The following is a 72,089-nucleotide window of genomic DNA, read 5'->3' as shown; positions in this document are numbered from 1 at the left end:
TCCCCCCTTCAATCACCCCTTGCAGAGGCAATAAAGTCATTGTTGTTTCAAATTCATGCATTCTTTATTAATTTTCGTCACACAAATAGGGGGATAACTGCCAAGGTAGCCCGGGAGGGGTGGAGGAGGAGGGAAGCACCGGGTGGGGTGGTGAAGGAGGGGAGGAAGGAAGGACAAGGCCACACTGCACTCAGAACTTATTGAATGCCAGCCTTCTGTTGCTTTGGCAGTCCTCTGGGGTGGAGTGGTTGGGTGCCCGGAGGCCCCCCTCTCCCACCGGGTTCTTGGGAGTCTGGGTGAGGAGGCTATGGAACTTGGGGAGGAGGGCGGTTGGTTACACAGAGGCTGCAGTGGCGGTCTGTGCCTTTCCTGCACCTCAACCATACGCTGGAGCATATCAGTTTGATCCTCCAGTAGCCTCAGCATTGCATCCTGCCTCCTTTCATCATGCTGCCGCCACCTCTCCTGTTGCTTCAGCCATCTGTCCTCGCATTCATTTTGTGCTTTCCTGGACTCTGCCATTGTCTGCCTCCATGCATTCTGCTGGGCTCTTTCAGTTTGGATGGACTGCATGAGCTCAGAGAACATTTCATCGCAAGTGCATTTTTTTCGCCTTCTTATCTGCGCTAGCCTCTGGGATGGAGATGCTAGTGGCAGTATCGAAACATTTCCAGCTGTGGGAGGAAAAAAAGGGAGATTAAAATTGAAAAAGATGCACTGGACATTCAAAAGGAGGGGCTGATGTTTTCAGGTTAACGTGCAGCAGAAACCCAACTAATCCCTCCCCTTACACCCAATTCTCTAGGATGATCGCTTCATCCCTCCCCCCACCGCATGGCTAATAGAGGGGATGATTTCTTTTCAGCTACAGGCAAACAGCCCAGCAGGAACGGCCACCTCTGAATGTCCCCTGAATAAAATTCCCCTTTTACAACCAGGTGACCGTGAATGATATCACTCTCCTGAGGATAACACAGAGAGACAAAGAATGGATGTTGCTTGAATGCCAGCAAACACCGGGACCACATGCTGCCATGCTTTCTTATGCAATGATTCCAGACTATGTGCTACTGGTCTGCCATGGTAAAGTGTCCTACCATGGATAACGCAATAAGGCTGCCCGCCCTAGAAACCTTTTGCAAAGGCTTTGGGAATACCTCCAGAACATCTTCATTGAGTTGTCCCTGGAGGATTTCCGCCCCATCCCCAGACACTTTAACAGACTTTTCCAGGAGTTGTACTGGCCGCGAATACATCCAAAGTCTTCAGGGCAAAGTAATCATTAAACACGCTTGCTTCTAAACCGTGTATTATATTTACAAAGGTACACTCACCAGAGGTGCCTTCTCTGCCTTCAAGGTCCGGGAGCCCAGGTTGGTAGGGTATTGGATCCAGGGTGATAAACAGTTCCTGGCTGTCGGGGAGAACAGTTTCTCCGCTTGCCTGGTGTGTGCTATCTTCCTCATCCCCAAAATCCTCATCCCTGTTGCGTGAGACTCCCCCCTTGCAGGAGTCCACGTACAGAGGGGGGGCAGTAGTAGGGGCACCCCCTAGAATTGCATGCTGCTCATCATAGAAGCGGCATGTCTGGGGCTCTGACCCCAAGCAGGCGTTTGCCTCTTGGGTTTTTTGGTAGGCTTGCCTAAGCTCCTTAAGTTTCAAGCGGCACTGCTGCAGGTCCCATAACCTCTGCCCTTCAAGCCCTTGGAGATTTTTTCAAATATTTTGGCATTTCATCTTTTGAAACAGAGTTCTGATAGCATGGATTCGTCTCCCCATACAGCGATCAGATCCAGTACCTCCTGTTCGGTCCATGCTGGAGCTCTTTTGCGATTCTGGGACTCCATGGTCGCCTCTGCTGATGAGATCTGCACAGTCACCTGTGCTGATCAACTTGCCACACAGGCCAAACAGGAAATGAAATTCAAAATGAAATTCAAAAGGGGCTTTTCTTGTCTACCTGGCCAATGCATCCGAGTTCAGAGTGCTGTCCAGAACAGTCACAATGGAGCACTGTGGGATAGCTCCCAGAGGCCAATACCGTCGAATTGCGTCCATACTAACCCAAATTCGACCCGGCGATGTGGATTTCTGTGCTAATCCCCTCACTGGGGAGCAGTACAGAAATCGATTTTAAGAGCCCATTAAGTTGACAAAAATGGCTTCGTTGTGTGGACGAGTGCAGGGTTAAATCGATCTAACTCTGCTAAATTTGACCTAAACTCGTAGTGTAGACCAGGGCTGAGCAGAAAACCCCTGTGCAAACTCTCTCCATCCTGCTCTGCTGATGGACCTTAACTTCCAGCTCTTCTCCTGGGACAATCTTACATGTGGCATGTTGCAGTATGACAGCTGTTGTTCAGCATATATTTCAGGCTGGCATGAGGGCCCACTGCAAGTGTCAATACAGGGACAGTATCTTTCTGTTGTAATCCTATTTCTATTCTGAGGTACCTGGGAATTTTAGGGGACTCTGTGATTACATGGTCTGTAGGTAATTACAACCAGACATGCTCATAGGACCACGAAGGTGTTACTTTTCTGGCCATGAGTCAAATTATAAGGCTCTAAAGTAAAACAACATGTTGGAGTTAGGACCCAAACCAAGATCACCACAAGTATGGGTTTCTGTGATTATATTCTCTGCTTTTACGGATAAGTAGAATCACAGTAAGGAAAGATCCTATTGAATTCAGGATGTGCACAAGTCTTTGGATGATCTAATTTGGAGGTTTAGTAAAGGGCCCAATCTTGCAAGTAGCAACTCTATTTCTACAGTGGACATTGATTTCTACAGCATTTCTTTCTTCTGCTTTTAGATTATATCCTCCACAGACTCCTGCACCCACTGATTTCAGTGGGACAATTCACATATTTAAAACTAACTATGTGCATAAGTCTTCGCAGGACTGTGCAGGCCTGATAGAAAATTTAAATGTTCTATCAGTTTTTGAGCCATCCTATAGAGAATTATATTCCTGCTACAGAACTATAAGGAGTGATTCAAAAACCCAGGAGAAAGTATAGCGTCCTCTATATGTTTAGACTGATTTCTATTATTTAATCCCTGTTGAATTCTAGGGGTCTTTGAAAATATAATGTATAGTTTGTCAAAGATTTTTCTAGTTCTGGATTGTCTACATTTTTAGGAACTCTGTACTCCAGACAGTGAAATTAATTTGGATTAGCTTGTCCTGATTTCCTGCCAGCATCTCAAGAAGTCTTGTCATTGGGTTTAACAGAAAATACCTCGCTGCTAAATAACAAAGGACACCCTGGCTTTACAGTACCATGTATATATCACATATTAACAGAAGCAAAACTACAAGGAATAAAGGGATAGCTCTATTTGAAATAAGTGAAGGAGCAGTGATGTAAAGGAGGAAGTAGACCTTTCAGGATCAGGCCCAATGGGATTACTCATAGTAAATAAAGTTAAGCACGTGTAAAGTTTTGCAGATTGGGGCAATAGTAGTGCCTTACTTCTAAATGATGAACAGGGAATGCCTTACTTCTAAATGATGAACTAGCACTCGTCTGAGCTCTCAAGGGTTAACACATTGTTGTTAATGTAGCCTCACACCCTACAAGGCAGCACAAATAGAAGGAGTAGAGACAGCATGGCAGAGAGAGACAGAGGCACACACCATGTGTGTGAGAGATGCTCATTGCCCCTTTAAGTACACTAACCCCACTCTAAGTATACTGCCTATTTAAGCAGATCAGCAAGTTGAGACAGCAGTTGCTGCCAGCAAGCTCCCTCCATCCTGAGTCCTGTTGTGTCCTCTCCCTGCTCCATGGAGATGGGTTAAAGGAGCAGGGAGCAGGAGCTGGGGGGAGGGGGACACCCTGATATTAGCACCCCTCTTTTCCCCACCCATTGCACAGCAAGCAGGAGGCTCCTGGGAGCAGCTCCAAGGCAGAGGGCAGGAGCAGCACACGGCAGCGTGGGGAGGGACAGCTGAACTGCCCGGCCACTGATAGCTTGCTGGGCGGCTGCCATACAGGGAACTTAGGGGAGTGGGGAGCTGATGCGGGGCTGCCTGTCCACTCTGGTTCCAAGCCCCCATCAGCTAGCTGCAACGGGCTGCTCTTTCTGCAAGCAGTGGACAAAACAGGCAGCTGCCAAACAACATTATAGGGGAGCATTGCACAACTTTAAACGAGCATATTCTCTAATAATTGAACAGCAACGTAATAACGTTAACCGGGACGACTTTAAGTGAGGAGTTACTGTACTCTCCCACCTCTTGCTGAGGTGCTTGAAGCATGACAATTAATTTATGAAGGATCATTTTTTAATATTATTGTGGATCTTTCTGTAGGCTATTATTTACCATGTGATAAACATTATTGTGCTCTCTCATCATTCAGTTTTCCAGTATTTTTTTTCTTTCTGGACTCACTGTAGGTGTGAGTGATGATTCATCCTTATTACTCATTCTGCACACTCAGACCACAGCTTTTCTGCCAGGATGATTTATTAGGCATAGCATGTCCTCAGACTGACACATTGCTGTCATCCTGTTCAAACCAACATGGAAGAAATTGCAGGTTTCAACCTCTCTTAGTTTCAACATCTTTGTTTCAAGAAAAAAATATTTTGAACATTAAGACAGTGGTCAAAATGCAAACTAAAGTTAGGGAGAAAATATTTTTTTTAATGACTCTGATCAGTTAGGAAGCCACTCTCAGACAATTTTAATTTAGTGTTGAATATTCTAGAGCTTTTCTATAGTACAAGTACTCACTCACTGCCTTGCTATCTCTGAGGAAGAAGAGGAGAATTTATTACCTGTTGTAAAACATACTGCCCGCCAGTCTACCTCTATACATTCCAGTGATAGGAGAGCTGAATACCCCTATCAAAAAGCTCAGATCTGCATGCAAACCTCACGATTTACCCTTATTTCCGTAAAGGACTTGCCGAAATCACTGGATGATAACTACCCCACTTGAACTTTGAGAAAGTTTTCAACTGGATCCAAACTTTGCAGCTCAGGTCTATTTATTCATACAAGACAATACTCAGAAGCCAGTTGTGTAGGTCCTGAACAAAATAGCTATAAGGCTATGTGATAAATGAAGTGTGGGGATAGCTCCCTTTGATGAACACTCAGCCAGCCAGTTAGCTGTAAAATTACTCTTGGTAGCTGTTCTTTACTTGCTTTACCTGTAAAGGGTTAAAAAGTCCCCCAGGTAAAGAAAAAAAAAGTGGGCACCTGACCAAAAGACAATGTGAAGGCTAAAACTTTTTTAAATGGGGAAAGAAACTTTCCCTTTGTCTGTTGTTCTCTGGGCTGGAGCGACAGAGCAGCTATGCTATAAGCAGCTTTAAGCCAGGTATGATCATAAATCATCAGATCATACCTAGAACTACTTATCTGAACACCAAATATGTAAGTAAATCAGAATGTTTAGCTAGATGCAGTTAGGTTTATTTCTGTTTATTTTTTAAGGCTTGTTGGTCTCCCCCGTGCTAACCCCTGATGCTTTTGTTGCTTGTAACCTTTAAGCTGAACCCCCAAGAAAGCTGTTTTGGGTTCTTAATTTTTCTAATTGTTTCTTTTAAGATCTAGCAAAAAGCCCAAGTTCCAGATGTATTTTTTTCCCTTTTTGTTTTTAATAAAATTTACCTTTTTTAAGAACAGGATTAGATTTTTGGTGTCCTAAGAGGTTTGTGCATGTTGGTTGATTAGTGGATAGCCACAGCTAATTTCCATTGTTTTCTTTCTCGGCTCTTCCCCGGGGGAGAGGGGGGTGAAAGGGCTTGAGGGTACCCCACAGGGAGGAATTCCCAAGTAATCCTTCCTGGGTTCAAAGTGGGGTTTTTTTTGTTTTTGTTTTTTTTTGCATTTGGGCAGTGGTAGAGTTTACCAAGCCAAGGTCAGAGAAAAGCTGTATTACACTCCCAAGGTTACAGCCCTGGAGTGGCGAGTATTATTTTTTAAAATCCTTGCGGGCCCCCACTTCTGCACTCAGAGTGGGGAATTCAGCCTTGACAGGCTAAGTCTCTCACCCATTACACTACCATTGGTGCAGGTCTGTAAGGCAGGGCTTTTTACCACTGTGCCACCTAACCCTGTTCCGAGCAGGTTCAATGCTACTACTAAGCAAGACCTAAAAGACAGAGAACTCTCCCACTACAATTTGTACTATGATTTGGCCCTGAGACTTTCCAAAGAATTTTTTTGCACTTTCAGAGAAAAGGGGATGTGAAAGTTTCATCATGTAGTGACAGGATATAGCAACAGGGCAATGTCCAACAAGATATTTGTATATAATTTGTAAAGCAATTTGCTCTGATAGGTTATACATCTGTTTGATACATTTGTAAAGTCCTTCTTTTGCTACATTTGAGAATCATTAGGGTGAAAGTTTCTGAGTATATAAAAGCATGTTCATAGTCATAATCAGGAAGCTAGTATTACTGTGCAACAGAACAGCAACCTTCTGAATGCATAGCTTCCCCCCTCATACCCTTCATGATCCCCCATAGCCTTGGGGCTACACTGCAAATGGCCCCTCACCTCATTTTCCCTCTTGGGAAACCAATAACTCCATGCCAGCTTATCCTCTTGTCTATTTAGATAGTGGAAATAGTCCATAACAAGAATCCCAGAATACAGTGCATATCACCTCCATGAGATTAGTCCTTAAAAGTTACACATCATCTTAGGCACTGCCATAACACATTCCAGTATCTTCTACCACATCCAGACACTCTTTGCCCACTTCTGTCCCTCTGTCAGGGCAGCCAGCCCAGCCATCCCTTCTGGGGTAAAAACCTGCTTTTCCCAGTGGGAACTCCCACAGACTCTCTCTTGGGAGCATCCCTCATTCCTCCTGGCCCTCTTACTGTTTCTCAGGGTCCAGCTCTCCAAGAAAGTGACATCAGCAGATAGTCCCCTCCACTGCTCCCCCTTATTTCATCTCTCTCTGGCCATTTGCTCTAGTTTAGAGCCAACAGGAACCCTCCTCCACTGCTCTTTCTGTCTCCAACCCTCTGGTTTGGAGATGCCAGCAAACCCCTCTTGCTGCTCTCCTACTTTCAGCCTTCCCCAGAAACCACCCTCTCTAGCTTCTCCTAACTCAGTCTGCTCTTACTTCTGACTGACCTTGTGTAGCCCCAGGTGCTACCCCGCTCCCTTAATTTGCCCAACTGTGAGCACCTGGAGTGGAACAGGAATGCTGATCCCAGTCTTATTTAATGAACCAGCTACCCTGTTAAAAACATATACAATATCACAAAACATAATAAAATATCAGTCTTAAAAAAAGTCAGAGGTTCTAGTTTTAAAAAGGGAAAGAAAGACTGGAATAGAAGGGAATAAATAAGTATATATAGTGCCAGTAGTTGGAACCTTCTTCCTTGATGGACTGTATGAACAGTCACTACCAATAATTTTGAAGAGACAAGAGTAAGCAAATTATAATGGTTGCACAGTTCAGAGGTTAGAGCCCGCATCTTGTAAACCAGGGGCTGTGTATTCAGTTCTCATAGGGGCCTAGTGAGATTTCTCTTTGCATTTGCAGGGAGTCAAGTGAATGGTCAAATAGTTCTAACTCAGTCAGCTATACACCCTTGAGACTAAGGAGTAATGCCAGACATCCTATCCTGGCTCTATCATGTGCATAGGGAGCATAAATGGCAGAATTCTGCCTGCCTCTTGCACTGGTGGGTTGGGGTAGGAAAAGACTCATTGCAACCTCTCTCACCATTCCCAGCCCACCTGCACAAAACCAAACATATAATTATGGCCCCATATTTTTTTTACTGCATTTAAGTAATTTTCTATCACACTCTGATATTGCCCACTGCCAGAACTAGAGTATGTCTCAGGGTCATCTGCACTGGGACATTTTGCACTGGTGTAGTTACGCTGGCTTAGGTACACTGGTGCAATCCCCTAGTATAGTCATGAGGCACCAGTGTCAACTGTGACTTGCACCAGCACAGCAAACCACATCAGTGTAGCTATTCCAGTGGAAAAACACCCCAGGGTGGATACAGCCTTATTCTCAAGTATACACATAACGTTGGGAATGATCCAATTACAGTGGTCTACCCTTCTCCACAGACAGACATTCCACTTCCAGGAGAGGTAACTGCAGCATAGTTTATGAGGCTAGTTGATCATCTTGCATTTGTAAGCCACCAACCCATGGGTTGTGATCCTGAATTTAAATCGGTTGTATTTTCTTTTGTGATCACACATGCTCAGCACAGCTCTGCATCTATCAAAGAGTAAAAGTGTTCACGGAGATGAACAGTGATTCTCCCAGATGAATGAATTAGGAAATAGGGAAAATTTAGAGCAGAGGAAATCTGAAACTGCCACCAATCCTAAAATAATAGAATTATATAATTTGAAAATGAGACAAACCTGTAAAACCATATAGTTCATCTCCCTGTCGGTGCAGAATTGTTCTCTTCTATAGGGCATATTCTTTTTAATTATTTGGTTATGTCTACAATGTGTTAGAATTATAAGAAATGCACAGTGCAGGAATACAGCCACTCACCAATTCCAGGCCAGATATATAATGCTTTACCATAGCAATTAGTTAAACAATTGTGAGATAAATATTCCATTTCTATTGTAATGCATCTTAAAGGGGCTGGAGATTAAGGAAACTGCGCAGATACCCAAATTACTGCAAATAGGTTTATATTTCCCTGTATTACTCAGACAGTATTTCCTTTTAGTCATATACTGCTCTTTCCACCAGATGGTTTGCTAGTTTTTACTCTGGCTAAAAAGGATTTAACCAGATTAGGGATTAATCCCTAGAGTTGTCATCAACTAAGTGTTAACTGTCTGACACTGATAAAATTTTGTGGGATTTTTTCCTGTTCCTCCCCTTCTTTCCCCATCCCTTCACCCCCCATGCTTTTTTGTTTGGTTTTACATTTATAATATTTTGCTTGGTAGAAAGTAGAGAATTGACTCCACCCAATTGTGACATGTCATTCCATATTCTTTATGAAAATATGTTTATGTCACGAATATGACAAAACAGATATACTTTAAGCAAGATGGTTCATGTGAGATATCATTGGAAAGGTTATGATTTACTGAATGTGATTATTCTATTTGTATGCATGTATCATTTCTGTATCTGAAATTAGGAATATTGACACTGTATCTGTATCTCAACTATGCTACTTCGGGTGACGCCCACTGCTAACACTTCAGGTACAACAATGGAAAAGCCAGACAGGGCGGATGGCCCATCAACAAGGGCAATGGACTGAAAATCTTGGCCTTCCTGTGGACGCTCCATACTGCCCCTGACTCATGGGCGCTGTACTCCTACAGAGTCAGGTGGTCTTGTCACCTGATACTAAAACATTACCTGGGACTTCTTGTAACTTTCCAGTATAAGGGAAGGGGGGTCTAATTAGGGAAACAAAGCACTCCCACCTTATGCAAATCCTATTTAAGGGTGGGGAGTGAGGTAATCTTGGTCGTCAGTTCTCCCCAGCTACCCCACCCAGGATGACTGTTGGAAACAACTAAGAGTGAACTGGGGGAAAGAACTGAACCCACGCTGGAAGGACATCTGGCCTGTGAAGAAGATTATTAGAACCACATTTAGGGTGAGAACTCACATGTAACCAGTTTCTTTAGTGTATTCAGCTTAGTTTGCGTGCTCTGTTTTATTTTTTTATTAATCTGCCTTGTTCTGTCTGCTACCTCCTCAACTACTTAAAATACACCTGTTATAGTTAATAAATTTATTTCTGGTTTACAATATAACCCAGTTTATGTGATTTCTAACTGGGGAGCAGGGCGATAAGTTGTGCACACCCTCCTCCACATTGAAGGAAGGGGCAAATTTCATATAATTTTGGGTTTGTACTCCAACGGTGGGGGGAAAGGGACAGACATCTGGGTGCCGTGGCAAGTCCCTTAAGATGAGCCTTCCCAGAGCGGATCTCTGTCTCTCTGCGCAGGTGGGTGTGGCCATGCCCATGTGCATTGCTGGAAAAGGCTGGGGAGCCTAACCCAGCAAGGCCAGGTAAAGGGGACGCAGGCTGGCAGAATAGTGTGACTCAGTGGCATCCCAGCACACCAGATGACACCCCAGGGGATTCAGCCCATCACACCAATTAAACAGGCTTCTAGCTGAATAACACAGCTAACTATTTTTAAAGGATAAATACAAACAACTGGGAAAGCTCTTTCTATACCATAGGATGAAACAGGAATTAAAATGACTGTATGTAGTGGAATCTGATGCATGTAAATATTTTGCTGTTCTGTGTTCAGCTTCCTACGGTTGGATCTTTCTGACTCTGTCTTGATTTCTTTCATACTCATCCTGTTTTTCCACCCCTCTCTTTTTAACATATATAATTTCTTTGTAGCTTCATATTAAATTTACAAGAATCTCTTTAAAAAAAACAAAACAAAACCCCTCTCCTCGAGCCTATATATATTTATCACTGCATACTGAAGAAAAACAAAATCTAATACACCTGTGAAATCTCTGCATGTACTAAAATTAACTCTTAGAATTAGGGATGTAAGAATAGCTCTAATCCCTGGCAATCTAACTGTGAATTCAATTTACATGCTCATTTTACATAGGATTTTCATACATTTTTTTCAGAATTCATGTAACATTCTAATGCTTTTTACCTGATTAGCCTCATTACCACAAATGTAAGAATCTTTCACTTCCCATCATCCCTCTAAGAGGAACACAGCTCAAAAGGGAAGTGGAATTACTACCAATATGATAATCCCACTTCAATTTTTATACTAGTAAATATGAGTGCAATCACACAGTGGGCATTTATCAATCTGCCTTTCTACCACTAGAAGAGTATGAGATGCAGCCCTTCACCTTAACCATGAGCAAATATTACAGTTCTGAAATGTTATACAGCAGGAGTCTGGTTATCATTGCCTGTCCCCTCTGTGACTAGCCTTGTCTCCATAAATGCTTTGGTACATTCTGCAAAGTGCACTGTTTCCATTACAAAGAGAACAATCTGAGAGCTTCTACATGGAGTCAGGATGGTTCTGCAGCAGTAGGCTCTGCGTGGAGCCAGGATGGTTCTGTGGCTCATCCTCTAGCCACGTGGAAAGAGGAAGATCAACATACCCCAAGAGTCCCTTCAACACACAGATCAAAGGAATGATCTGGACCATTGTTTGGTTTGAGATTGTTTTCTGCAGGACTTGGCTAACCAGCTTCAGTGTTGTTTATATTGTGACAGCTATATCTTTGTAACAGAAAGAGAAGCACATTTTTTCCCTTTCCTGATCTCAATGTTAAAGCAATTTTGTATGGAGTATTATACTGAATATTTTGATGAGAAACGTGTAATCTCCCTTATGTAAGCTGTGGCCACAGCAATTAAACAGCAGCAGCCCTGGGCCTGTCAGAGAAAATATGATGGGATGTAGTCATGGGGGCGGCGGGGAGAGAACGGGAGAGTTATGCAAGGGAGACAAAGAATTTACAAGAGGCTTAATGAAAACTGTTCAGCAATTGTGCTGCAGGTGGGCCAGCCCATAGTATAAAAGTTTTATAGTTTCTATAATTCTTTAGAATTTTAAAGGTCTCACCTCTCACTCTTTCCCACATGATCTCACAGGGTACATCTACGCTGCAATTAAAAACACGTGGCTGGCCTGTGCCAACTGACTCGGGCTGCAGGCTTGTTTAATTGCAGTGTAGACTTTCAGGCTTGGGCTGCAGCCCCAGCTCTGGGACCCCCCCACCTCGCAGGGTCCTAGAGCCCAGGCTCCAGCCCAAGCCCAGAAGTCTATACTGTAGTTAAACAGCCCCGCAGCCCAAGCCCTGGGACCCTAAATCCACCAACATGGGCCAGCCACAGGTTTTTAACTGCAATGTAGACGTACCCTATAGCTCAGCCATTTTTTCCCCTGTACGCTGAAGTGTCCGTGAAGATTTGGACTTGAGAAGTGAATTATCCTTGTGAAGAGAGAAACTGACACAATATTCTATCCCAGTCTTATTTATCTGTATGTAGATATTCTTGAACATGCTCTAGAACAACTTTTATAGCACCAAAAAGTTGGTTATGTGCTCTGTATTCACTGTCTGTTTTTTCCCTGCACCTCTGTCAAACACTAGTCCAAATGCTCTAAAGGTCCCATCCTAAAGCTATTCATGAGGGAATTCTGCACCACTGTGCATGTGCAAAATTCATGACCCTCACAGATTTTTTTTTTCTCTGTAGAAAATACATTCTGCAAGAAAAGCACTGCAGTTATGCCTTTTGCCTACCAGGGGCTGCTGTGCTGTCAGAACAGAGGGCAGTCAGCTCAGCCAGCCGTAGCCAATTGGAAGGAGGAGAGGCTGCGTTCCTCACAACGTGCTACCCACAGGGCCAGGTGAGAAGGCATAGGATATGTAGGGGGACAGAGAGTTGGGGGGACACATGGGGGATTACATAGACTAAGGTTAAGAAGGGCTGGGGGAGGGGGTGCAGGGCCACATGGGGACATGGAAGGGATATGCCTGACTGAATGGGAGAAGCTGTGGTGGGGAGGGCTAGCTCAGTGGTTTGAGCATTGGCCTGCTAAACCCAGGATTGTGAGCTCAATCCTTGAGGGGGCCATGTAGGGATCTGGGGCAAAAATTGGGGATTGGTCCTGCTTTGAGCAGAGGGTTGGACTAGATGACCTCCTGAGGTCCCTTCCAACCCTGATATTCTATGATTCTAAGCTGAGGGTCAGCCGGGGGAGGCTTCCTAACAATCCCCCCCAGAAAAACAAACGAAAAAAAACATATCTGTTCCATACTTCTCCCAGACAACCTTTCAGGTTTACTCCCAACAATAATTTCACTCTTCCTCCGCTATCCCCTGACTCCCCCAAGCCTTTGCACTGCTTCTGAGGGGTGCAGGAAATAAGTTCCTGTATTGTAGTTTAAATGAATTATTACCCAAAGTTATGTATCTAATATGCCTAGTAAGGAATCTATTTGTCAAAAACATTTCCTGAATCTTTTTTGTAGTCTGTATTGTTACAGACATATTTGCTGACAGGTATTTTGAAATAAATTACCAAAATAATTGAAACTGGTGTGATTATATTGTGTTGTTTTGACAAATAAAATATGCAGAATTTTAAAATATTGTGCATAGAATTTTTAATTTTTTTGGTGCAGAATTCCCTCTGGAGTAAATAGCCAACTGAAGTCAATGGGAGTCTTTTCATTAACTTCAATAGGCTTTGGATCAGACCTTAATTGCAAAAGCTCCGAGTCCTGCAGCCACTGTATCACATGCCCTTTGAGGCTTTGCAACACAAAATAAAGATTACATAAATTCAGGAATCAACTATCCTTCCTTTCAACATCTCGGTTCAGCTGCTGGGTGTTAATGAGAACAAGCACGCAGTGTACTTACCTAGGCACTGCTTCAGTTTAGCATGATTAATTTTAAATATCCAAGTAGTTCCAATTATGTCAATGTGATTATTAACATGCTTAGAGTTAAGCATGTTGTCACAGGTTGAAACATCCTGTTTAGGACAGGCTTGGGCCCAGCTTAGGGGGTAGTACTGCAACCCCAATAGTTAAAATCATGAGTCAGAACCACTTAAAAGGATTATCGTTTGTTTTCTGGTCTGCCTTCTGATTTTTTAACTCCCTATGCATACCCCACTGTGTGTGACAATTATGGTGTAATCCTCACAAATGTATAATAAATGTGATTTTAGCCTGTGCTGCAGTAGCTCTTGTTACAAGATCCAACCCAATCAATTTACTCAAATTTGCATAACATGCTGCTGGTAGTGCAGGGAACACTCAACTTCTCCCAACACCCAAACAGTCTCATTCATTAATGCGCTGCTCCCCTGACCCACATCTGCCCACCTCCCAACCTATCAGTTAAATAGGCACTCCCCAGCCCCACATCAGTTGGATGTCCCTTCATAAATAAGTTGTCTCCCTTCCCCACACTAGCCCCAGCCCCACATCAATTTTACTACCAGCCACCTATCAGTGCTGTCCCCCATACTCACCTGTCTGTCTCTTGTACCCCAGCACACACCAACTCCTCCTGCAGCTGTGAAGGTCCTTTCCCAACACACACACACAGAGGCTGTGGGGAGGGGGCAGGTCTGCAGGTTCTTCACCCCTTCACACACTGAAGGACAACTGCAGTAGAGCTCTTTTTCTTCTTCTTCTCCCCCTTCCCAGGTAAGGTAATGCAGGAGAGCCAGAGGGAGAAATATGGAGGTGCCTCCCATTTTTCATGAGGGAGACAGGGGGATTGGCAATAGTGGTGCTAGGCAGGAACAGGCTAACAATTGCTTAGGTCCCCCAGGAGCTCAAGGGGGCCTCAATTTAGTGTTACTGCCAAAATACCATTCATCTTATTTCACATGGACTTTTTGAACAAGTGTCTCAGTATGTGTTGTGTTGGCTTATTTTTTGGTTTGTGGAAATAATGCAATTACTATTTTTGTTGGGAGGGCTGGGTAGGATAAAGTTCCCCTCAGACATTTATTCTACTAGTTATGACAATAGTTTCATATTGCTAGCACTGTCTATTTTAAACCTTCTCTCCATCTTAAAAAACACACAAGCTGTATTTTTCGTTCAAACTTTAAACAGACACATATTCCCACTAGGAGAAGAGTAGGGGATATAATTGAATGCTGGATTATGTTTGATTATTTTCTGTTCCAATATTTTGGTTTCCCCCTAGTTACCAATATTTTCATGACAACAGTCTATCCATGTCTTAGCCTACAGCATAGATTCCAGTCTTCTCTGGGCAAAAAGAAGAATTCTGAGATCCTTATTTTGTATGTATTTGCTTATATTCAAGACTAGCAACTAAATGGAACTATTTGAATACACAATGCATAATCAGACACTCGGGAAAGCCCTGTGGAAACATCTGTAGGGCTCTTTTTCTGAGATTTTATCCAATTCATACTGGCATTCAGAAGACAATAGGTGTACAGCAAGCTACGGCTGTTTGTTTTCCTTTACATTTTTTGGTGTGTGTTGAAATGGTATCCCAGACCTGAAGAAGACCTCAGTGTAGTTTCTCTCTTTTACCAACAGAAGTTGGTCCAATAAAAACTATTACCTCACCCACCTTCTGCAAACAATCAATGAAAAGTTTCATGTTAGCCTCAGAGACTGAAGTTGCCTGTACAGCCAGAGACCAGGTACAGCATGGGGACTGACAGAGCAAGTTTTGAGCCTGCCAATGGTGTGCTACTTACTGCAACTGGTGGCAATGGGAAGCAGACATGTGGACCTGCACTAAGGCCAGACAAATTCCTCTCATATGCCACTGATCAGACAGTAAATGGTAAGAACTTGAATTCACTGGCAACATGGAGATATATTTTTAAAAGTGCTCTTAATCATGATTTAATCCGCCTCCCACCAGTTTTATTTTGTCAAGCAACACATTTGTATGTTGTGTGCTTACGAATGTGTTTGTGCTGATATTCTCTGTACTTACCACTTCCTGTTTCTCTTGATGTATTTGATCTGCTAAGGGCCCTAAGCATACAGCTAAAAACCAAATACTAGCCAAGCTGTGAATAATCCTGAGAATTCACTACTCTCGAACACATTTGATATGATACTTGCAGGACACACCACAGGTCTGTGCTGATAGGCTGTAAATTTTAGTTCTCAGTGGTATTAGGTGTATTTAATACAAGTCAGACATTGGACCAGAACAACTGTACTGATCTAATACAAATGTTAATGTTTAATTGGAGATGGTGATAGGATTGGATTTTTCACTAACGGCAATAGAAAGCCATCCTAATTCACTCCTTTATTACTAGATTTCTATTCCTTTTTTAAAGGAACTGTTGGTATGGTATGTTAACCTGGAGACACCTTCAAAGCCATGAGTATGGTTCCTATCCCTTGAAGACAACCCATAAAAATCTGCCTATTAACACTATAATATTCCACATGCTATCACAATCACTTGTACTGACTCAAGACAACATCTTCTATCAACCTGTCTCCCACAGTTAACAGGATTTCAGGGAGGCAGGGCTGGTACCCCTGGATAAGGGTCTAATTTTCTCTTATTCAATTTTTAATTGAATATAGCTCCTAAAGTATATATTTGGTAGTTGTATGGTTACAATTTCTTATTCAAGTTAAATCCAGATGTATTCTATATTATGCAAAGCTACAGGCAATCCAAAGAAACATCAAATAGCATTGTATATGTTTGAGATTCATAATCCTGGCAGTAAACTATTTTTATCACTGTACTTCACAGCATGTTGGCTTACACTGTTACATCTGTTTAGTTTTTCTGCTGCATTCACAGGCAGTGGTTAAAGTAGTTCAAATAGGAGGGGCAGCCCAACCTACTACGGCTTACATGTAGTCATGAGTGTTGAAGTGGTAAAGTTGCATCATTGGCTGATAAGAGATGGCATAGTGAAGAGAACAGGGACAAGGGAATACATTTATCTGAAAGGAGTCCATGTCCCCAGAGGCAGCCAAACTTCTCTCTGATTACTTATGCCTGCAAAGGGAATGGAACATTCCTTGTTCTGCTAGCCACCACTCTGTTCAGACACTGTGCTAGAAGGAGTGAGGGACCTTGCAAGGGCTATTCTATTTTCCCCTGGATTCTGGCTAGTAAAGAAAAAGTGAAGAGCAGGGTCTCCTTGTGTAGTGGTTGGGAGGGAGAGCTGAAGACAACAGCCTTTATCACACTCCCCTCCCTTTGGGAGGAAGGGGAACCAGCATGAGGACAGAACTTGCTGCAGAGAAAAGGAGGTAGATAGATATTTCAGTGGTGGTGAGGATTGCCCCCTTCTTCCTCCTGACAGGTGCTGGTGGTCAGCAGGAACAAGTTTCAGAGTAACAGCCGTGTTAGTCTGTATTCGCAAAAAGAAAAGGAGTACTTGTGGCACCTTAGAGACTAACCAATTTATTTGAGCATAAGCTTTCCTGAGCTACAACTCACTTCATCGGATGCATACTGTGGAAAATACAAAAGATGTTTTTATACACACAAACCATGAAAAAATGGGTGTTTATCACTACAAAAGGTTCCCCCCCCCCCACTCTCCTGCTGGTAATAGCTTATCTAAAGTGATCACTCTCCTTACAATGTGTATGATAATCAAGGTGGGCCATTTCCAGCACAAATCAAGGTTTTCTCCCCACCCTCCCCAACAAACCCACTCTCCTGTTGGTAATAGCTTATCTAGAGTGATCACACTGAAAGGAGAGTGATCACTCTTTTGTTGACTTCTAACTAGGAAAGATTCTTGAAGAGGGTTTTCAGTTTCTTTGACTAAGGCTTCACTGACTTGCAGAGTACTGGAACCAGGGCCTGGCCACAAAGGCAACTGTGCTGTTGGATATACTTCCATTCATCCTAAAGTAATTCTCTAAGCACTTCTTCAACTTCCATGTTAGCTTAATGATGACGACTTGCTTCACTTCTTCCGTTCCGATGAAAAAACTAGTTTGGAAAAGATCCTAAACATCAACCTTCTTCTCAAACTGAATCTAAATGTTGAAGTATTCAGTCAGTTCAAATAACAACTTTTATTAGGGGGTCAGGAGAGGATTTGTTGGTCAGATAAAGGGAGAAGTTTTCACTTCTGATCCTCAGCCTCTCTCTCAAATGCCTGACCCTTCCCTACAGAGCCTACCATGTCTCCTTTTAAGAACATGTTCCTCACAAGTTCTGCAGATCTATCAACCTCTTTCCTGGTTTGGTTATTCTATTTCAGTCTCAGAAGCTTCAGAGATCTCCCTGTGGTTGGATATGCACAACATACTCCGGAACATCTATGACCAGGCATACCCCAAAATGTGAAGATCTCAACAAAGCAACTAGCTGGGCTTAGAGATTGCAGACCCAAGAGTCCCTGATAGGAATATTATCATAGTTAAGGAAGTCTGCTGTAGATTGGAGAAAAGTGCTCACAGAAGAATAGGGAAACTAGGGCATTGTTGGGCTAGTCATAGAACGGAAAAGGAGTTTGTGAATGACAGGTATCCACAGTCTTTCTAGCAGTACTGGTTAGTCATTAACTTCGGTGCATATAAAGTCATACAAAAATATATTAGCAAGCAGAAATCAGAGACGCTTGTTAGGGTATGAATACTTACCCTTCCTATCTGAGAAATGACAGCATTTGGAGTAATTAGGAAAAGTGAATTATGTATTTGCCTAATGTATTGAATTACCCTCTTTTTTTTAATGTGTATCTAAATATTCCCAGCTCTACCACTGCTTTGTTGTTAGGTAAATTGATAAGCTCCTCGCAGTAAAATTGAGATAACTTTCTAGCCCACCTTACTGTAGAACTTGGAAGTCCTCTGATAAGAAATTCTATGTAAACCCAAAAGCATAATTGTTCTGAGTCTAGTTACCCAGAAGAGACTCAAATAGGATATTGCACAAACAGCCTAGCAACATACTGTGTAGTTAACCATGCTAGACTTCAGAATGTATCTCCTATGTGACTATAGCACAAAAGAAAAAACAAGAGCTACTGGTTTCAAAAGAAACATGTTTTTTTTTTTAATTTCACTTCGTGCTTCAGAGTTTCCTTTTTCCTGAGAAGCCTTGGGTTGCAACACACAATGCACTTTAAAGAGGTCATAGAATCAAAATGCTTTTCCTGAGCATACTTTGCGTTTTCTTGGATGCTTAGCAGAATAGTTGACAAAGCAGAATGTTATGTCTCCTTAATGGATGAATGGGCTGAAATGGCCTACATTTCATGGCCTCCTCTTCTCCCAGAATGCTACTACAGTATTGTCACTCTATATAACCAGTCACTGTACTATAAATCAATAAGCTACTTCCCCTCACTAGGAAAACAATAGCACTACGATGATCTCTCCACACTGTGTCTAAATGATTTTTATTAGAAATATAGCAACTACTCCACTTTGTTTGTTTTTAAACTATCTGGTTATGAAAACAAGATAAAATTAGAAATACATAAGATTTTTTCATGTGTCCCAACTTAAATATAAGTTTCTTAAATTGATATTACTATCTAAAGACTGATTTAATCATATTAATTCATTTTAGTTGAATCAGTGAATTGGACGATTGAAATTGTCTATAGTACCACAACACTAATATTAATTATATTTTTGTAGAAGAGTGACTCCCCAGTTGATGTATCATCTCATACCTGGGCACAGCATTGAAAGACCTTCACCCCAGTCACCTCCTTCTGACAGCTGTTCAGGTGCTGTTATGATCTGACTCCTCTAGTGACTCAGACCTCCAGCCAGGTTATCGTAGTCTCACCCCTTCCCTTCTGAGATATTAATGTGTCAAACACAATACTGATCACTACCACATCTTCCATGCCTCCTGGGCTCCTCTTCAATCTCACTCTTACTTCAGAGCAGCAGGTTCCCAGGTTCCTCCGAGGTTTCCCCCAGCAGAACTCCCCTTCCCCCTAAAAAACCCCAAACGAAAAACAACTTAAGCCACTTCTGTCCATTCCAGACTTGAATTTATAGTCCCTCTGGGTCCCCCCAGTGTTCCTCTTCCAGAACACTGACCCACAAGGCTACCTGCTTGGGGCCTAGACCCTACCTCAGGGCCCACATGGGGATAGTTCTACTCCTCTGGTGTCCTTATTATTATTTTCCCAGACAGCAGGAACTCTAGACCTCTTTTCTGCTGGGTCTCTTTTCCTCTCCAGCTGAGTCTGATAAGGAATTGAGTCTGACAGCTCTCAAGGTGCACAAAGTTAATTATGCACATTGAACTAATTGCGCTCTAGGGCTCCTGTTAACTATTTGTCCTGTGGGATTTACATATCCTATTATCAGTCATTTGAACTATGCAGTCCCCTGTGGGCTTCCTTATGTGTTTGCTTCATACTTTACCTCTTTCTTTTATAGACATATGTTTCACATGTTTATTCACTGGTGTAACTTGCGAACTTTCTCTCTTTCAAACACACACACACACCTCAAATCAAATCTTCATGCATTTGAGTAAGTGCTCAGTAAGCTCAGGGGGGAAAAGGATATCATTCTGGTGGCATTATACCACACCTTCAATGGAAAAGTTCTAAGGTGTGGTAACAAGTACTACATATTGTACTTAGAGGGATAGATAACTCTGTAAATGCCATTACATAGTACACCCTGTCAGGTTTACATTTGTCTAGAAAAACATCATAGGTCTTAACATTATTTTGTTGAGTAATTTTATTTTCCCCTGAAAAAGTTAAATTAAGAAGTACGTACTCTGAATGTGGGAATCTTGCTTTTAAAACTATCAGAAAAGTTGCAGAGTAGCAGCCATGTTAGACTGTATTCGCAAAAAGAAAAGGAGTACTTGTGGCACCTTAGAGACTAACCAATTTATTTGAGCATAAGCTTTCGTTAGCTACAGCTCACTTCATCGGATGCATTCCTCTCATTTCAGGTTATATTGTTAAGTAGTATATATTGGCCAAGATACCCTGGGCTGGCTGAGCTATGCTCAGCATAGGACTGGAGCACAAGCAAAGGTAGCTTTAGTCAAAGCAACCAAAGCAGACCCAAGAATTGAGGTCCATTGTGTCTCTAACCTTAACAATATTTAAGGCTATTCCTTCTTTCTGAATTTGCTATTTATTTTTTCTTCTGTTTCTTCAATATCACTCTAAAGCCTGAATCCTTACATCTCACATTTGTAGACAGCTGACATCCCATATATTGAAATCAACAGAGTTGCACAGGAAGTAAAACAACACAGAATTTGGTCCACGGATGGCTGTGCTAAATTGGATCTTGAAGTTAATGAATGTCAGGGCTGATGCGGCCACACTTGAACTTTCCTTTAGCATTTGTGTACTAAGTATATAAAATTACTCTTACTTCATATAATATTTTGCTGTTCAACTCCTTCATTTTACTTCTGCTGCTCGTGTATTTTGCTACTGACTTTAATACAGTCAGTACCACCTATAAAATCAACTCTTAAAAGAATGCCCAGATTACAGAACAGTAATGTTTCCATGGAACAGAACACAGCTTGTATTTTCCAGTGGTAGTTTTCCCACTCTAAAATATTACAGACATTCATTTTAGTAATTTAACTTCAAACCACTGTGATCTCTGGTTGTTTTAAGAAGGGCACCTTAAAACATGTCACAGATGCTGAACTAGAGCCATCCAGGGAAGTGCAAGATGTTCCACCAAAACATGTTGGTGGAATAAAAATGAACAACAGGCCTTGCAATGTGATCTGCATTCTTCAATACCACTTGCAACTTCATTGTCCGCATATAAGGAAGGGGGGTAGAGGGATCAGTTTTTAAATCTCTTTTTGTAGCCAGAGTTTTCTTATTAGACCATGTATCTAAATTAATCTAATCCCTTCATTATTCAGCCAGATTTTCTTACTGTTTTATTCTTTTTTACTTTATCTTCGATGGCATGCTTGCATATGCTCCTGCCAAACCACAGTAGAGGGTGTTATGATTTATATTGATACATATAATTTGTGTCTTTTCAAGTTCCTAAAATACCTCCTACAATATATTTTCCACATCTTAATTATTCTTAAACCCTTTTCCAGTTTCTCTTGTGTTTTTATTTTTTAGACTTTATGTTTCTTAATGGTATCAGATTAATAGCCCTGTACCCTGAAATACTCTCTTTATCCACAAAAAAGAGAGAGCACAGGCAGCAACCAAGCAAGCTTCCCAACACGAACCTGTCAGTTTGCCTCAACGTTGATGAGAAAGGCCCTCTATTAAGGGGGAAGAGTTCAGTCTTCAAACCCATTCGGTCCTTGATCTCTTTGCTGAGACTGTCAACATGGTGCCAGTTACACTATTGCTATGGTCATCTACCCATCAGGAACTGGACTTAGACCAGTGGTTCTCAAAGCCGGACCGCCGCTTGTTCAGAGAAAGCCCCTGGTAGGCCGGACCGATTTGTTTACCTGCCGCATCCGCAAGTGCAGCCGATCGCGGCTCCCACTGGCCGCGGTTTGCCGCTCCAGGCCAATGGGGGCTGCGGGAAGCGGTGCGGGCCAAGGGACCACCAGTTCACTTCATGCAGGCCACCAAACAGCCTTCAGATTGTAACAGTTTCTATCAATTGCAAACCTGAGTCAGATATGAACTGGGGTGATCTGTGGAGAAAATAATGGGCAAAAATAATCTATAATCACCACTATTTGATTTTATTGTTGAATAAATCCATAGTATTGCTTTTTGCAAATGCATGCCCACAGACATCTCAGGTTAAAAATATTCATACTGGTATCTGACTTCAAGGCAGAAATCCCATCTTTGATAATTAAACACTGCTTTGCAGGTCAAAGTAATAGAAGTCTTCCATAAACTTTGCTTTTACATTTCTATAGGTCTTTTGTATGCATCAGCACTGTTCATTCTGATTTGCTGTATTTTATGTGACGGCCTCCAAATCTGCTGGGTTTTTTTCTTTCCTCTTTCTTTAGAAATAGCATGGCCCTTCATCCATAAAACCAGTCTGCTTAATCTATCTTGTTTTTTAATGCACCTTTCTGTGTCCCATGATGATGTAAATTCCAGACCATATTATCCTAGTTTAACCAAATTTGGGTTATCCCAATTACATCTTGTTTCCCTATAAACCCAAATAGTCATGCAAAATTGTTTTGTGATACTGGTTGCAACTGCATAGACAAAACTCTGGAAAAACCTTTTCCAATTTGGCTTATTTTAATTTTCTGGTAATAAAATTCTCTTTAGTTTTGATCATGACTATACAAAATAGAATCATTGTTGGCTAATCAGATTTCTGAATTGTCAAATTACCTTGATTTCATGTTGTAATTGTGATAACTCTGACTTTGTTAAACCAGGATAACATGGCTTGGCATTTTTAGTATCAGAATACAGAAGTACTTCCAAAAAGTGGCCCTGGTGAGAAGACAAGAATTATAGGTTCATGGATGAAAGGGGACACATTATTTCTGAGTAAACAAAACACTTAATTGGAATTAACCATGTAGAATATAGTAACACAGACTGAACAAATATATACCTACAGAAATGCATATAGAGTATATTTATCAGGGGGTAAAAGTCTTCCCAATACACCAAAATCCACCAGATAAAAAGATTACATCTACAGTCATTTAGTATACATGGAATGAAGCCATCTTCATAAAACACTATCACAGGATCAATGTCTGAAAGTAAATTGCTACGCTTTACTTCAGGACTTATGTATCCTGTGACTATATACTATTTACCAACATTTCTCTCTTTTAAACCTTTTTCTGGATTCCTTTTGCTCTGCTTTATCATCTACTTCATTTCTTAAACATTTGAGAATGTTGTTATGTTTCTAGACAATGACTCATTGCTCCTTTCCACGTTAAAATGTTTCTCTTATTTAAGGTATACTACCATACATAGAAAGTCCATATCTGCAAAAAAAATTGACTCATTGTCTAGTTAGTATGTGTATCAAAAGGCCCCAGGAGTGAAAATTCCTAAGTGCGAGGATATAGAACACAGTGTTATCTGGCCTCTTTGTTTAAAATCTGAACCTATATGTTGCATAAATGAATTATTTTTTGCATCAAATATATACTGCACATCTTGCCTTGTTATTTTTTCCTTTAAAAATATAGCACAGGATCCTTGGCTTTGTTCAAGGAGTATTCTGTGCAGCTCAGTACAGAGATGGAAATGGAAGGCAAAGGTTGATTTAAGCTACCTTTATTTCCCTGCTGTCCTGGGACCATCCAGACCCTAGTCCAGTCCTTGCTGTAAAAGTAGAGCAGCATCAGGTTTGCTCCACAATGCCAGCAGCCTCAAGTCGCCATTTTGGCCAGCTGGGGAGTAGAGCCTTTATGGTCATGTTCCCTAAATTGGAGGGATGAGATAGGTCAATCAGGCTGTAGCAAGGCAGGGAGGATATTTTGCTACCTGGATCCACCAGGTGCACACTGGTCTACCAGTGTAAAGCAGCTTCAGCATGGCTAAAATACTGGGCCTTAACCTCTGTAATCTCCACTCTAGGTTAGAATCCAATATCCACTCTGGCATCTGGCCCTTTCAGGTCTTCCTCCATTTGTTTTTTAAGTGGAGTGCACTAAATATTTTAGAACCCTTTATTATTCTGTATTAATGAACATGAAATTTCATGGGCTACATGTCAGCCTACCTACTGTGAAGATCCAAATGCTGCTCTCTCTCTAAGTCAGTTATTTCACTTTATATCCCAGTAAATCTCTGCCACAAGAAAATATATCTATAGATGAAAAGCAGGTCTGGTCTACAACGAGTACAGACCATGCTGTGAGATCTCATTCCATAATTTAGATTGGAGGGCTGCCCTCTAGTAAGACGGTGAGATCCTCAGCTAGCCTACGTCACTTCATTGATGTCAACAAAGCTACAATGATTTATTTCAACCGGGGATTTGGGCCAGTTACAATCTCTTTTAAAAAATCCTTTTGAGCTAGTCATCTTCTTTCAGAAAATATTTCTGTGTATTCACTCTTCTAATTTTTCATCCCTACGCACTAGTTAAATTTGCAGTTTGTAATTAATAGGTTGGTCCCAGGAGGCTAGTGGTACTTTCAAATGTTTACACACTCTTAGTTCCTTGGAAACAAACATTTTTAAATTTAGTGTCCTGAATAATTGTCATCACCCCCCACAGTGATGCAGAATCTACCAAGTCCTTCTTTAACACTTGGATAAACCTTAATTTGCTCCAGGGATTTCTTGGTTTTGAGCATCTCCAATTAATTATTTTTGCTTCACTGATTCTGACGCCATCCAGGATACCGAGTAGATATGCAAACAGTGTTAGAACTTGAATTATCTAATGCAAGTACATTTAGAAAATATTCACTTGCTATTTAGAGATAACACTTCATATTGATTTTAAAGAGCTGTTTGTGAAGTCTTGTTGTTATAGTCCACCCAATATTTGTAACTTGCTTTTAACTATCTCCCATGTTGTGCATTCAACTTTTTTAAATGTTCCAGAAATAACTCTGAAACCAGCTCCCTCAGTGTGAAATCCATTTCCAACTTAATCTATGAAAATATGAAAAGTGTAGCAATCCTGGCCCTGACACTAGCACCTGCTGCAACTGTGGGGCACCAGTATAGAATGCTGTCCTGAGGAAAAAGACAGACAGCCAACAAAAGGGCAGCTCAAGCTCGGGAATGTGCCTAATAAGGGGCAATTGGAAAGTAGGTAGAGAAGGAGGAGGTGAAAAGAGACTGCCTGAGATAAAAAGGGAATTTCTTGAGGAAGCTGGAACGTGAAGGACAGTGTGCAAAGAGCCCAGCCGCAAGGGCACAGAGCATAAGACCCGTGGGGGTGACTGTTGGGATGCTGACAGAGGGAATATAGTTTGGGTGCCTGGGAACAGGTGTAGCCGTCCGGGAGAGGAGCTGTCATTCTCAGGTGGACCTGCTGGAAAGGGTTGCCATCATCACAGTGTCAAAGCAAAGGAGCCTCGCAAGTTGGAGAAAAGTGAAGGTGGGACAGAAAGGGTGAAGCTGGCCTTTGCAGCCTGAGAAAAGAAGAGCTGATTCCCTCTTAGGGTGACACAATGTGTTTTTGAAAAGACGCCTTTTATAGTGATGGTAATTTTCAGTTTATTATTTTTCTAAGCCAGTATTTGATGTTTCTTTATATTATTTTATTATTTTTTATTCCTGCCAAATTTCTGTTTTTTTTCCCCTTTATAAAGTTTATCTCCATTTTATTGGTTTGCCTCTGCCTCTCCTCCCAGTAAGCACAGTCTAGCTGAGGCCTAGTCACTGGTTAGGCTAGCTGAGACCTGGTTAGTTTTCAAAGAAAAAAAAAAAAGTTTTATGTTGGATGCAGCTTTTAAACAACCTCAAAACATAAAGCACTCTGGGACTTTTGCAAAGAATATATTTTGATTTGCAGTTTAGTTTTGTTTATGCAGTAAAGGCCTGATCCTATTCCTATTGAAATAAGTGGGATCTATTTCACTGACCTTGCTTGGAACTGGATCATACCATAAAAGAGTAGGACTCTGTTTATTGAATGGAAGAGGGTTCTCAATCTTTTACTTTCAGAGCCCCTCACTCTCCCCAACATGCTCTAAAAACTCGATGGCCCACCTATGCCACAACTGTTTTTCTGCATATAAAAGCCAGGGCTGGCGTTAGGGGGTAACAAGCAGGGCAACTGGCCAGAGCCCCACACCACAGGGGACCCCGTGAAGCTAAGTTGCTTAGGCTTCGGCTTCAGCCCTGGATGGCAGGGCTTGGGGCTGCGGGCTTCAGCCCTGTGTGGCAGGGCTTCAGCTTTCTGACCTGGGCCCCAGTAAGTCTAACACCAGTTCTGGTCGGCAGATGCCCTAAAACTTGCTCGTGTATGTACACACACACACACACGGCCCCAGACCCCTGGTTGAGGACTTCTGGAATAGAGGACATGGAATTTCTTTAGATAAACAGGGCTTCTGATTGATTTATACTTGATTGTCTTCTAAAATATGAAGTAACTCTACTGAAGTCATAGAATATTAGGGTTGGAAGAGATCTCAGGAGGTCATCTAGTCCAATCCCCTGCTCAAAGCAGGACAAAGTAAGTGGAGTTGCATAAGTTTTACAACAACATAAGTGTTCTCAGAATCAGGCCTGAGATTTTTATTTAAGTGATACATACACATGATGGACATTACCTAATTCAGGTAATGTGTTAGCTCTTTTGTTTTGTGTGCTTGTCTTGGACAACAGGGATTTTATTGCATTTGTAAACAACTTCCTGAGTTTAGTTTAGTATTTCTCACGTCCTTCCTTCTTATTTGCATTTTTTAAATCTTTTATATCAGTTGTGCCACTCCTTTAACTTTGTTTTCTTAGCACCTTCTTTACCTATGAACCTGATACATTCTTTGCATAAGGATGTTCCTGGTGGAACCCTTTAAGCTACTGTGCAAATGAGTGAGAGCATATTTTTAACCTTGTCCAATGCATCGTCATCAATCACTAACATATGAAGATGGCCTGTTTTTCTTTAATGGAAGTGCTATAGACTTGAAGGTCTATAAACACTATGGCATCTAGAAATACAGAGTTCCCTGAGAAACGCTAGCAACTTCCACAGAGATCCATAAGCCTTTTTTTTGTGTGGTCTGGACACAGTGCATTGGAGAAGAGAGCAGTCCCTGCTTCCCACTCCCACTGGTTCTCTGGAGCCTCCAGGGAGGAGTCCAGTGCATCAGCTGAGAATCTTGGACCATTCTGTCTGCCATCATGTGACTAGATACTTCAGGCTAACAGTAATGAGCTATGAAATCATCCTGGCTGCCAGTCTATGTACAGTGCAGGCCAGAGTGAAGTTGTTACATTTGGTGCACATGAAATGAGTATTATCTCACTCCAGTTCCCCATCCCAAAAACCACCGCCAGAACTGGCATTCTTGTCTCAAATTCTTATGTCAATTCCTTGTCAAAGGTATTAACCCAGTAAAGGGGAGACAGGCGATGGTGCCCACTGCACTTGGGACAACTACACTGTAACCATGTTCACTTAATTATGACTTTACTGTAGGCTATGGCTTAAAATGTGACTAATAATCATGAACAGTGAAGTCTGTTAAAGCTTAAAGTACTCTCATATGCACACATAAAAGAGCAGTCCATTTATTCAGAAATCTGGACTTTTGGGGAAATCATGTTTAAAAACAGGAACATCTGAGTGTTAGCTAACAGGAAAGAAAATGAAGTTGCCAAATCCACAGTTGGGTTATAAGGCTTACTGTAAGTTTTATTGGTGACTAAATTTGATCTGCCTCTGCAAGTGGAAAAAGTGTATTGGCCACCCACTGCCCTGCAGAGCAATTCCTCAGGACTATTAAATAAAAGAGAAAGAAAAGAAAGAAACATTACCTTGTGACTTGAGTTACACTAAGTAAACATATTTGTTCTAACTTTTCCTTTAAATCTTAATACAAAATATCATGACACACTTGATACCTGGGCCAACACAGATGCAATCTGCCCAACATATCTAGCATGTTGAGCAGCAGTGAAGCAGATAATAATTTTCACAGAATTTTCAATCCCAGTAAAACTGAGTATTTACGGCCTGATCTATATAACCCAACGAAGTCAGAGTCACAGGCTTTGGTTTGAGCCCTTACGGTATAAAATGTTCCTCATTTGCAAAGCACTATACAATTATGCTCGAATGCAACCCTATTAAAAATATCATTACCCCATTTTGTACATGAGACAATTGAGAAATAGTGCTAAGGTCCTAATGATCTGCTACATCTTAGTATGCCTTGCATGTAGTGGAGAGTGGCAGCAGCAAGGAGCTAATTGTGGCTCCCTGATCTTTGGGAGCCTGGTCCCAGCAAAAGCTAGAGCAGCATGGAGTCTGCTGTGATTGGGGGGGGGGCGGGTTTGCTCCACCTATGCTACACTTCTTCCCCTTATTCTGGGATAAGGAGCATCTGGCACAAAGCCCTGGTGTGCCTCTCTGCAACAGGAACTCTCCACCAGCTAGCTCTAGCCACTTAATGCTGTTAGTTGACTGGTGAATGTGGCCCTAAATGATTTGCCAAAGGCAACAAAGGGAGACAGTGTCAGAGTTAGGATTAGACTATGAGATTTCCGATCTTCCACTCCAGGGCTCAGGCCCTCCCATTTCATGAACTTTGTTGACTGAAAATGATGTGACAGGAAGGTGATCATTGCAGTTTATAAAAGTGATTGTATGCACTGTTTCTAAATCTATTCCTATGAAACTCTTTCAGACAAAAAACTGGTAACTGTCTAAACCACAACAGAGTTGATTAAAACCCAGTACTGGCAAATAAGTGAGTTATTCCTTTCCAGAGGACACTACTCATAAGAATTAAAAAGCTATGTCCCTACTTTAATGCATCATTATGTCTGTGCCACCTATTTTCACATGAAAATAAAAATTTAGTACTCAGATATTACTGAACTAAATCCCTCTTCCCCACCCACACACCTAGAGAAAAGATGTTAATGTCAAACAAAATTAACTCACCAGAGAAGAAACAATTAAATTGCTACCCCTATTGATGGACTGTAAAGAAATGAAAAACATTTGTATGGAGATGAAAGGAACATGAGCAAGGGAGTATGTTATCCTCTTGAGGAATGTACATGCAGAGCCCATTATAATACAGGAATAATGTCATTTTTACAGTGCTTTTCATCTTCAAGCATTTCACAAACTCTATCTAGGCTGCATTGTGACTGCTCTCACATTATGTATAAGAGAAGGCTCAGAGCCCCCTCACTCCCATTGCATACTTATGCATTTGGAGGCAGAATTTAACAAGGGGAGCTTCTTCGAGTAAATTTTTTCCATATATTTGGTATAAAATTAAACAAATTCCACTTTCCGTAGCTCCACAATGGAAGTCTGGTAAATGGCCAAACCACAAAAACAACCCCACCTTGACCCACTTAAATATGTAACTGACTGTGCATATACAGTATCTTGCCGATACAATTGAGCCACTGAAAACACAGTATTGTGCTTGCCAATTGTTCAGCCGTTTTGGACATCAAGAAACTCAGGCTTACAAATGGGCAAAGTTTTGAATATTTACTCTTCTAGCATATAATGTACCTAAGACCATGGTTCCTTTTGCAATTCAAAGAAACTAATTGTACATTCTTGGTTTTCAGAGTTTATTTTATTTTTTATTTTTATTATTTTTTATTTTGCAGATACATAATAAACATATTTTATGTTGGGGGTGTGATCTAGTGATTAGAGCAGGGGATTGAGTGTAAAAATTCGCTAGGTTCTCTCTTCCCAGCTCTGGAAATGACTTGCTTGCCAAGTCACTTAACATGTGTGCTGCCACTTCAACATCCATAAAATGAGACTGATAATATTTGTCTAGCTCTCAGAAGGGATGCAGGGCTCAGAAGCTCTTTTTATGGCATGTCAGGTGAAAGGCACCATAGGCTCAATCCTACAATGTACTGAGCATTCTGACCCAATCTAGCAAAGCACCTAAGTAGGCCCATTGATTTCACTGGAATTACTTGCATAATAGTGTAATCATTCAGATTAAGAGTTATCAGAATCTAGTCCAGGAGTAGTCCCCTTGACTTCACTGGGATAGTCATGTAAAATAAGTAGGATTTGGCCCAGAACTTAAATAACAAAGCCTGTAGTACTGTCTAGGACACTGGTGCCCAACTTTATTACATAGGAGCTTCTAGGTGTGGTGTTCTGTCCCATCTAGTGGCACCAGGACCACTTAGAGAGAGAGTTAAATGAGTCTGTTCTACAGCCTTAGCTAACAGCCAGTTGGCTTTTAGCTCATGCACTAAACTCCTTAGGTCCCCAGTTTGATCCTGCCCATCAGTGACTGAGGTCTGTCAGTGTTACATAAGCACAACCTTGTGTGGGCCAAACAGATTTAGCCACCTGCAGTGATTTATATTTTAAGTTCAGTTTGTTTCGTATGTATTTAGATAGACAATACTGTACATAGAAACAATATATTTACATGTGTAAACTAAAATGATGTAAACATGATGACAAAACACTAATGAAGTGGCCATTAGTATATTGTGTTGAAGCAGGCTGCAGGCCTCATGAAATGCTCTGGTGGGCTGTGTATGGCCCATGGGCCATATGTTGGGCACCCCTGGTCTAGGATGAGCTGGTGGCAGAAGGAATAATAGCACAAAAGCCTATGTGATTTTTAGCCTTTGCCCTGAATAATGTACTCTTATGAAGGAGACTGTCTCCCTTCAACTTTTTCCTACCACACCGAGTCTGGCTGTCACAGGCATCTGTTCTCAGTTCCTGTCAGTAATCCACTCTGCAGAGAGTATCCTGTATAGGACACTGGTGCCACTGCCAGAGAGATCCTGCCAATCTGATTTACAAAAAAAGCTTTGTAAGATTTTCTGTTTCTTACCATCTGTGTATTATCAGAAAGTAGTGGTACAAGATCTTACACCTCTCTGTGTTTGTGACAAAAGAGGAGGCCTCCAGTGTCAAAATGTTAAGTGTGTGAGGTTTAAAATGCCATACTAAAAGAATACTAAACATACAAAGTGTCACTTTTAATCTTAACACAAATTAAAAGATCACTTTAAGTTTACACTTTCTAAATGTTTTCAACCATCTTTTGTTTTAATGGAACGTTGGCTGCATATTTTAAAGTAATTGTTAACATGTTTTAGCCATTTTAGAGGCTCAAACATAAAATCTTTCCCTGACAGCTTTTGCTCGTCCGTTTAACAAACAGCATCCTCTGTTTTTTCTGTCACCAGTGTTGCAAGAACCAATGCAGCTGCCTTTTAGTTAGTATCTTATGGTCCCAATCCTGCAATTTTTAAATTTATATTTTTATTTACTTTTTCCCCAGAAATAAAGAGCGAAAAAATTAACAAAAAACTAAAGGAATAGAAAGGGAGGGATAGAAAGGAAGGAAGGGGGGCAGAGAGGGAAAAGGAGAGTGACATCTTTGTCTCCACCCACGAGAAATTAATAAAAGATTTCTAAAAAGTCTTCTCAAATTTGTCTGAGGTCCCTTTCTACCAAAAACATTGACCACTCTAACTGCCAGGTCAGCCAAGTCTCTCTCTCTGGAGGAACTCTGCTCTCCCATGATCTAACTAACTAATGAGCACTGCTTGCCCCAAAGTGCAGCATCAATGTGTGAGAAGGGAAGGAATTTAAATTTTTTAGCCAAATTAGCCTATATTGTCTGGTAGCTAATATTGTAGAAGAAGCAGCTCTGTGCAAGCTCAAAAGCTTGTCTCTTTCACCAACAGAAGTTGGTCCAATAAAAGATATTACCTCACCCACCCTGTCCCACACAATATTAGAGAGACATTTTACAAACAAAACTGTAAAAGGCTGATGCTGGTATTCCTGCCAATGGGAGGGGATGGACCAACTCCCATTCCACCAGCGGCCAGGAAGTGGTCTGCTTTGCTATGACCTGGAGCTACCGGGTTGCCTGGCTAAAGACAAAGTCTATATGATAATGCTGCTAGTCGGGCCAATCTTGCATTCTGATGTATGTGAACAAACCCTCCAAAGGCTCTCCACAGGGCAGCAGGTGCAGGGGTTGCATGCGTATATTGGATCATGTGCTGCTGCAGCTTCTCTATTCCCAGGAACTAAGCTAGCTAAATTTAAAGTGAGCTCAGACAGGTTCAGCACAGGCTAGCCCTGTGAGTAATTTCCCAGGGTTCAGGGTGGACTTGTACAATCCCCACACTGAAGAACCCACTATTGTGGCTTTATTGCTCCAGGAACATCTACTCGAGCCACAAACACTCCTTGTAATTGTAGTTTACACTTACCATTAGGGAAAAGGCAGGGACTTAGCCAAAGTTTCTGTAAGAGGGGGTTATCCATGTGCAGTTTGATCCCCTCCGTTCAAGTAATCAGGATTTGTGTAAATTTTGTAAATTACATGACATGGCTATTTCTCTTCCAATTGGAACTGACCTGCAAAGCCCTGGAAGCTTTCCCCCTTTGAGAAAAGGGTCAACAAATAGTATGATTATTATTCCCATTTTAGAGAAGAGAAAACTGAGACATACAGAGTTTAAAGGGCCTGATTTTCAAAAGTATTTGGACACCTAAAGATGCTGATAAATGCCCAGTGGGCTTTTTACAAGTGCTTATATTCCATGGGATTTAGGCACCTAACCTGCTTAGTAACCACTTTTTGAAAATCCCACTAAGCACTTACTACATCGTTAGGTGCCAAAATACCTTTGGAAATTTGGCTCTAAAGGACTTGCCCAAAGGTAAATCAATAACAGAACCCAGGAGTACTGAATCTCAAGCCCTTGCTGAAATCACTGGACACACCGCCTCTCTTTGTCAAGCTTATGCAGCCAGTCTGGAAAGGTTAATGAAATTTCATTGCATGAAAATGTCTAGCAGAACATGATTACAAATGTTTGAAACTTAGGATGTCACATTACCTATCCTATTTTTTCCCCTTGAAACGCAGTGTGGAATGCAAGGATATGTACTGTAGCCATTTTTCCTGGAATAAAATGAAAATATTTTCACTTTAACACAGTATACATCAGCTTAAAGATTTCAAATGAATTTATTTTTATCCTTTCAGGATGTCTTTTTCCATGGTGGTTTAAATCTTCCTGTGAGTCAGTGTTTACTTCCTTTATTTAAAGAGAGGGAGAGAGATTCCCATTTTAAATGCTGTGTCCTGTATTCCTGCATCCTCTCCTCCCGCAAACCCTGGATGGAAATTTTTACCATGTTGAAAAAAAGGGTGTATACTGTTGGGGTAGGAGACTTCACTTAATTTAACTCAGACCTCCTAACAGATCAAAATATTTGTTTATGATTTGCAAGGCTTCCAGTTTTACAGACAAAAAACAAAACAAAAACCATCATAAAAAAATTGCATCCGTTTCTTCTAGCATTCTCACTAGATTTCTGTTAGACTTCAAACGCAGAAGAGAAAAGCTTTGAATTAAATTGTATAGGGAGATTTTTCATGTATGCGGGTGCGTTAGCCTTTGTGTCTTCATGTGTCTGTCACAGCTCTTTACTAAATATTGCTCACTCATTGAAGTTTATGTAAGTGTGTGAAATGCATGAATCTGTAATAGGATTTGGAAGTTTGAGTCATTAAAAGATTCAAAATTAGTTGTGCGCTGTTTTGCACTTGAATTTGAACATGACAGTCAAAAGTATCCATACTGTTTCCACAAATCATAAAGCAGAATGAAAGCCTTTCAGACAATGAGTACAAATGTGTGCTAATTTTAGTTATCCAGGTCCTGTGATTATGCAAATGTAAATTGAACTAATGGAAATACCTTTCCCACACAATACCTAGCACTTAAAGTTTTTAATCTTCAAAGTGCTTTATAAACATTAACTAATTAATCCTCACAATGCTCTTTTGAGGTAGATTAGTAAATGTATGCCCAATTTGCATATGGGAAGCCATGCAAGGCAGTATAGTGACTTTCCTGCAGCCACAGAGTTAGCTCTATGAGAAGAGGTCAGAAGTTCTTGGCTCTCAAAAGGAAGAATAGCCTTGGAGTTGAGGCTCTGGACTGTAACTAAGGAAACGGATTAATTTCCCAGCTCTGCCACAGACTTCCTGTGTGACCATAGGCAAAAATCACAATCATGCTGAGTCTCAGCTTCCTCAAATGTAAAATGTACCACTTTAATCTATGAATCCATAAATACTTGGAGACACTCAGACAATATGGTGGTGGGGCACCATAAAAGTACATAGCTAGTCATGTGCTCTGATCACTAGATCCTCCCTTTGTTCTATGGCCATAGGAATTTATGTAGCACATAATTCAGCCAATATTATTAGCCATCAGGGATTCTGACATGTTTAAGTGTAATTTCTGAACATTTAACTACACAAATATAAAAGGACACCATAACATTTAATATCATACCTCTGTCTGAATATCTTTCACTGTTATTGTTATAACTAACACCACAATACCTGAAAGATTAAAGAGGGGAGGGGGGAAATCTCTACAGAATTTGGGTAGCCAGCTATGTCTGCTTTGTGGCTAATTTGCACTGGTGTATAGGTGACACAATGTGGGCCAGAATCTGGGCCCAGTAGTTTCAGACCAGAGTAGAGCAAAGATAATACTGATGGTATTCCTTCACTAACTGCACCACTTCCATCACTTTCTCGAATAGGCTCCTTAGTTCAAATTCTGTTTTCAGTTTCAGAGCAGCTGTGAATTCCACTGAAGTCAACATGCAGTTCTTCTTAGGGGGCCTTTGTGCATTCCCACTTGTGGGATAAGGTGCCCTTGGTATCAAGTTGTGGAACTGCCTTGAAAAGCACAGATGTGTATGAGATTTCACACAAGGATGGTATCATTGCTCTGTTCTTTATAAGAGAGAACACCCCTAACTGTCTCAGTTCCTTATCACCACTGCAGAGGTTGAACTGAAGTTGCCTCTTCCACCCTCAAGCTAGATTTTTTCCTTCTACTAACTTAGTATTTTCTTGCAAATAGTTTAGAGTGGTAAACCTTCTTTTGTTCCAGGATCCTTTGGTTCCTCACCAGGCCCTGAGCCCCAAAAGGGTTTCAAGAAGTATGCCACATAGGGCAGTCCAAGATCCATGGACAAGGCCTTCTATGTCTGGGCAAGACTCATTCAGTAGCCCAGTGTGTAGTTTGCCATGCCTTTGTTCCCCACAACAGAAAGGAGACACATGAGGTTCCAGGCTCAGCTGGCTTATCAATTCCTACACTCCGATGCTCCAGGAGGTCCATTGAGGGTACTGAGACCAGCCTCCATACCAAGGTACTGTACTCTGACACAGGATTCAAGATGCGTTCTACCGTTTAAGCCTCAGTGCTGCATAGCCCTGAGATTGGAATCTCTTCTACCTTATACTGGGAGTGAATTCTTTATCTGGCACCACCAGCACCGGCTAAATCAAAAGAATCTGAAAACAAACCAGCAACACCTATTAAGGCCTCAGTGACCATGGCAAAGAACAGGTTGTGCACTGCTTCCTAATCTCCCATAAGTGGAAATGTACAGAGGCCCTTGAAGAAGAAAGAAGTTACTTATCAGTAACTGTCATTCTTCAAGAGTCACTCCTGTGTATCCACACTCCCTGCCCACCTTCCCCTCTGCCTCTGAGCATCTAGCCTAGACTTCTTTTCCTGAGATTTCCCCACTGTTGCTACCATTAGTTCATTTCCACCTGTGTTAGTAATGGTGAGAATGTGAAGTAAACCAGCCACGAGTATTTTAACAACTTTGTTGCCTAACTCCGCTCAGCATGTTTGTTACAATAGCATCACCTGCCAGTCAGAATTAATCCTTCCACCATTGCTAGCACCCATAGGAGGTGCACCAGTGGAATATTGTAATGGGAAAAACAAGTCTAGACAAGGCCAGTGGGTCGAATGCAGCCCTAGTGTAACTTTATTGAAGACAATGATGTTACACCACCATTAATTTAAACTAGCAGTCTTTAACTTACCTCCAAAATGGTAGAAATCCTAACTAGTGCTATCAAGAACAAATTACAGCGCACCATGCAGGCTTGACAATGAGTCACCTTTAATGCCTCCATTTAGCCAACCCGAATATTTTTTCTTTGTTCAAGTAATCGAAGTGTAGGTTTTGGAGTTTAAAACAATTTGACATACCCTTCTTAGTCTGGAAAATTCAACTCGGCCAATTGCAGTTTCCTGGGCAAACCTTCTGTTTCTGTTTTTCTCTCACTAGTGTTTAACAAGAAAAATACTTTAACTTTCCACTTGCTCTTTTAAAATATATATTTTAAAGAGAGAGAACTTGTGTGCTTGAATCATGATCTGGAAAAAGCTCTAATCTTTGTGATGACAACGGGCCATATTTATTCCTGATAAAACTCCATCAAAGTCAATGCAGTTACTTCAGGGATGGATTTGGTCCAAGATGTTAATTCTTCAGGAAAGCAATGCAAGCCACGCCATCTAAAAATTTAAAAATATAATAATTCAGCCTGTCTCCAGATAACTTGCTTTGTCATTTGGAAAGAGAACAATAAAGTGAGATGTGGATGGGATGGAGCTGGTTGCTTAGTAATTGGATACGGTGCCTTCCATGTCTAGTTAGGTTCTAAGTTAGTCCTAACAGTCACTTCATGATTGCTATTAGTGAACTATGTGAAATGAGTAGGTCCCCTCAGTAGAGCAGTTTCCATATCACAAGCCTCCACCATGGCAAATTGTTGGTATCTTCATTTGAGAGGTAAAGGACTAAATGGCATTAGAGAGAGAATGTACCTCTTCCACTCCTAATAGTGGTCCCTCAGTCAGAGTTGAGGCCCACTGATGAGGCAGTATGACAAAACTTGCACTGCAGTTACCTATCTTGTGGATTTCAGTCTCCAAAGTTCTTGGTATAATGCCTCTCAGAAGCACCAGTAATTTCTGCTCTTTTAAAGAGCTAGAAAAATCAATTACATTATAGTCTTTTCCAGGAAACAAAGTCCAGTTTATACCTATGGTGCTTCGGATTGTGAAACAGGTGCTTTTCTGAAATTGCAGGGGGAATTGAGTGGCCAGAATGTAAATACCTGAACTAGAATTTAGGCAGGAGACTCTTGGAAAAGAGTGTCACGGAATCTTTAATGACAAGCAGAGGTGCTGGTCATTAAAAGCTAATGTGTCTTAGACCCACCAATATTACCACAGAAATCACCTACATTGTAGACAGTGTGTTCTGTGCCTGATGAACTACAAAGTTCAGTACAACCTACCATCATCAGAAGACTTCTAGGGAACTGAAGTTGCTCCAGGCCCTGGAATCTGGAGTATACCTGGCTACCACTGGAGTCTCTTGACCCTGCTGCTCTTCCAGTGGGGATCATGGTGGGCATAGAAGGAAAGAAGGTGCCATCTGTTCCAGAAAGCCTTTTTAAAAAGCGAAAGGCTTTTGCTGATATAATGGCCAAGTGTCTGAAGAGGCTAGTGTTTCAAAAGATGCTTTGTAAAGTGCAAAGAAAACTCATCTATGCAAGAGCTCAGGCCTATCATAAGGAGTACAGGCAAATGTATAGACGTGAGATTCGTATGGCCTGAATGGCACGCAAAGCTGGCAATTACTATGTACCTGCTGAACCAAAACTGGCCTTTGTGATCAAGATCAGAGGTATCAATGGAGTTAACCCGAAGGTCCGTAAGGTATTGCTGCTCCTTCGCCTGCGTCAGATTTTCAATGGCACATTTGTAAAACTCAACAAGGCTTCAATTAACATGCTGCGGATTGTTGAACCCTACATTGCATGGGGCTACCCCAATCTGAAATCTGTGCATGAACTGATCTACAAGTGTTGTTACGCCAAGATCAACAGGCAGCGCATTGCTCTGACTGACAATTCTCTGATTCAGCGGTGTCTTGAGAAATAAGGTATCATCTGCATGGAAGATGTGGTCCATGAGATCTATACTGTTGGCAAGAACTTCAAAGTGGTGAACATCTTCTCCTCGAGGTGGAATGAAAAAGAAAACTATCCACTTTGTGGAAGGTAGAGATGCTGGCAACAGGAAAGATCAAATTAACAGGCTCATAAGGAGAATGAACTAATGGTGCCCAGCAGTGGACTTTCCTACTCTGATCTGTTCATAAAAAAAATTTGTTAATAAATAAATAAATAAATAAATAGACTACAGGAGGCAGCAAACACAGGGGAGACAGAGAGCTAAGAATACAGGCTTCTGCAGCTGGGTTTCAAGCCACTTCCTCCTTCCCCCCTACACCTGACCTCCCCAAATCCAACTTTCAGATCTTATTTGTTATCATTCATAAGTAGAAAGGACATTACACAGGATTACCAAAAATGTTCAGGCATTAACAACTGTGGGTTACTATCTTCACTATCAAAGAAGCCGGCAGTTTATTGGCTTGTCAACAGACATAAAAGCAGTCTGTGAGAATTACCATAGGGGAGGCATTTTAGAAAACAGCCTATAAATGAGCAAAAACATTCCCATGAGCATGGAATAAATTAAGGGGAATCTGCGGGGGGGCAGAGGGCACAGTGTGGTTCCCTGCCTACTTACATGGGGTGGATCTCAGTCCCAAGAAGCACCCTCTACAGGGCCCCATGAAAAGAAAAAGAAAAACAGCGCTGCACAGACTGCTAATCTCTGTCTGTGCAGGGCAGAGGGGTCCCATGGGTTAGAGATCCCACCCATCCACAGCTCTCCGGGCATGATCTGGCCCTCTGAGATTTGGATAGTAAACAAGGGTTAACAGCAGTACACATGCAAAAGTCTCAAGTGGTCTTTAATGACCAGGGGCTAGCAGAGTCTCTATTTTATTGTAGAAAGAATGGATTTGTGGCTAAGATGCAAGCTCTGGGAATCAGGAGACTTCGGTTCTACCAGTATTGCCAGCTCTTCCACTGACTTCCTGTGTGAGCTTGTGCAAGTCACTTAACCTTTGTACAACTGTGCTACTCATTTGTAAAACAAGCAAAATAGGGATAATACACAGTGCCCTCTCACGTAGGCTGGATCTTTGGTTCAAAACTGATTTTTCTTCTTCTTCATTAACACCACTAGCACTCAACCCTCCCAAACTCCAGACTGATTATAGCACCCATCAGTACTCTGGGGGAGGGGAGAGCTATACCATAGAAAATTACTTTCCAAAACTTCAAATAATGATACCCTTTTAAAAGACCCTTTGTGAGAAATCCTGCCACCACTGAAGTCAACGGGAGTATCAAAGTTATTTTTCTTAAACATTGTGATGTGTTATAGTAGGATTCACAGCAATAACATTGTTATAATAAATCTGTGTATAGTGTGTCATACAGAAAAATCTTAAAAGGCTCTTAATGTATTCTATTAGTTACCACTGATCAAGAAACAATATATCCTACATGTTTTAGATTTATTTCTACAAAGTGGCATGAATTTTATTTGTCACTGTGCTATAACAGTAGAAGTGGGTTGTTTTTACGATCTACAGTCCGGGGAAAGGTTTCAGAGTAACAGCCGTGTTAGTCTGTATTCGCAAAAAGAAAAGGAGTACTTGTGGCACCTTAGAGACTAACCAATTTATTTGAGCATGAGCTTTCGTGAGCTACAGCTCACTTCATCGGATGCATACTCCGATGAAGTGAGCTGTAGCTCACGAAAGCTCATGCTCAAATAAATTGGTTAGTCTCTAAGGTGCCACAAGTACTCCTTTTCTTAGTCTGGGGAAAGGTTGCTACCCTACCACCTCTGGACACTTTCATCTAACTCATCCCTGTGCATATCTGAAAAAAGCTTGCTAAGCAGCTTTCATATGAAACCTCTAGTTTCCAGAAAGGCTGGAAATATGATGTGAATAGCTTTTCCTCAGAAGACAGAAAGGATCTTCTAATGGATAAGGTACTAGACAGGGAATCAGGAGATCTGGAAGCAGTTCTTATCTCAGCCACAAACTTTCTGTGTGACTTTATGCTAAATCTTCCCTTTGCTTCCATTCCCTATCTGTAAAATGGCGATGATACTTCCTTACCTCACAAGGGTGTTGCAACGATAAAATGCATTAATGACTGTGAGGTGTTGAGATACCACAGTGATGAGGGCCATCTATGTTCCTAGATACATTTGGCGCTTCTGAAACCAGGAGGTGTGCAAAAATGAAGAATAAGTTAACTAAATAATTTTGAACCCTTGCAAAAAAGGTTAATTCAGTTCTTACTTCCTCCACACCTGTTTGCCTGTCCCTTGCTATAAACTTCAGAAATGTAGGCTATGTCTGCACGAGGGTTTCTTGGCATAATTCTCTCTGTAGCTAAAGGCTTATCTACATTAGATTAATTTTCCCGAATGTCCCTAATTAACTAAAGTGAATTCCGAAGTGAATGAAACTAATCCAAAGTAAAACCACTTTAATTCAGATTAACAGCATCCACACAGATATGTAATGAGGTTTAACCACTCCACTTCAAATTCACATCTTCAGTTAATTTGGATTTAATTTCCTGGATGTCCCTGTGTAGACAAGCCTTCACACATGTACAGGGTCCACTGGTGGTAGTAATGATAGGAGTCCTAGTGGAATAAAAATGTTGGCAAACAGGGAATCAATCGTGTAGTCTAATTGTGCTCAGAGAATCATGTAGCGTAATGGGTCCACTCACTGCTAGGGGGCCCTCCTCCTGGCTGCTCTTTCCAGGTCTAATAACCCCTCTGCTACCCATCTGCACACCCTGCTGCCTCTCTCTCTCCCCGCAACTCAGGGTACTCTCTCTTCATGGCTTGGCCTTCCAGTTAGGTCACTACAGTCCTCCCCTTCCAGAGTACCAAAGTCCTACTGTCCAACTGTACTAGGCAGTTTTCTGCTCCACTGCCTGGTTTATGCCAATTCCCCAGTGGCTAGTAGGGGAACCCAGGTCCATCCCCTACCTAGTCCAAGTTCCAACACAAGGATGCTACTACCAGCAGTCAAGGTCTGCACTGTCCCAAATCTAGTTGTTGTTACTCTGGGCTGCTCCTACTTTGCCTCTATCAGACTCTTTCTCCACTCTCCTCTGGGTACACTCTTCCCTCAGGGCCAGGATCCAGGGTTTCTATTCTCCCCCTAGTTTTCTCCTTTCCTTCTTTAAGGACTCATCTAAACTTAAAATGCTGCAGCAGTGCAGCTGTAACATTTCAGTGAAGGCACTACCTACACTGATGGGAGGGGTTCTCCTATCCATCTTGGTAATCCACCTCACTTGGAGGCAGTAGCTAGGTTGATGGGAGAATTATCTGGTCAACATAGCACCACCTGCGCTGAGGGTTAGGTCAATTTAATTGCATTGCTCAGGGACAGGGTGGATAAAAATCAAGGATTTTTTTTTTTAAAAATCAGATTTTTTGATAAAATGCTTTTTGAGGAAAAAACATTTTATCTAAAGATAAAGATACATTATAGCTCAAAGATATCTCATCATGGAATAGGGATTATAAATTCTAATTCTAAAGTATGAGACAATATATTCATGTAATGTTTAAGAAAAGTTTTGTAAATTGAGTTCCAATAGTTCATGGATTAGGGACCCGATCTTACGGGGTTCCATGGGTTTCTGTATAGATTTAGGTTAATCCTTCTATCTACCCAATAGGGCTCAGTGCTCAGTCGAGAAGATACTATCAGAGATGCTTAGTTTTGCAGTTCTCAAACTGTGGGATTTGTGTCTCCAGAGGTAAAATGCTCGTTTACAGCAAAAAATGTTTTAAAATAAAATAAGTAAATAAATAGATGTGAGACATAACAGACCTCAACTCTATTGTCCCTCTGCAAATTTGTGTACACACAGTCAATCCTTTACCTCTCTCTAAAAGTGCAAAGTTTCAAAAAGTTCAATGAACAGAAGATTGTTGGGGGCGGAATAGATCTGGACAAGGAGAAGAAGTCTGGAGATAAATGTGAGAAGCAAGGGACATATGCTTGTTTTGTTAAAATATTATATGTTTGCTGTTGAAAAAAATCCAGAATACTTAATGTTGTTGTTTTAGTTAAATAAAACAATTTAAATGTCTGTCTGGTGATGTTCTCCTCCTAACACAGCATGACAAGAAAATCCTCCAAATATTAATGATTAACGTGTTGAACTGGAGATCATTCACCTTCCAATGATTTCATAAATATCTGCTTCAATTACCTTTGGTAAATGAAATAACCAAACAATCACTAATTTTCTGATATAGCTCTAAAACTAATCTGAAAAGTTTTCAAAATAAATCACTGTTTAAAAATGTATAGTGTGTACCTTCTAAAAATGAAACCTACATCTATCTCTGAGTTGTGAAAAATATGTATTAAGGTTATAACAACCAACAAGAATGCACTTTTATGTAGAAAACCATGATTAAATCGAGTCTTCCTGACTAGTGATTTAAATCAAATCCATCCTGCTCAGGGGTTTGGATTTTTCACAACCACCCCTGAGCCACATAGCTCTACCAACCTAATTTCCTAATGCAGAACAGGCCTAAGGCTTGAGAGTAACAACACACTTCCACACTGCAGCCCCCGCTGGTCTCAGCTTCCTAGTTCTATACCACTGTGACTGTTTGGGGTGTCACCTGGTGTGCTGGGACGCCACTGAGTCAGACTATTCTGCAAGCCTGGGTCCCCTTTACCTGGCCTTGCTGGGTTAGGCTCCCCAGCCTTTTCCAGCCAAGCACACAGACAGGGCCACACCCCGCTGCACAGAGATCTGCTCTGGAAAGGGTCAGCTTAAGGGGTTTTCCACAGCACCCAGTTGTCCATCCCAATTTGGGTTACAAACCCAAAATTATATGAAATTTGCCTCTTCCCTCAATGTGGAAGAGGGTATGCACAATTTCTCCGCCCCCCCCAGTAGAAATCACATAAGCTGGGTTGTATTATAAACCAGAAATAAATTTATTAACTATAACAGGTGTATTTTAAGTAGTTAAGGAGGTTGCAGACAGAACCAGGCAGATTACTAACAAAATAAAACAGAGCACACAAATTAAGTTTAATACACTAAAGAAACTGGTTATATGTGAGCTCTCACCCTAAATGTGGTTCTAATAATCTTCTTCAGAGGCCTGATTCCCTTCCAGCCCGGGCCCAGTTCTTTCCCCCCTGTTCAGTCTTAGTTGTTTCCAGCAGTCATCTTGGGTAGGGTAGCAGGGGAGAACTGACAACCAGGATTACCTCACTCCCCACCCTTAAATAGGATTTGCATAAGGCGGGAGTCCTTTGTTTCCCTAATTAGACCCCCTTCCCTTACAGTGAAAAGTTACAAGAAGTCCCAGGTAATGTTTTAATATCAGGTGACACCACCACCTGACTCTGTAGGGCCCCTGTAGCCATTCTTCCCAGGGTGACCTACACATTCACAGGAAGACTAAACTCTTTTACAGTCCATTTGCTATTGCTGATGGGCCATCATCACTGTCTGGCTTTTCCATTGTAGTCCCTGAAGTGTCAGCAGTGGGAGTGAAATACAGATACACAGGTCAATATTCCTAACTTCAGATACAAAAATGATACAGGCATACAAATGGGATAATCATATTCAGTAAATTATAATCTTTCCAATTATACCTTACATGAGCCATCTTGCATAAAGTTTTTCTTAGTTATGACATATTCATAAGTATATTTTCATAAAGCATATGGAATGCCACATCACAGCCACCTCAGCCTGTTCCTGTCCAGCTCCATCTTCCATTAGGGCTTGCTTAGACAGCCTAATTCTCCCCCAGGTGAAGCCTATAAGGTTAATTAGTCCCTTCCCAGCTGCCTTAATCCTTTCAGGAGAAGGGTAGAGTGACCACCCCATCACACTGGTGTTAAAAAAAGAACAGGCACAGAAACCTTGTCTGCATTAGAGTTCTCATTGTTGCTCGAGCTGATGGAATTGTACCATTGTTGACAACAGTGGATGGTTTTTGCCTAAATCTAGTGTAGATGAGGTCAGATCGCAAATTATCTGCCAGCCATATTGGCTAAAGCCCTGTCTATACAGGTATAGTATCAATGTGTCACATGTGTGTGTAAGATAGGGCTTGAACTGAGGTGACTTATCTTGGGTAAGCCATCCTAGTGCAAGCCCCATTTTGCACCAGCGTGCTGTGTTTATGTTAGGGTTTGACAAAGCAACTCACCTTGTCAACTCTCCACCTTGTTGCTGGGTGCAGCATTGTCAGGTTTTTACTCTCCACAGCCTCACTGACTAGCCATTCAGGTCTTGCCATGACCTTCCTTAAACTGTGACTCTGCCCTCCAGCCAGATCACTTTTTAGTCTGACCCCCCTTTCAGGTGAAGTCAGAGTCCAGGGGTCCTGGGGAAGCTTTGGGGAGAGGGGGAGCCTATACAGGAAGGATGGGCTCCACCTAAACCAAAACAGAACCAAATTGCTGGCGCTTAAAATTAAAAAGGTCGTAGAACAGTTTTTAAACTAAGGGCTGGGGGAAAGCCGAGAGGTGCGGAGGAGCATGTGGTTCAGAAATCCCTTAGGGGAGGATCTATAAATGGAGATTCCCTATGTCCTAATAAGGAGAAGAGGACGGAAAATGATAAAATACAGGGATTCTGATGAGAAACAGTCAAATGAAAAAAAGTCCCATTCCATTACGTCATGCAATAGGGAACAGCCATGCTTGTATACCAATGCTACAAGTCTAAATAAGATGTGTGAACTAGAGTGCCTAGTATTACAAGAGGATATAGATATAATAGGCATCACGGAAACCTGGTGGAATGAGGATAATCAATGGGACACAGTATTATCAGGGTACAAAGTATATCGGAGGAACAGAACAGGTCACGCTCGTGGGGGAGTGGCACTATATGTGAAAGAAAGCGTAGAATCAAATGAAGTAAAAATCTTAAATGAACTAAATTGTACTATAGAATCTCTATGGATAGTCATTCCATGCTTGAAAAATAAGAATATAGCAGTAGGGCTATATTACAGACCACCTGACCAGGATGGTGGTGTTAGTGACTCTGAAATGCTCAGAGGAGATTAGAGAGGCTATTAAAATAAAAAACTCAATACTAATAATGGGGAATTTCAACTATACCCATATTGACTGGGTACATATCACCTCAGGAAGGGATGCTGAGACAAAGTTTCTTGACACCTTAAATGACTGCTTCTTGGAGCTCCTGGTCCTGGGACCCACAAGAGGAGAGGCAATTCTTGATTTAGTCCTAAGTGGAGCACAGGATCAGGTCCAAGAGGTGAATATAGCAGACTGCTTGGTAATAGTGACCACAATATAATTAAATTTAACATCCCAGTGGTGGGGAAAACTCCACAGTGGCCCAACACTGTAGCATTTAATTTCAGAAAGGGGAACTACACAAAAATGAGGAGGTTAGTGAAACAGAAATTAAAAGGTACATCACCAAAAGTAAAATCCCTGCAAACTACATGGAAACACTTTAAAAACACCATAATAGAGGCTCAACTTAAATATATACCCCAATTTAAAAAACACAGTAGGAGAACCGAAAAAGAGCCCCGGTAGTTAAACAACAAAGTAAAAGAAGTAGTGAGAGGCAAAAAGGCATGCTTTAAAAAGTGGAAGATAAATCCTAATGAGGAAAATAGAAAAGAGCATAAACTCTAGCAAATTAAGTGTAAAAATATAATTAGAAAGACCAAAAAAGAATTTGAAGAACAGCTAGCCAAAGACTCCAAAAGTAATAGCAAATTTTTTTTTAAATACATCAGAAGCAGAAAGCCTGCTAAACAACCAGTGGGGCCACTGGACGACCGAGATGTTAAAGGAGCACTCAAAGACGATAAGGCCACTGGAGGAAAACTAAATGACTTCTTTGCATTGGTCTTCACTGTTGAGGATGTGAGGGAGATTCCCAAACCTGAGCCATTCTTTCTGGGTGACAGATCTGAGGAACTATCCCAAATTGAGGTGTCATTAGAAGAGGTTTTAGAACAAATTGATAAACTAAACAGTAATAAGACTCCAGGACCTGATGGTATTCACCCAAGAGTTCTGACGGAACTCAAATGTGAAATTGCAGGACTACTAACTGTCATCTGTAACCTATCATTTAAATCAGCTTCCGTACCAAAGACTGGAGGATAGCTAATGTGATGCCAATTTTTTAAAAGGGCTCCAAAGGTGACCCTGGCAACTACAGGCCAGTAAGCCTCACTTCAGTACTGGGCAAATTGGTTGAAACTATCATAAAGAACAAAATTGTCAGACATATAGATGAACATAATTTGTTGAGAAATAGTCAACATGGTTTTTGTAAAGGGAAATCATGCCTCACCAATCTACTAGAATTCTTTGAGGAGGTCAACAAGCATGCGGACAAAGGATATATAGTGTATTTAGATTTTCAGAAAGCCTTTGACAAGGTCCCTCACCAAAGGCTCTTAAGCAAAATAAGCAGTCATGGGATAAGAGGGAAGGTTCTCTCATGGATTGGTAACTGGTTAAAAGATAGGAAACAAAGGGTAGGAATAAATGGTCAGTTTTCAGAATGGAGAGAGGTAAATAGTGGTGTCCCCCAGGGATCTGTACTGGGCCCAGTCCTATTGAACATATTCATAAATTATCTGGAAAATAGGGGTAAACAGTGAGGTGGCAACATTTGCAGATGATACAAAACTACTCAAGAAAGTTGAGTCCCAGGCAGACTGCGAAGAGCTACAAAAGAATCTCACAAAACTGGGTGACTGGGCAACAAAATGGCAGATGAAATTTAATGTTGATAAATGCAAAGTAATGCACATTGGAAAACATAATCCTAACTATACATATACAATGATGGGGTCTAAATTAGCTGTTACCACTCAAGAAAGAGATCTTGGAGTCACTGTGGATAGTTCTCTGAAATCATCCACTCAGTGTGCAGTGGCAGTCAAAAAAGCGAACAGAATGTTGGGAATCATCAAGAAAGGGATAGATAATAAGACAGAAAATATCATATTGCCGCTATATAAATCCATGGTACGCCCACACCTTGAATACTGCGTGCAGATGTGGTCGCCCCATCTCAAAAAAGATATATTGGAATTGGAAAAGGTTCAGAAAAGGGCAACAAAAATTATTAGGGATAAGGAACGGCTTCCGTATGAGGAGAGATTAATAAAACTGGGACTTTTCAGCTTGGAAAAGAGGTGACTAAGGGGGGATATGATAGAGGTCTATAAAATCATTACTGGTGTGGAGAAAGTAAATAAGGAAGTGTTATTTACTCCTTCTCATAATACAAGAACAAGGGGCCACCAAATGAAATTAATAGGTAGCAGGTTTAAAACAAACACAAGAAAGTATTTTTTCACGCAACGCACTGTCAACCTCTGGAACTCCTTGCCAGAGGGTGTTGTGAAGGCCAATACTATAATGGGGTTCAAAAGGGAGCTAGATAGATTCATGGAAGAGAGGTCCATCAATGGCTATTAGGATGGGCAGGAACGGTGTCCCTATCCTCTGTTTGCCAGAAGCAGGGATTGGGTGACAGGGCATGGATCACTTGATGGTAACCTGTCTGTTCATTCCCTTTGGGGCACCTGCCATTGGCCACTGTCAGAGGACAGGATACTGGACTTGATGGACCTTTGGTCTGACCCAGTATGGCTGTTCTTATGTTCAGTCCAATAACAATCCAGCAGCCTTGTGCCAGGGCTCTAGCCCAACTAGGCCTTATGACTCCGGCCTTTCATTCATAGGTGCCAACTTTTCTCAGCACCGGTTGGTGCTGGAGCCCCCCGCCCGGCCCCACCCTGACTCCACCCCTGCCCTGCCCCATCCCAACCCCTTCCCCAAAGTCCCCACCCCAACTCCGCCCCCTCCCTGCCCCTATTGGACCCCTCCCCAAATCACCGCCCTGGCCCTGCCTCTTCCCCGCGCACACTGCGTACCCCCTCCTCCCCCCTCCCTCCCAGCCCTTGCCGTGCAAAACAGCTGTTTTGTGGCGCAAGCACTGGGAGCCAGGGGGAAAAGCGGAGATGCGGTGTGCTCAGGGGAGGAGCCGGAGCGGAGGCGAGCTGAAGCGGGGGGGTGGGGAGCTGCCGGTGGATGCAGAGCACCCACCAATTTTTCCCCGTGGGTGCTCCAGTCCTGGAGCACGCATGGAGACGGCGCCTATGCTTTCATTAGTGGCCTGTAGGGGAACCCAGTCCCTCCTACTACCCTGGTTCCAGCCCAGGGTCACTGCAGGAAGCAATTACGGTCTGCTTCTTCAAACCTCTTGCTTCCTCCACAGCTCTCAAAGGAAAAACATAACACAAAAATAGTCCAAACAGTCCCTGGCCTCCCTCCCTTCAGGCGATAGCTGATAAGCCTTAGCCCAGCTCAATTTCTTCAGAGCTATCATATGATGTTCAGAGGAACCCCCTGCCAGATTCATTCTCCATCATGCTACTTTTTAGGAGCTAGTGAAGAGAAGTGTATTTATTTCCCAGTACTAGACCCTTTTGAACTAAGCCATTTCCTTTTAAGGCTCCTCCTCTAAGACTGACATGGCATGCAGGCATGGCAGCGCAGCACTGCCTGAGCCCAATGCTGCTCTTTAGCCCTTTCTTGTCCAGTTTGATGCTTCCTGAAGAGTACTCAGGCTTCTAAGGCATCTTGCTACCACCATAGCTTGAGGAAGCCTTTTTTGTGCCTGACAGGGGTCAGGTCTCCAACTCCAGTAGCTACAGGCAATACAAGCACTCCCCTCTAGGCCTTGCAGAGCCCACTGTCACTGTACAGGTTAGCGATAGACACATTCCAACCCTCGAGCCCAACCGAGCAATCCCCGGAGTGTCCAGCCCCAATGCACTGCACACTTGCAGTATTCACACATTCACTGCTTCCAAAGAAACAGCACAACCCAGCTTACCAGTTCCACTCAGATCATTGCTCCTCTTAACACACAGCATTGAGATATATTTACAGAGAAATCAAGTATAAGTTTATTTAACAAACTATAGAGATTCATAGATTTCAAGGCTAGTTGGGACCATTGTGATCATCTAGTTTCATCTCCTGTATACCACAGACCATAGAACTTTCCCAAAATAATTCCTAGAGCAGATCTTTTAGAAAATAACCAATCTTGATTTAAAAATTGACAGTGATGGAGACTCCAAATCAGCAATTGTTCCAATAGTTAATTACATTCACCATTAAAAATTGACATCTTATTTCCAGTCTGAATTTGTCTAGCTTTAAATTCCACTCATTGGATCATGCTATACCTTTTCTCTGCTGATTGAAGAACCCTTTATTAAATATTTGTTCTCCAGATGGGTACTTAGAGACTGTAATCAAGTCTCACCTTAACCTTCCCTTCGATAAGGTGGAAGACCATAGAAAGCTCCCTTGCTCCACTAATGAGTGTCTCTATGTGGGGCTTGTCTGTCCAAACTAAAGACACCTGCAGTTGAAGGAGGTCATAGTGGAGGAAGAGCAATGGTGTGCTGAAGCTGAAAGGAATTGCCTCAGAGTTTACGGAAAACAATCCAGCACAGATCAGTACCTCTAATATAGCTCCTATACCCTAGCCACATCATTGCTAAGGAGCCTGGAGCCTAAGATAACAAAAAAAAGTGTTCCAGAGAAAAATTTCTGCAACTAACCAAATGTCCAAAGTAACAACTCTAAAATGCAACCAAGAAAAGCTGTGGAACCAAGCAGCTTTCTCAAACAGGGGTCAGTGGACATAGCAGTGATGGGGGAACCTGGTAGTATTTTGAGTTACATGAAAATTATGTAACTGTTTTTGAATTGGGTTTCCCTAAACTTCTTCTAGTTTCATAATATGTTTTCTCTATTAATATATCCATTGTGGTTTTTTTAAAGGTAATTTAGTTTAAAAACCTTAGGCCAGATAGTCAGCTGGTGATGTCACAAATTGATTTGTCAATTTACACCAACTGAGGATAGCCCAATGTATTTCTAATTAAATTTAAGCCTGTGCCATATAACCCATCAAGTTGCCTACTTGAAACAGATTCTTGCTCTTGCTTCTGAGACCACGCAGAGAATAACGGTTTTTTTAAATGCAGCAGTCCAGAATGCATATTTTGCTCCAGCCAAATGGAACCTGAACAATTTTCGAGTGGGTTTTAAATTTAGTAAGATTAATTTTTCCACTCCCATTAAGTACCAATCTGCCTGTAAAGGGGCTAGGCCAGGGCTCGACCCTCTCCGGGGCAGCGGAGAGCCACACTGGCTTGCTACACACAGTTGACTTTGGGGGAATTTGTCCGGCCACCAGAGTCTCCCTCGGCAGCCCTTGCAGTAACTGGAACGAGCACTGTAGGCCTGGACCCTGAGTCAGGGTGGGGCACCAAATAGTCAGTAGCTCAGGCCCTCAGGCAGGGGCTGAGCAACACAGCATGTGTGAATTATCCCAGGCCTCCAAGGACCTGGAAGAGGGGGAGACTGCCACCCACAAGTTGGGTGGCAGGGGGGACGCAGGCCCACCCACTCCACTGCGTCCCAGCCCGGGGCCCTAGCAGTGGCAAACAACCCGCTGCTGGGTCAGTGGGGATCCTGACCGCAACACACTGACATGGGTTCTGGCAGAGTTACAGCCAGACTAGGGTCGGTTGTCCCCAGGCTACTTCCTAACTCCCCTTCTTCTGGTACCTGGATCACCGCGGCGTTCTCCGGGGGGTCCAGCACCATGGGTTCCTCGGGGCAGTGGACAAGCGGCAGGCCTGGTAATTCCTCTGGATAGCTGGCACAGGGCAGGTCCAGCCAGTCTTGGCTTGGACCTGGGGCTGCAGGGTTTTTTCCAGTCATGGGCTAGGCTGGCTATGTTTGGCCTTCCCGGCAGCTGGTTCTCTAGTGAGCTCTGAGGGCCTGCCTTTCTACTTCCGGCTTGCCACCTGTCCCTCTGAGGGGTGGGCTCAGAGCTTCCTGGCTCCGCCCACTATGGTGTCTGGAAGGGCTCGACCCTCTCTGGGGCAGCGGGGAGCCACAACGCCTCACTACACTGCTTGACAAAGCCTTAGAGAAAGCAGCATTTGTGTCATGCATTGTGACATAAGGTGCAACATCAGGCTGCTGTGATGCCCCATATTTGTAAAATCAACCTCTGTTTAAGGACTAGAAAGGGATTGATTAGGACATCACAGAAGCAGACTAGGATCAAGAGAACAAACTCGTAACTACACACATTATCACTACTGGCCACATAATCGTCTCAGAAGCTGACAAACCCAAAGCCAGTGTAAATAGACATTAGAAAAACAAGTAAACGAGTCCCTGATCCCACCCAATGGATCATGGCAGTGAGAACATCTGTTCACAATGGTAAAAAAATCACAAAGAAAAAGTGACAGAGACGAGTTTTCCAGATGTATAGGCAATAGGGAGAATGAAGGTGTCATAAATATAAAGGGAAGGGTAAACCCCTTTAAAATCCCTCCTGGCCAGAGGAAAAATCCTCTCACCTGTAAACGGTTAAGAAGCTAAAGGTAACCTTGCTGGCACCTGACCAAAATGACCAATGAGGAGACAAGATACTTTCAAAAGCTGGGAGGAGGGAGAAAAACAAAGGGTCTGTGTCTGTCTGTGTGATGCTTTTGCGGGGGACAGAACAGGAATGGAGTCTTAGAACTTAGTAAGTAATCTACGTAGGTATGTGTTAGATTATGATTTCTTTAAATGGCTGAGAAAATAGCTGTGCTGAATAGAATGAATATTCCTGTCTGTGTGTCTTTTTTGTAACTTAAGGTTTTGCCTAGAGGGATTCTCTATGTTTTGAATCTACTTACCCTGTAAGGTATTTACCATCCTGATTTTACAGAGGTGATTCTTTTTTACTTCTATTAAAAGTCTTCTTGTAAGGAAACTGAATGCTTTTTCATTGTTCTAAGATCCAAGGGTTTGGGTCTGTGGTCACCTATGCAAATTGGTGAGGATTTTTACCAAACCTTCCCCAGGAAGTGGGGTGAAAGGGTTGGGAGGATTTTGGGGGGAAAGACGTTTCCAAACAACGGTTTCTCAGGAACCCAGATAAAGTTTGGTGGTGGCAGTGGAAGTCCAAGGGAAAAGGGTAAAATAGTTTGTACCTTGGGGAAGTTTAACCTAAGCTAGTAAAAGTAAGCTTAGGAGGTTTTCATGCAGGTCCCCACAGCTATACCCCTAGAGTTCAGAGTGGGGAAGGAACCCTGACAGAAGGTCACAACAGAATGCTGCATAGAAATGAGAGCTCACAACTACCTAATCATAACCCATTCTCCTCTGCAGCTCAGCAAAGGACATGAGAACAGCTTCTATTAACAATCCTTTCTCATCTACCAGCACAGCCAATGACCTCAGTCTATTATCCTTGCCCCAGCAAAGGGAAACACTGTGTAACACATAAACTGCTCCTCTAAAATTAAAACATGCAGTGGAAGAGTCAAAAATGGAGGCTGCATATATATACTGTAGCTCACACCAAGTATTCTTGCACTTGCTATTTGTTAAATAACAAAATACAAGGAAACATGGGGTCACATTATGATGTTATTTACACTAATTGTAGGCAGTGTTGTAGCCAGATTGGTCGCAGGATATTAGAGAGACAAGATGGGGGAGGTAATATCTTTTACTGGACCAACTTCTGTTGATGAGAGAGACAAGCTAGTGGACAACATAGTGGACAAGATATAAAGAATTACTAGGCAAAATGGTGAATCAAATTTAAGATTATCATAATCCAGGCCTTCAATTAAACATCATGCCAGGCCTTCATTTTATTAATTTTAAATGATTGGATCTGGTTCTAACTATTTTGTTTGTTGTAAATGTTGCAGTAATACAGAGATGTCAAGCAACAGGTATGTGGAACATCCAGAAACTTCACAACTAGGTTTAAATTTTATGTATTTATTTTACTGAAAATGGAAGGCTGTGTGGAATACAGTAGAACCTTAGAATTACGAACACCAGAATTACAAATTGACTAATCAACCACACACCTCATTTGGAACCAGAAGTACGCAATAACGCAGCAACAGAGACACCCCCCCAACCCCCCAAAAGGCAAGTACAGTACAGTACTGTGTTAAATGTAAACTATTGAAAAAATAAAAGGAAAGCATCATTTTTTTTCTGCATAGTAAAGTTTAAAAGCTGTATTAAGTCAATACTGAGTTGTAAACTTTTGAAAGAACAACCATAACGTTTTGTTCAGTTATGAACATTTCAAAGTTATGAACAACCTCCATTCCTGAGGTGTTTGTAACTCTGAGGTTCTACTGTAGCTGTCGTTGTGTAAGGATGAGGGTGTGGCTGAAGAGATCACAGATCATTCTCAATATTAGAAGACAGGCTTCTCGATTGCAGGGGGAGAACTGGCTGTGTCTGACTGAACCTTATGGGAGGGTCTAATTGCTGTGCTATGTAATATTTAAATGAAAATAATTTACTTGTAAAATAAGCACTCTGTGCCTTATTAAGAACACCACCACAATCAGTACGACATACAATATAAGTAAAATACATATTCTATAAGAAATTACTTATCTATAATGGGGAAAAGTTAAACAAAGTTTTATTCTCTCTCTCTCTGTCTCTGAAGAGATCTTAGGCATGGAGAAAAGTGCAAAATATAAATTCTCTGTATATTGAGTAGGTACAGGATGAGGAGATGGGTTTCTTTTAGTGACCCTTCTATGGACTTCCTGTGTGATCCCGTGTGGGAAATCATTTAATCTCCATACCTCAGTTTCATTATTTGTAAAATATTATTATTATTACTCTTTAATATGAGTGATGTAAAGCTAAAATCAGGTTCCTCGTAGCTGCTTTTTCAAAGTTCCCAAAAAAACGTTTAAGTGAGAGTTTGAACATTAATCCTTGCCTACATTTTGAGAAAAGGACTAGGAAATGGTGCTGGTGCCCAGGGAATAATGGGAGTTTGAACTATTCTCCTACAATCCCCATCTCTGTGAAGGTTTCCATAAGGCCATTAAAAATGACCCAGATGCCATAGCTTCAGAGAGCTGTGCTAGGACCTGTGGGATAGGTACCCAGAGGGGAGTGCAACTGCAATGGCGTAGCACACACACAGTGCAAGAAAACGTGCTGGATAAAACTGTAACCACCAATGGAGCAGTGTGTTTATAGAAGCTATGCTGTTTTGATTATTCTGGTGCTTTAGATTTTAGCTGAGAATGCTTTCTTTGAGCTAGAAGAACAGAACTACATAAAAGCATTAGAACAAAACAGTACATTTCTGCAGCAATAAAATGTTTCCAAAACTTACAAAAGTGATAGAAATTGTGTTATAATGAATGACCCTGAGGACATCACTACATAAACAGTGCAATTTCTATGGTTTATACTCCATTAATTCTTTCGGTATATTGTTTCTTAATCTTTTTCATGTATCAGAAGACCTCCCTGAAGAGCTGCTGTTACAACACTTTGTCATCTATCTGCTCTGGACTGCCAATGCTAGCAACTGTTGGTTTGATTGTTCAGTTAACCATATCATGTAACATTTTTTTCCAAGTGTCTCATTTAGAAGATTGATAGAATGATCTCCCGTGGAAAATTACCTTGCAAGAGGTTCTGCAGGCTAGGACTAACTGGGCTGAATTTGATTGAAGGAGCAGGTTAAGCAAAAATATCCTCAGTATGTGTAACTTTAATTCTACAAGTGCTCAGTTTAGTACAAAAGAACGAAACAATTAAGAAGTGAGAAAATCAGAACTCATCTTCATAGAGATTTCCTGTTGTTTCTAGAACAAAGATGGCATCTGGGAAGAGTGAGCTCATTTCCTACTCACTGTTGTTGTTTGTCAGAGTAGTAACAATTATATGTATGCTATGCATCCGATGAAGTGAGCTGTAGCTCACGAAAGCTCATGCTCAAATAAACTGGTTAGTCTCTAAGGTGCCACAAGTACTCCTTTTCTTTTTACGAATACAGACTAACACGGCTGTTACTCTGAAACTAGTAACAATTATGTTACATTTATCATATCTTTCATCCTGAAGGATCCTAAAATGCTTGGCAAATTTAAACAAACTGATTTGCAATGATAAGAATCACTTCACCCTCACAAAAACGCAGCCACTTCTCTGGTAAAACAGGGCAGCTGTTCAAAGGTGCAAAACAACACTAGGGGGCATGAAGTGAAGAAGAATCCTTTATCCAATTGAAACTACAGGGGCCATTTAAGTACAGTAACTCCTCGCTTAACGTTGTAGTTATGTTCCTGAAAAATTCTACCTTAAGCAAAACAATGTTAAGTGAATCCAATTTCCGCATAAGAATTAATTTAAATGGGGGGGGGGTTGGTTCCAGGGAAATTTTTTTCACCAGACAAAAGACTATATTTTATGTATATTGTGACGGGGCAAGGCCAGATGGCTATAGAAAAGTAGTGGGAGATAGATCTATTAGCTCCAGGCTAAACAAATCCCTGGTACCAGGATAAGTGAAATGGCAGCTGCTCCAGGTCAATTAAGACACCTGGGGCCAATTAAGAACTTTCCAGAAGGCAGGGAGAAGGCTAGGTTGATTGGGATACCTGAAGCCAATCAGGGGCTGGCTGAAACTAGTTAAAAGCCTCCCAGTTAGTCAGGTGGCTGTGCATGTCAGGAGCTGTGGGAGGAAGTTGTGCTGTTGGAGAGACTGAGTAGACACACCATATCAGGCACAAGGAAGGAGGCCGTGAGGTAAGGGTGAAGTAGAGCTTGAGGAAGTGAGGGCTGCTGTGGGGGAAGTAGGCCAGGGAATTGTACATGTCATATTTCTAAAAGGTCAGCTACCATAGCTGATACTATTAGGGTCCCTGGGCTGGAGCCTGGAGTAGAGGGTGAGCCCGGGCTCCCCCACACCTTTGTCCCCTGATTAATCACCGAGACTGGGAGACAACAGAGACTGTGCAAGGAAGGATAACTTCTCCTCACCTCCCTTGCTGGCTTATGATGAAAATGGGTCAGTAGACTGTGAGCCTTGTCTCTAGAGAGAGAAGGGCTACGTGGAGGGTCACAGTGAGCCTCTGAGGATAGCGAAATCCGCCAGGAAATGCGGGACCCAAGGAGGCAAGGATAGAGCTTTGTCACTATATATATATATATATAAAAAACACACACACAGTATAAGTTTTAAACAAACAATTTAATACTGTACACAGCAGTGATGTGAAGCTTGATTGAGGTGGTGGAGTCAGAGGCTGGGATATTTCCCAGGGAATGCCTTACTGCTAAATGATGAACTAGCACTCGGCTCAGTCCTCAAGGGTTAGCACATTGTTGTTAATGTAGCCTCACACTCTACAAGGCAGCAAGAATGGAGGGAGGGGGAGACAGCATGGCAGAGAGAGACAGACACACACTGTGTGTGAGAGAGAGAGAAACGCGCATTGCCCCTTTAAGTACGCTGACCACACTCTAAGTATATTGCCTTTTTAAGTAGATCAGCAAGTTGAGACAGCAGCTGCTGCCAGCAAGCTCCCTCCGTCTTGAGCCCTGTCCTGTCTTTCCTGCTCTGTGGATATGTGGGGCAGGAGCAGGGGCAAGGGGGACACCCTGACATTAGTGTACCTCTTGCCCCCCCCCACCCACCGCACAGCAAGCAGGTGACTCCCAGGAGCAGCTCCAAGGCAGAGGGCAGGAGCAGCACAAGGCAGTGTGGGGAGGGACAGCTGAACTGCCCCTCAATTGACAGCCTGCTGGGTGGCTGCAGCACAGGGAACTTAGGGGAGCTGATAGGAGGGTTGCTGGCCCACCTTGGTTCCAAGCCCCCATCAGCTAGCTGCAACGGGCTGCTCTTTCTGCAAGCAGTGGACAAAGCAGGCGCTGCCAAACAACATTATAAGGGAGCACTGCGCAACTTTAAATGAGCATGTTCTCTAATTGATCAGCAATGTAACAACTAAACAACATTAACCGGGAGGATTTTAAGTGAGGAGTTACTGTACATAACTACACAAAGTAAGATTTGGCTAGAACGTTGGGGTTAACTCAGGGAAACTACAAATCATCGTGGAGGGGGCCGTAAGACTGAGTAAGTTTTTGAATTATACTCTCGTAGGGGGGAGTTTGACTGTGGTTTAATTGCGTTTGTGGCGGCACAGGGGGTGTGGCACGAAGCTGCCCCCCGATCCATCGGTGCCCCCCCCAACATTACTACAACTGTCACGGCCCCCCCGCCGTCCGTCCCTGCTGGCAACCTGCCATCTGCCTTCGGATCCAGCTGTTCGCTTTGAACTTTGCCTTTCGGACCGGACATAACAGCCGACCAAATGAGACTCTTTGGACAAACGTGCGTGGGTCTACACCCCGCCCCCCCCGGACTGCTTATCCCACAGCTTGCCCCTATCACCGGACCCTGATTTCTGTTTTCCCCCCTCCCAATACAACCCATTTGGCATTCCCCCCCCCCCCGCCTGCAGCCCAGCAGGGAGGAGCGGTTAATCTGCTTCCCCCTCCCCCCTCCTCCTTCCGGTGTCTCCCCGTCTCTCCCTGCTCACAATGGCGGGGCATGAGAGGGGCAAGGCCCCTCTAACAATATCAGTTGTCCCTCCCCTACCTACCCCCCTGCCCAACCCCCAAGCCCCACCACCACCACCACTGTCAAAATACCTGCCACCGCCCCTGCTGGGGCACTGGCAGCAGGAGGCACCGGGGCGATTACTGCCACTGCTATGTCCACCGCCCCCCCCAGATTCTAGGAATCCCCCCGCAGTTGGCCGGAAAGGCCAGGGCGGGAAGAAAGGAAAGGGCCCTGCTAAAACCACTAGGCCCTCCATGGCAGGGGCTGCCCCCACCGCTGTGGTCTCGTCATCGACCATGGCGTCCCTCCCTGCTGGTCCCTCTACCAGCTTTGCGAACGTCCCTCCCCCGGCCCCCAGGACGTATGCCCGGGCGGTGGCAGGCTCCCCCCTGCCTGCCGCCTCGTCATCTCGCCCACCCACTGCCTCTGCTACCATCACCAGCAGCCGGGGCCCCTTCCCCACCTTCACCAGGAGACACGGTGTCCGTTGCCTCCTGGTGCCCGCCTCGCCCCACATGGAGACATACGTGCAGGCGCTGGCGAAGGTGGTAGGACCCACGGCTATTGTGGCGGCCTCCAAAATGTATGGGAAGGTCGTTCTTTTCTTAGCTTCGGAGGCTGCCGCCCAGGAGGCGGTGGAGAAGGGCCTGGCGGTGGGGGGGGTGTTTGTCCCCCTAGAGCGGCTAGAAGACCTGGGTGTTCGCCTCGTCCTCACCTCCGTTCCCCCCTTTTTACCCAGTGCTGCCCTGTTACCCGCTCTCTCCACCCTGGGGAAACTTGCCTCTGTCATCAGCCCTCTCCCGTTGGGCTGCAAGGACCCCACCCTCCGTCACGTCCTTTTGTTCCGCCGGCAAGTGCAGCTTCTACTGCCGGCGGCGCCACGTGACGGAGAGGCGCTCGAGGGGTCCTTCCTAGTCCCTTACCAAGGAGCCCGCTATCGGGTCTTCTGCTCCACCGGAGAGGCTCGGTGCTACCTCTGCCGCTCAGCGGGGCATGTCAGCAGAGACTGCCCTTTGGCCCAGGGGGGAGGGGCACCTGAGACCCCCGAGACTCGGCAGGACATCGGCCCCGTCGTTGCCGACGCCCCTGGCCGCCCGGCACCTGAAACCAACCCTCCTCCTACTCGACCCGCCGCTGCTCCCGTCTGGGCCCAAGAAACACCTTCCCTACAACGCCCAGGCTTTAACTTTAACAATAGCCTGTTGGAGGACGAGAGCTTCGTGACTTCCTTCTGGGAGTTTTGGCTGGCCTGACGAGAGCAGTGGTGTGCCTTTCCCTCGGTGCGGCGATGGTGGGATCTAGGGAAGGTGCGCGCCAAGCTCTTCTGCCGTGACTACACTCAGGGCACCAGCCGACGGAGAAATGCGGCGATAGAGCAGTTGGAACGGGAGGTCTTAGAGATGGAGAGGCGCCTGGCCGCCGACCCCGAGGACCCATCCCTCTGCGGAGCGTGCCAGGAGAAGCGGGAGGAGCTTCGGGCCCTCGAGGACCACCGGGCCCGAGGTGCCTTCGTCCGGTCCCGCATCCGCCTCCTTCGGGAGATGGACCGCGGCTCCCGCTTCTTCTATGCCCTGGAGAAAACGAGGGGGGCCAAGAAACACGTCACCTGCCTTCTAGCGGAAGACGGCACCCCCCTCACGGATCCGGAGGAGATGTGTGGGAGGGCCCGCGACTTCTACACAAGCCTTTTCTCCCCGGATCCGACCGATCCTGACGCTTGCGAGGTGCTCTGGGAGGAACTCCCCATGGTCAGCGTAGGCGACCGAGACCGGCTGGAGCTGCCTCTCACCCTGGCCGAGTTCTCGGAAGCCCTCCGCCGCATGCCCACCAATAAATCTCCGGGCATGGACGGGCTGACCGTGGAGTTTTACCGCGCGTTCTGGGACATCCTCGGCCCAGACCTAGTCACCGTCTGGGCTGAGTCTTTGCAGGGCGGGGTCCTCCCTCTGTCGTGCAGGCGAGCGGTGCTCGCCTTGCGGCCGAAGAAGGGGGACCTCCGCGACTTACGAAACTGGCGTCCCGTCTCACTCCTTAGCATGGATTACAAAATCGTAGCGAAAGCAATTTCGCTGCGGCTAGGGTCCGTGATGGCGGATGTGATCCACCCAGACCAGACCTATACTGTCCCAGGTCGCAGCATTTTTGACAACCTATTTCTAGTCCGAGACCTTTTGGAACTCAGGCGGAGAGATGGTCTGTCGTTCACCCTCCTGTCTCTTGATCAGGAGAAGGCGTTCGATAGAGTAGACCATGGGTACCTCCTGAGCACTCTGCAGGCGTTTGGATTCAGACCTCAGTTTGTGAGTTTTCTCCGGGTGCTGTATGCCTCCGCGGAGTGTTTGGTTAGGCCCAACTGGACCCTGACCGAACCGGTCAGCTTCGGGCGAGGAGTGCGACAGGGGTGCCCCCTCTTGGGCCAGCTGTACGCTCTGGCGATCGAGCCTTTCCTCTGTCTCCTCCACAGGAGGTTGACGGGGTTGGTGCTGCGGGAGCCGGAGCTGCGGCTGGTCCTGTCGGCGTACGCCGATGACGTACTTCTCGTGGTCCAGGACCCGGGCAACCTGGCGCGAGTGGAGGCATCCCAGGCCATCTATTCGGCAGCCTCCTCCGCCCGAGTCAACTGGGTCAAGAGCTCTGGCTTGGCGGTGGGGGACTGGCGGCAGGTAAGCTCCCTCCCACCCGCGCTTCAGACCATCCGGTGGAGCGAGGGTCCTCTGCTCTATCTCGGCGTTTACCTTTCCGCCACGCACCCTTCCCCGCCGGAGAACTGGCAAAATTTAGAGGGCGGGGTGATAGAGCGGATCCGGAAATGGACGAGGCTACTCCGATGTCTCTCCCTCCGAGGGAGAGCACTGGTGCTTAACTAACTAGTCCTGTCCACGCTCTGGTACCGGCTCAACATCCTGGCCCCGGCCCCGGGTTTCCTGACCCACCTCCGGAGATTGATTCTAGAGTTCTTTTGGTCAGGAATGCACTGGGCCCCTGTCGGAGTTCTTCATTTACCCCTGAAGGAAGGAGGGCAGGGCCTGAAGTGTCTGTACACTCAGGTCCGCGTTTTCCGCCTCCAGGCCCTGCAGAGGCTCCTTTACAGTGCAGGTAATTTGACATGGAGCATATTGGCGCACGCCTTCCTGCGCCGCTTCCACGGGCTCCGATACGACCGGCAGCTCTTTTATCTTTGTCCGAGAGGTTTTCCGCGAGACCTCTCCGGGCTGCCGGTCTTCTACCATGACCTCCTCCGGACCTGGAAACTGTTTCTCACGACCAGGTCCGTGGCGGCCACCGTGGGAGCAGATCTCCTCACGGAGCCCCTGCTACACAACCCCCAACTCCGTGTGCAGGTGGCGGAGTCCCGCTCGGTGCGCCAGAGGTTGGTCCTGGCAGAAGTCACGAGGGTCGGAGACCTCCTGGACTACAACCGGAGAGACTGGCTGGATCCCCTGACGCTCGCTCGGCGCATGGGGCTCTCCAGCCCCCGTACTCCCCGGCGCGTACTTCAGGAAGTGAGGGCCGCCTTGACCCCCGCTGCTCGGGCTTATGTCAACCGCGCCTTGCGCGAGGGCGCACCCCGCCCATCCGCTACCCCAGGCCCACCGGACCTTTCCATTGGGCCCCTACCCTGCCGATCCCGACAAACCCCTCACCCTTTCACTGCGAGCCGGCTGCATGAACTGCAGCCGGTCAGTTTTCAACTTGCATCACGGAAATATTTGTATACACTCACGCTTCACACCCTTCACACCCACACCCTGGTGTCCCGCCCCGACACAAAGTGGCGGGACCTCCTGCTACCTTTGGAGGGTGAGCAACCTCGGTGGGCCAGCCTGTATTCCACCTTGGTCCCGAGGCCCGTCGGGGACATCAGTTGGCAGCTCCTTCACGGAGCTGTGAGCACGGGCGTGTTTCTGACACGGTTTACCCCCATCCCGGATACTTGCCCTTTTTGTAATGTGAGGGAAACCCTGGCACACGTATATTTAGAGTGTGCCAGATTGCAGCCCCTTTTCCGGCTACTCACAAATATTCTATTGCGCTTTTGGCTTCATTTCTCCCCTCACCTTTTTATCTATACACTCCCCAGCCGTGGCCCCACAAAATCGCGGGATCTCCTGGTTAACCTCCTCCTAGCCTTGGCTAAAACAGCCATTTATAAAACTAGAGAGAGGAGGTTGGCCCATGAAGCATCCTGTGATTGTAGGGCCTTTTTCCGATCCTCAGTACATTCACGTATCCGGGCGGAGTTCCTCTGGGCGGCGTCCACCGACTCCCTTGACGCCTTCGAGGAGCGGTGGGCGCTGTCCGGGGTTCTCTGCTCGGTGACCCCGTCCGGTTCCCTCCATCTGACCCTTTGATTGAGGGGAAGAGCAAGAGACGCCAGCCCCAGCCGTTGCCGCTGTGGATACCATCATTACTGTCATCTAGGAGGGGTCCTATAATACATGGGTGTCTACCCCCTCCACCCCCAAACCGCCCACCCCGCAGCCGTGCCCATCTTGCCGGGAACTCTCAGGAGCGGGATAATCGGTGACACTGGGCGCGGCACTAGGTAACTCGAGGGGGTGGAAGACCATGAGTGTCGAGGAAGCCTCCCCGCTCTAGGCCACCAGGTAACTCAGGAGGGTGGAAGACCACGAGTGTCGAGGAAGCCCCCCCGCTCTGGGCCCAGGCTAGCCTGAAACTTCTCCCTCCTGAAAGCTGCTGTGTTATACCTTCTGTTTGCGTTGTTTTGTTGCATAGTTTGTTTTGTTTCCTTTGTTAACTCTTTGCAAGTGTTACACAATAAAATTCTTTTCTGTTTCCAAAAAAAAAAAAAAACCTTCCCTGTTACCTTACCCAGGGAAAAGGGACCTACTTAGCCTGGGGCTATTACTCTCCTATAGCCTTCTATTACTCTCCAATAGCCATCTGGCCCGACCCTGTCACAGTGCTCCTTTTGTATCTCGATCGTCTAGGGACCCCACTGGTTGTTTAGCAGGCTTCCTGCTTCTGATGTACTTAAAAATATTTGTTATTATCTTTTGAGTTTTTGGCTAGCTGTTCTTCAAACTCCTTTTTGGCTTTTCTTATTATATTTTACATGTCACATGATACTGGAATCCATCTTAAACCTGGTGCTTTTCCATTTACAAGGAAGGGTGGGAACTCAGAGAGAGACAAAGGATTCCCACCTGGTGCCAAAGATATAAGAGGGGGTGGAACAGAACAAAGATGGCTGCCAGTCATGAGAAATCCCCTAGTTACCGCCTGAGCTGGAACTAACAAGAACTGTACCAGGGGAAAGGATTGTGCCAAGACTAGAAAGGAGTCTAGTCTGTGAAAGAAGCTTACTGAAACATCTCTGAGGTGAGATTTACCTGTATTCAGTTTCTTAATGTATTAGGCTTAGACTTGCATGTTTTATTTTATTTTGCATGGTACCTTACTTTGTTCTGTCTGTTATTACTTGGAACCACTTAAATCGTACTTTTTATACTTAATAAGATCACTTTTGTTTATTAATTAACCCAAAGTAAGTGATTAATACCTGGGGGAGCAAACAGCTGTGCACATCTCTCTATCAGTGTTATAGAGGGCAGACAATTTATGAGTTTACCCTGTATAAGCTTTATACAGAGTAAAACAGATTTATTTGAGGTTTGGATCCCATTGGGAGCAGGGTGTCTGGGTGCTGGAGATAAGTGACTTGCTGAGCAGTTATTGGTTAAAGTCTGCAACTTTGGGGGCATGGACCAGACCTGAGTCTGTGTTGCAGAAGACTAGCATATCTGGCTCAGCAAGGCAGAGTTTTGGAGTCCCAAGCTGGCAATGGAAAACGGGCTCAGAGGTAATTCCAGCACATCAGGTGACATCCTCAAGGGGGTCTCTGTGATCGAACCTGTCACACTTACCTATTCTTTTGTTTGCCCTGGAGACATTTGATTAATATGTTCAATGAGAGTCTTCAGTCAAAAGGAAAGCAAAGAGTGGGTGGCTGACAGAGGAAAGGGAAGTGAAATAGAGGGATCGAGGAGGTGTGGCTAGCAATTTAAAAGCTAAGAAGAGCAGGGCGTGGAGTTGAGGCACCCATGTTTGCTGTAGGCATAATGATGCAATGTTCTGAAGAAGGGAGCAATCACAGAGCAGGGGTTTGGTTGCTGTACAATTATGGAGAAACAGAAGAAGAGTACAGGCTGGACATTGAGAAATAAGCATATAACTATGGGTTAGTAACTCTACTGCACTCCGATTAACCAAGACAATTTTTTCAGTACAATAAATCACCAATTTAATAAAACATTGTTTTTGTGTGGCCTGATCATGTGTTGCTGGTTACTTTGCAGTATAGAACCACACGATGCTTTTCTTCCGGAGATCTCAAAGCATTTTAGACAGATAGGTATTTATTAACCCCATTGTATAGACTGAACAATTGAAGCAAGCACCTGAGTCTACCCTAGTCTTTTGTCCCTAAAATTTCCCACAATTGCTATCACCAGTAGAGTTGTACCAGTTATAGCAAAAGTGAAAAGCATAGGGAAACAAATAGCGTAGACAACGGTAGGATGCATTCAGTGAGTTAGTGGCAAAATTCAGGAAAAGAAACAATGAGTCTTGATTCTGTCTCCTAATATTATTTTTTTTATTTCTTTTTTGAGTAGTGGTGGCACCTAGGAGCCCCAGTCCTGGACGAGGAACACACTGTACAAACAAGGAACAAAAAGATGGTATGTCAGGAGCACGGGTGCCAGAACAGTGAGAGCCAAGGGGCCATGGCTCCCCCCCACCAGCCATAGGCGAGTGACAGGTGGGTAGGGAATGGAGAGGAGCAAGCAGGGGGCAGGATCTTTGGGGGGAAGAGGTGGCACAGGAGTGAGGCCTTGGGGGAAGCGGTAGTGTGAGGGCTTGGGGAGAAGGGATGGTGTGGGGGCAGGGCCTCAGAGAAAGAATGGGCCGGCCCTCGGGAGAAGGGACGGGGGAAAGGGACCACGGTTCGGGCACTGATGGGGGAGGAGGGCCCCCCTCACACTTTTAGGGACCTTCTGCTGCTCCTACTCAGGAGTCCCTCAGAATCAGCAGTGGCATTTTACAAATATCTTATTTCTACTCAGAATTGGGATTTATGCAGAGGGATGGGGAAGTTTCTTATTCAGAGTGATAAGCTGACTTTACTAGATCAGTTCACAGATTTTAAGGTCAAAGACGGGACCATCATGACCATAGCCTGACCTCCTGCACAATGCAGGCCATAGATTTGTGCCAGTAAGTCCTGCATCAAGCCCAATAATTTTTGGCTGAACTGAAGCATATCTTTTAGAAAGATGTCCAATCTTGATTTAAAGACTTGAGTGACGCATGGGAACCAACATTTAGGGAAAAATTTAGCTAGCATTTTACTGGTTTTGAAAATAATAATAATAAAGTAATTTGTGTTTGTGGTTCAGGGACTGGTCAAGAACAAATAATAGCAAAGTTATGGGGCAGTTCTTTATTTTAAACAGATAAGAACAAAACAAAAAATATCCTAAGGGCCTAACAAGACATGTACCTATCATCATCCTGACATCTTTGCTTTATGTTGTATCTCTTTATCCCTCTCTTCATTCTTTTTAGATAGATGTTCCAGGATGGGATTGTCTTCCTCTGTGTTTGGATAGTATCTACCATATTTTGAGCACTGCTGCAATCAAAATAAAATAACAGATGGGACCACTAACAAGGGGAGCTAATTTTTAGAGTTTACATGTTTGACAACGTCTTTAAGTTCAAATATCAAACTTTATGTCCTGATTCTGAAAACTGTCCCATGTAGGGTGACCCTTGCTCCCACATGAAGCCCCACTGAATTTAAATATTCAGATTGTGAAACAGTATCTAATAATGCACAGCTTCCCGAATACTTTGTGTCAGAAGCATAACTGTGTCATGCATCATTAAGCGGACAGCCTGGCTTATAATTTATGAGGAATCTAAAAAGATGATGACATAAAATACGTTTGTCATTATATTTTTATACATAGCTAAAGACCAATTCTCAGAAATTCTACTGATATACATATATTTTTTTTCCTTTTCCTGGCCAACCTTTAAGCATAGGTTGGAGAATTAGGGAGCCAATTGTACAGTCTGCAGAGCATTGTAGGGTTTTATGATAGACACTACTGTGTAAATACAGCAAAGAGTCCTGGGGCACCTTATAGACTAACAGACGTATTGGAGCATGAGCTTTCGTGGGTGAATACCCACTTCATCGGATGCATGTAGTGGAAATTTTCAGAGGTAGGTATAAATATGCAAGCAAGGATCAGGCTAGAGATAACAAGGTTAGTTCAATCAGGGAGGATGAAGCCTTCTTCTAGCAGTTGAGGTGTGTGTAAATACAGGTTATTAAAATCTGCCCTGATACTACAATCAGATCTGTGCAGACAAACCCCTTGTGTCTCTGTCCACAGAACCCCACTGAAGCTAATAGCGCTGTGTTTGCATCCGTCTGGATAGAACCGATTGCAGGATCCAGGCCTTGGACAGTAAACTCTTCAGAATTCGGACAATGCTTTATTTTCTTACTTGGGAATAAACTGCCATACACTTTTATAGTAATATAGAGAAATACTTAATGTTTTAGTATAATTATTATTATTTTTCACTCTAGATATCTCTTTTCCCTTCAACACACTATTGTTCTAAGTGCCAGTTGTCCACCTGGCTACCATCCTCCACCTCAGAGGATCAGTAAGCAGGTATTTAGTTGGTGAATCGCTCTGATAACCCTCAAGCTCATAGATGTGAGATTTTCCCAATCCTAGCTCTAGTACTGACTTTCTGGTTTGCTTTCCAGGACATAAGGATTGAACTCCAATAAGAAAGGCCTCATATACAGCAGAGAGGTGACATACAGTGTACACTTTACTGGTGTATCAACAGGAGAAGCTAAGATGGGGGAGGGGCGGAAGAGGGGCTAAATCACGACATTTCCCTACTAATAATCCTCAACGTTTAGCTAGCAATCTACCAGGGGTGCTGCTGGAATAATTTTTACGGTGGGGGTGCTCAGAGTCTTTGAACCAAACTGTAAAACCTGTATATGATGGAAACCACTTTAGCATCGGTTCCAGCACCTATGCACGCTACACAAGGGAGCATAGTCGTGGTGGCTCTAGGCCCAGTGGGCTTCTTTCTGCAATGCAGCAGGAAGGTTATTGCCATTACCTTTGGGACGTTTGCGAACGCTTATACTTGGCTCTGTAGTTTTTTTGGAAGCACGGTGTCCCGTTGCAGCACAACGGCGGCGGCGCAACAAGTAAGGGCAGCAAATGCAGCCCAGCCGCCCGCAGCAGGAGGAAACCAGTTCTGGGCGGCGACAGTAGCAGCGCGCGGCAGCTTCCCGTCGCCGCAGCTCAATCACCTTCCACTGCCCTACTTTGCAACACGAGGGAGGGGGCAGATCTTAACGCTGAGCTGTCAGACGGGACTCGTTTCTCGGCGGAATGATTCCAAAGCCTACTCGGCTTCCGGGGGCGGAGTGTCTCTGTGAGCATTGGCGGCGCCGCGCGCGGACGGGGGCAGTCGCAGGGTCTGGAGCGGGCTGGTGGCGGCAGTTTAGCGCCTTCCCCGCCTTTGCGCGCGCTCACTCCGGTCTGAGTCGCCTCCCGTCCCGATCCCTCTCGCCGCCGCGGACATCCCCGCCGCCGCCTCCGTACTGGGCTGGGTCTGCGTCTCCGAACCGACTTCGTCCACAGCCTGGAAGCTCTCAATATGAACGGTGTCGTCTGCGCTGAAAGACACCAGGTACCTGGCTCCGGGGCCGGGGGCGAGGGAGGAGGCCCGGGGGGCAATGAGGCTGGGCTGGCGGTATCTTTCTCTCGGGCCGCGTAAGGCGGTATGTGTCTGGTGGCCGGGCCGCGCGCGGCGCCATGTTGGAGCACCGCGTGTCGTAGCGCGGGCTGCACAGCCTCGCCCAGGCTGGCGCCCTTCTTCACCTGTAGCGTGGCGCGCGCGCGCGCGAATGGCGGATCCCGCCGCCTGGAGCAGGGGCCTAGCGCGCGAGCCTCGTCCGCCGTCCTCCCGCCTGGTGGAGTCCCCGGTCACTGCCGCTCTCCGGGAGACGGGCACGTGGTTTTCGCGTGCTAGTGGGTCGGTTTCTGGGGGAGGAAAGAAGGATAGTGACTGTGAGGCTGGGCGATGCCTTCCTCACCATCCTCAGACCCATTCCCCCAGTTCTCCTTGACAAAGGAAACAATGCGGCTAAAGCCACACTAGCTGTGGGGGTTGCAGGGAACGTCGTGTCGCAACCGCCTCTGCGCTCCCTCTCTGCAGTGTGGCAGAGGGACGTGGATAGTCTCCCTTCCCGATGTTTCTTTTGTTCCTGTCTCCACGTTGCCGGCTCCTGTTGCCAAGCCCATGGGATTGAACGGCGGCTGTTCCGAAGGGAGTGGACATTTTAGCCAATCCAGAGCTGGATGCATAATGCATGTTAAACAAGGAGACGGCTACAGTTCTTTTGTGGGGTGGAGGTAGGGGCTAGTGATTTAGGTGCCGTGGGTTGTCTTCTGGTTTCGGATAAAAAGATTCACACAACTAAAATTCAACAGTTTAAAATGTGATGCCTTGTTGCAACTCTTTCATCCCTTTGTCCCATTTCTGAAGGGCTTGCTGGAAGAAGTAGAACTTGAGTACCATTAGTTCTCTAGAATCTTAGGTTTTGCATTTGAAAAACCAACTTAAGGTTGCAATGATATTAAAAATATGAACAGTGCTGTCTTCATGAAATCTTGTCTAAACTAGGCTTGTGTCTGAAATTTCCCAGAGTTCAGTTCTACTGGTGGTAGCATGGCTAGAGGGCTAATGTGAACCACTGTGTCAACTGGTGGGTAGTGACTTACTGGAGGGTGGCATGGCCGGAGAGGCTCATAAGTCATTGAAGATCTTATTACAGTGTAAAGCAAAGGAAAGCTTCCTCTCCTACTCCCTGCACGTACTTTCCCTTCACGGTAAAGTATTTTGTCAACCTCCAAAAACACACATACCCAAATTTATTATATAGGCTTGATACTTTGACTTGTTTGTTGTAAAAATGAGGGAGGGGTTTAAATATTTTTTGACTTCCTATAAGGGGTTGCCAAGTTGGTGTAGAGAATACATTGCTGTATCTTAATCTCCATGTCCTCTGTATGTGCTCTGAGAAGTGGTAGATGACGCAGATAAAACAACAGTGGCTAGTCTGCATTCCTGCTTTCTGCAGTTGCTACCATCAGCAGAGCTACCTCATTAGTAGGAATAGAATGAAATTTTAGGAAAAAGACAAGCATATTCACCTATTGTCTGCAAAGTTCCAGTGTCTCAATTGGCTCTCATAATTTTTCCCAAAGTGCAGTAAAGTGAAAACTGACCAGTTTTGTCAGTTTCACTTAGCAGCAATACAAACTTAAAAGAAACAGGTCAATTGTAATTTGATGCTGTGTGGAAAAGCTGAGTGGTAGTAGAGGCAAACACTGGAGTTATTCACTAGGATGGAGGACCCTGAATATAGGCTGTGGAATGGTAGATATGTGGAGGCACACCATCACCTCAATAATTGCAGTAGCTAGGGGGCTTGTGGATGGGGGAGATAGTGTGGTGTGAGAAAACCGTTCTTTCCAGCAGTTACTAGTGGGGGTGGGCTTCAGATGTCAGACACCTGCTAGCTGGGAGCTACAAAAGATGAAGCCACCAGACACACAGTACTGTGTTGATTATATTAGCTGTCATAAGTTTAGATTTTGCTTCCTCGATGGAAAATTATTGCATTGGTGAGCTGCTGCAAGCAAGACAAATTTGACTGCTTCTTTTCCCAATAGCTTGAGGAGGGGGTGTGACTTGGCTTTTTATCTGGCCAGTGTTCAGCTTATTAGTGTTCTGGGAAATTTTACATATGAAAAAAGGGAGTGAGTATGAATGAGGGAGTAGGTGTATGGTAAGTCAAGGGAGAGTGATTATTGGAATAAATAGAGAGAAGTGTGAGAGAAGTAGGAGAGGCAGAAAATATAGAAGAGGTTTAGAGGACATGGTATCTAATGTGTACTCCTGAGGGCATTCTGTGCCAAAAAACTAAAAATTCTGCACAGAGTATTTTAAAATTCTGCAAATTTTATTTGTCAAATAAATGTGGAGGCTCCAGCCTGCACAGAGGTGGGAGAGCACAGGCCACTGGCTGCACAGAGGTGGGAGATCACTGTGCAGCTCCATCTCTTCTCCCTCCCACCCCACCCCAGGGGACACAGACTCAGTGGTGAGGCTGCACCCAACCCTGACACAGTGCAAGGACCAGGCCTGCCCCAGAAACACTCCAGGACCCTGCCTCTTCTTGCCAGGTGCACTGGGTATTGGCAGGCAGGCTCAGCAAGGCAGGATCCAAGTATGGAGGGGCTTAGTGTGGGGGGATCCAGGTGTGAGTTGAAAGAGTTCTGTGTGGGCGGGTCGGTGGGGGATCCAGCTGTGGGGAGGATCTGGATGCATAGGGGCTTGTTGAGAGCTTCTGGGTGTAATGGTAATGGGACTCTGCAGGGGGGTCCAGGTGAAGGTAGTTGGGGCTCAGCGGGGGGTGGGGTGGGGAGGATAGAGCTTCGCGGGGGGGGGGGTCCAGATGCTGAGAGAGTGGGGCTCAGTGGAGTGGGGATCCAGCTGCAGCTGGTGGGGTCTCGGTAGGATGGGGATCCGGTAGGTAGCTTGTTGCGGTGCTTCAGGTGCAGGGGGAGTGGGTCTCATCGGGGGGGTTCTGGGTGTGGGGGGGGAGGCTTGCGGGAGGCTCTGGGTATGAAGGGGTCTGGATGTGTGCATGGGAAGAGAAAGTCCTGTCCTCCCCAGCTCAGCTGGGACTAGCAGCTGAGCCTGGTGCAGGGTAGGAGCCATCATCCAGGTCTTCCCCAGTCCCGCACCTGCCCCACAGTGATTTACCTTTCTGCAGGCTGCCCTGGGCTCCCAAAACATACTGCTGGGGAGGGTCGTATGACCGCTCTTGTAACTTTCCTTTGCCTCTCCTTTAGAAAGTCATTTTTCTGTGGGGAAGTAAAGAAATCGGTGCGGGACATAAGTTTTGCACATGTGTAGTGGCGCAAAATTCCCCCAGGAGTAAATGTGGAGGGTGGAAAGAGGAAAAAAGAAGCATGCTGAAAGCAGGTGCATCAGGAAGGAGGACATAATAACCTAATCTGGGAAAGAATTAAAACTGGAATAATTTCAGGAAAGAAAAGGTGAAACAAAGTTTAAAACGTATTAAATAGAAGTTTGAGATATATTTTCAGCTAACAGATATGTTATAGTAAATTCACTGACCCATTTTTCATTTGATACTACAACTAAAGATTATGTGGTTATGTCACCTCCTTGTTACATTTTGTTGAAGACATTGTAGTCCTTAATGACCATTCCAAGATCTCTCTCTTTAGTAAGTTGTGCCGCATACATAGGACTATACTCTCTGGTCTAGAGTGTGTTGATGTATCTTAAACACATTTAGTCCCTTTTTTAAACTATCTTTACCTCAAATACAAATCCAGACATACAAAGACATTTATTGATCATTATAAAAAAATGCGAGAGAGTTCAGGATAACTCAGCAAGGAAACCTATTCATGAAGACTTCAGGTTTTATATTCTGGTTTCTAAATAATGAATGGACTACAAGTAGACATAAGTGTGACCTAAATTTCTTGCAAAATAGAACATGAAAAGCAAGAAAGCCTGCTGCAACTAAAAAGGTTTATTGGGTTAATTAAGTTCCTTTTTATTTGATCATAAAATCAAATTTTTGCTACAGGATTTTATCAAATTTTAAAATTTAGAGTCTTAATCCTACAAACACAAGTATGTGGGCCTGGCACAAAAAACAATGTTCTTTTGCTTTCCCCACAATATTAAGGGAATGTAGTGTTCAGGGAAAGAGCTGATTGACAGCAGTGAAGATTGGAAGAGTTTATTCCAGAAATAAAATAAAATTAAAAAAAACCCAACAGGCAAATGCAGTCCAGGTTTATTCATATTACCCTGTTGGTGTATCTCATTACTTTTCTACAGGACAAACTAAGTAATGTCTCTTCACCCATTCAGTCTATGGCACCTCTACAACTAATGTCATTTATGATGGTGGTTTATATGTAGTGAACTCCTTTTCAGTAGAAACTGCATTAAGACTCAAATTTGTTTCACGTAAGACACCAGTTACTATAGAATTTGGCAAGATTTGAACCACAGACCTAGAAGCATAACACTATATTTTATTACTGAAGATTACTTATCTATCTCTCAGGAGTGGAGGGGTGAGATTCTGTGGCCTGCCTTGTGCAGGAGGTCAGACTAGATGATCATAATGGTCCCTTCTGACCTTAATATCTATGAATCTATTAAGACATCTAGTTCTCCAAATTCCTTTCTATGCCCAACAAATATAATTATTTAAACTGTTTTAAGAACAGTATCAAAATAATCTCAGTATAATTTTTTTAAAGCAGTCGAGTGTTTCTTTAAGTCTGATTTTAAATATTAAATTAAAATGAACTTTTTTTGGTTGTGGAAATTCAAACGTCTACCTTTCTAAATGATACAATGTATATGAGAAATGTTGACTTGCAAATTTAGACATTTACTCTTGTATTTGTTAAATTTCAGTTTCATTGTTAAAGGATTCTAAATAAAGAGTTAAGTTTTT

At 43.8% G+C, this 72,089-nt stretch overlaps 1 protein-coding gene and 1 pseudogene across 2 annotated transcripts in view; both read left to right on the top strand.

The window, feature by feature from the left end:
- The first annotated feature begins 37,318 nt into the window (after positions 1 to 37,318).
- On the top strand, positions 37,319 to 38,146 carry LOC102935801 (annotated as a pseudogene).
- Positions 38,147 to 66,843: 28,697 nt separating this feature from the next.
- The window catches only part of LOC102936031 (influenza virus NS1A binding protein), a 19,885-nt gene continuing 14,639 nt past the window's right edge, over positions 66,844 to 72,089 (top strand). Inside the window, exon 1 of one of the 2 annotated variants that reach the window (XM_007056698.4) lies at positions 66,844 to 67,195. The gene's annotated coding sequence lies outside the window, so the exon portion shown is untranslated. The remainder of the gene's footprint in view (positions 67,196 to 72,089) is intronic. The other variant, XM_043553094.1, reaches the window with a different exon arrangement.

Source organism: Chelonia mydas, chromosome 8 (assembly GCF_015237465.2).
Source record: "Chelonia mydas isolate rCheMyd1 chromosome 8, rCheMyd1.pri.v2, whole genome shotgun sequence".
Taxonomy (NCBI): Eukaryota; Metazoa; Chordata; order Testudines; family Cheloniidae; genus Chelonia; species Chelonia mydas.
Note: the sequence above shows the minus strand (reverse complement) of the source record. Positions and strands in the feature narration are given on the sequence as shown.